The sequence below is a fragment of the Punica granatum genome, chromosome 1, assembly GCF_007655135.1.
Source record: "Punica granatum isolate Tunisia-2019 chromosome 1, ASM765513v2, whole genome shotgun sequence".
Taxonomy (NCBI): Eukaryota; Viridiplantae; Streptophyta; class Magnoliopsida; order Myrtales; family Lythraceae; genus Punica; species Punica granatum.
The window spans coordinates 51495694-51556241 of NC_045127.1; the positions used below are offsets into that span (position 1 = coordinate 51495694).

Here is a 60548-nt window from a genome sequence, read left to right on the forward strand (position 1 = left end):
AATACCATCTCATTTGTCTTTTTTCACAATTAAAATCAAAATCAAAATCAAAATTACTTTAACTCTGAAACTAAACGCCCTTACATTTCTCAAAAATCATCTTTCAAATCCGGCACATTTATAGGACAAAAGGTGTATGTTTCTGCCGGTGCCTTTTGGATGATTTAGCAAGAGCAGAAACAAAATTCTCCCTGTCCCGATGTGATGTTCCTATGGCTCAACATGACTTTTAAGTGCAAGAAACTATCCGAGAAGGTTTTCGTTTATATCGTTCCGATAGCATCCGAAGAAACAAATGACAGAGGTGACGGCAGAGTGAGAGGTTCTATCAAGACAATACCAATAATTTGCGCTAAGATTTTACAAAAAAAGAATCTCTTCAAAAGATAGTGTGACGACGGAAACAACTTTTCTGAGTAAGAGAGTGGAGAAGTTGAGAGCTTTAATGCCCATGAAAGAATCATGTTAGCCTACAGAATCACAATTATAGCGGAGGATAAAAGTAGGAAGACAACGAGAAGCACAAGAACAGGAGGCCTCCGATCGTAGCAACCGTCCGCTGAGAGATCTTCGATGCTAACATGCTTCCTCCCACCACTGCCAGCGACGTGCATATCGTGTGCCCTATTGTTGCCCCGACAGCAACTCCTACGGCATTCTTGTGTGTTGCGAGCTGCAGGGGGGAAGACAGATCTAGTTAATAACATAATTCCTATAGCGGGTTGGCCCAAATTTACTCCTACATATTGAGTGGGATTTATATACAGGCAGAATAGAGGAAAGTTCCAACTTCCATATAAGAGAACCAAAGAATTTCGTAAGAATGACCAGGCCTGCAATGAAGAGAAGCAACTTACTGCAATAGTAGCAATCTGGCTACGGTCCCCCCACTCCGCAAGAAAGGTTAGAATAAATGACTGCAAATCAGATAATCAGATAAATTAGTTGCAGACGTTAAAGTATATGTACAAAAACGAATATAATGAAACCATTGTAGAAATCAGTTTCAAATCGGATGATTAATTGGGTTCACCGATTGTCAGAGAAGCCAAAAGCATCCTAATGAACTGAAATTTTTCTGATATGGAATGTCAAACCAAAGCCCATGCCCCATAAGTACCTCTAGAAAGATGGGTGTACAAAATCTTGAAAAGTAGCGACGGACGGTTGATTTTCCCTGTCCCGACTCAAGCTTTTCTTCAACCTGTCAATACCAAATGGAAATTTTAGAAAATTACCAAGTCTCAACTATATAAATCTTCTACCTTCATAAAACAATAATCGGTTTTCTCTTGACCTGCTCCCAGTGCCACTGGAAGGAACTATGTCTGTATCATCAAGCTTGGGAATATTTTCGTCTATTTTATGGTATGGTTACTGATGTCTTTGGGAACTCAAATACAAATATTTTCTTCATCCAGATATGGTACAAGCCTAAATTCTGGTGCAAATACAAGCGGAATATAATTGCGACCATTTTTTATTTAATTACAGTGTTTCCATCAGTAATTGATCAATCGCACACATTACACCAAGGCCAGAAAGAAAAAGCTCAGGCAACAAGAGAAACATACTTCCTCCATCTCTTTTTTCTGGGATGATTTTGCATCTGATGATCTCCAGGCAATGTAAAGCAATCGCAGGCCAAAAAATGCGTACAGGACTGAAAGGAAAAAAACACTACTCATCAAAGAGTGACTTCTCGACACATGCAGATTTAAAAATTACAAAAGTTAAACTATTCTGGTCATTCAAATGCTTCGGTACATTTTACAGTTCCCGGTTCTTAATGGACAAATACTGAAGAACGATAATTCCCTTCCATAAAAGATATCAAACAATCTCTGGAATGTGCTGAGACATATCTCAGAGAAGTATCATCATCATTGCCAAAAAAGAACTTACAAGCAGAGAGTGATTCATAAGAACCAAACAAATATACCTGTTGCTGCGCTGTTTGTATGCTTCCTTGAGATCAAGTTTGGGACAATCCTACCTAGTCCAGTGGATAGCACCTAATTAACAGGGACAACAACTTGTTAACTTGAGATATCTGGAGCCACTCCGTTTTAAATGTCATGCAGATGCAAGTGCAGTTACTTATCAGAACAAAGAGAATGCCGGGGGAGGAAAAGTAAAACGATAGTTGGTTGTCACTACTGAGTAAAAGTATGGCTTACTTACTGTCATTACAACCAGCGCACTGAGGGCACCGGATAAAACGATTGACTTAGGGTGACGCATTGCCATAAGAGCTGCTATTATAAATGTCTCATCTCCAATCTAGCAACATAAACATTTGTCAGGTAGAAACTTGGGAATACCACATGGCGAGGAATATCAGCAGAAAGGAATATCAAATCACACAAGCCATGCCACCATCATGATCAAGCAAGCTTAACTTTTTCGTGCTCATTCGACCATAACGACATCATTCCCTAAACCTTAAAATGTTCGACAATAAAAGTACAGAATTTCTATGAAAAGCTGAAATGCGGTATCTGCAGAAAAGAGAGTACAATCCTCCTCCTCCACCATTCATGAGATTCGCATAAAAGCAGGTCCAAGCAAAGCGAGACACACCCATCAAATTGAAATTAAAGTCTCGTGAGCGAGCATAAACGAACCTCACTGACAAGGATCATCGAGAAGCTGGTGAAGAACGCATCGAAAACCCCGAGACCAGTATCCAAACCTACGTTGAGATTAACTGAGCTGCCGTCTCCAGCAGCACCATTTCCAAGCTTGCCAATAACAATCTGCACCGACAAGACAATCCCTCACTATCATCGCAGTTCAGATGTCACAAACCACACAATCCTTCCTGAGCTAGAAAGTAAAGACGCGATCAGATGATTAAACGTTTCTCACTTTGCTGCGGCGACCCAGATCTATAGCTAGCGATTCTCCACCATCTTCCTTCTCGATCCCACCCGCGGACTCCTAAACACGGCCAATTGCATTCATAGTCAAACAATCTCCAGCCTACAAGCGTAATTGAGGGCTGTGAAAGCCGACACCAGTACCTTCGCGATGGCAGGGGCAAAGGCCGCCGCGGCAACAAGCAGAAGAAGAGAGAGGGACAAGATCCGGGCTCTTGGGTTTGAGACTGAGATCAAACCCATGGTCTTGTGTGGGAAAAGCTGCAGCAGGGAAGCCCAGTTGTGGGATCTTAAAATGGGATCTAGCTTCCTTGCTACCTCTGCAGACCATGCAAGGAACGTGCACGTTGCTGAGCTGATCGTGGGGGAGATCGGTTCCTCAGCCCCCGGCGGAGAAAGAGAGAGAGATCCGGCGAAGATCTCCGAAAAAGTACCGGAGCTCGCTTCCCACTGTATATATAAGAAGGAAGAACCGCTCGGAATTGGATCGTCAGAGAAACTTGTCTGAACCCGCTTTTTTTTTCTCCCTTAATTTAATTAAAAAGGTCAAACGCGTTTTTACTTTTTTTTTTTGTTAACACGGTGTGTTCAAACTTTGCCTGACTCATTCTCGGAGCTCTGTGAATCTCCGACAGCGCACAGAGCGGATAATCACGTCAAAGGCGTTCCAATAATCCCAAAGAGATTCAAACCGAGATTGGATGCAAATTTAGATGCACATTAATCATTATGTCAAACTCTTGAAGTTAAAAAAAAAAACGCGTTTTGACTTGCTCTTCCACCAAACATAAAACCGTTTGTTTATAATTTTCCTTTTGAACATTAGGTGTTAATTATGATTATAAATTTATATTCATAATTTTAACTAGTCTTGCGCAGTCCCCTTACTTTTATTTTATAGTTATTTTCTTATATATCAATTTCGAAATACTTTGTAATAATTAATGCAGAAAAACGGTGGAACAAAAAAAATCTAAAATTGTTGAAGATGTGACGCGACATAATTTCTTCAAACGAATGGAGGTCTCCTATCATAAGAATCTGGAGCATCAACCTTACTTATCTATAGTAGATAGATAAATGGATAGTTGATAAATAGATATGGAGCCGACTTTTTTTAATATAATCGATAAATATTTCGAACTTTCTTTTGTAATGTCATAATTTTCTTTTCTTTTCTTTTTTAAATAGTGATTAGGATTTATTTTTTTTGGGTGGAGTATTTCATCTTTTTTTCTTTACTACTAGAAAAAAATATATGAATGAATGAATGAAATAATTTGGTTTCCTTCGGTTTGTACCAATAATGATCCAAATAAAATGCACATACACTCTAGTACATGTTTCCTGGAGCTAAAGGACGTGCCCACAGAGCAAGGGATTCGTGGCATTTCCGATTGGTCATCTCGTGTTTATGATAAATTATTTAATAACCGACATGTTAAATCACGCGCATATTAATTGGGCTAGTTTAAATCGATCATAATCGGCTGCTTATAAATTACTCCGCTATTTAATAACATAGTGGGAATTGTAATTCGTTCTACTTCTCGAGGTATAATGACAGACCAAGAGGCTCGACTACAAGGAATCGGCCGAGAAATTTTTTGTTATGCTATATATACATTATATGAGAGTTGCAATACATTTTCTTTTAGTGAGGTATTGTCAGATAAGAAGAAGATTTTTGTAACGTTGCTTGCATTGCGCGTGGCTTTTACTATCTTTAGACAAACTTTGTTACATAAACCTGCTGAAAGGAGGCCTGTGCTGTCCCATCTAATCTAACTCCCATAGGTTTGTTCCTAATTGCAAAATGTGCTCCATTTTATTTAATCTTTGCCTTTTCATTTGAAGTGCTTCATAAATAATTTTCGTGAGTTTTTTTTTTAAAGCATTATGATGTAAACATATTTTGCCTCATTGACTTAGGTTATAATTACGACATGAACAGAAAGAACGAAAAAGAAAATTGTATTGTACTGTAAAAACTAATTAGGTCGATGACGGCTGGTAACAAATTATGAAGGTCGGCAACAAATCTAATATGATGGTAAAATGTCATCAGCGGGACAATATTACGAAAAACAAGTTTTAATTTATAGTTCAAAAGAGATCTTCGAATTTAGGCCAATATATTAAATGAATAAAGGGGTCTTATTTTGTTTTTCAACATTGTGTCAATTGGATTAACTAGTTTTTGTTTCACGTAGAAATAATTTTATTTTGACCAAACGGAAGTTGGCCGTTAACAAGCACGGCGGTTGACTTTAGTAATTTCCTTCCGCCGACGGATTATGAAATCACGGCACGGGGCAATACAATATGCCTCAATCCACCCCTCCGACACTGTGAAAGCAGCTTTGGGGAGGCGGTCCGGTTCCCGCCCACTCGCGCGCCCAGACCGGTCCGACCGACCCGCTCCCATCGCTCGACACCTATCCCGCTGGAGGACAAAAATTAAGTAGACGTCAAACTCTCGGACAAGCTCCACCACCAATTGCATCGCCTCGGCAGCGGTCGGACCGTTACGTGTCGGGTTGGCGAGGCGAGTACGGCGAGTATCAGTAATCGCGGCGCGTGGGAGGAGGCTACGTCGTCTGATCTTCCAAAAGGAAGCAAAGCAGGAAGGACGAAGTCACGAAGCAGCAGATGACCGGGGGGGAGGGAAGAGCTCTGTCTCGTTATTGGATGGTTGGCTGGCTTTTATTCCACCTGATCGCCTCTCCCCTTTCTCTCTCATCTTTCTCTCTCTAAAATCACCAATTCCCCTTCCCTCTCCTCCTCTCTCTCTCTCTCTCTCTCTCTCTCTCTCTCTTCCTCTCCGTTTCGATCGTCTGCGAGGGAAGGGAGGGAGAGAGGGATTGGCTCCGCGGTGACGGTTTTGGTGGCCGACGGAATGGGAGTTGCCGTCGAGCTTCATTGAGGCGGGATCCTTGGCGATGCTGATGGAGATTGCCCCGCAATGGCCTTCCACGCCGTGATTCCGATGTCTGGAGGAGCCGCCGTGACGGAGGGGTCCCCTCTGTCACCCTCCTTCGCCGAAGGTTCTCTCTTGTCGGCTCTGCGTCTCTGATTCCGTTTATTTTTAATCCTTTTTCCCACGTTGTTTACTAAATGTGATTTGTCTCTTCTCGATGCTCCAAGCGATATGGCCCGAATAAACTAATACGATTCGTTCGTGCTTCGGATTCGTTTTTCCGCAATTGTCTTGTTTGCCTCCTCCGCCCCACTATATATTTTCTCTGGAGAAACGATCAGTGAGTGGTGGTTATGATCGCCCTCTTCGTTACTGAACATGTTGAAGAAGATGGAAGTTCTTTCCCTTCTGGTGCTTCCCAATGTTTCCGAACTTTCCTCCAGTTAGTAAACCGTCGTACTATTGTTATGGTTGCTTTTTATTCGATGCTTTTCTGTTTCTTGCATCAATATGATTTGTTATGTTTTATGCATCTTATGTCGGGGATCACCAAATGGTTCTTGGTTTCGAGTTGATCTGGAGTTTACTTCTACAGCAAAACTGGCGTGCTTAATTTACTTGGTTACCAAGCCTCTACTAGCACGGGAAAGTTTCCTTATTTATTGGAGTATCTATCCACGAAGACAAAATATTATCACATGCATTAATTGAACCCAGATGATCTGTGACTAATTTTGCCATTTTCATCTATTATGATTTTCTAACTGAAGTCTCGAAGATGTCCTGTTCCGACAAGCTTCTTATGTAGTCTTATCCATTGCCCACTTAAGCTATGGTATTTATGATTTGTCTATCACTGAAGAAGTTAGTTTGGGATATAAACTATCATGTTTTACTCCCATCTGCACTTGTTTAAAACGTAAAGTTGGAGCAGATTGTTTTGAGTATCTCACATGGGCTGTACATGGAACGGATGTAATTAAAGAGTTATTAATGTTTCCTTTTGAGCAACTTCTTGATATGGGATTCCAATTACTTCCTGCTGACATGATGCCTTTATATTGAGCATTTAGATGGTCCGCTTAGCCTTGTGAATGATGAATGAGTAGGCGCATCATCCGACCATGCAATTAAGCTTTGCAATACACATCTCTGTTCATCCTACTAAACATTCATGCATTATTATGTCAGATGCGACGTGGCAAATGAATATGAGATCGCCCGAGACTATGGAACCAGGGCCCTACCCTGAACGTCCTGGAGAGCCTGATTGTTCTTACTACATCAGAACTGGTCTTTGTAGATTTGGAGCTACCTGTCGATTTAATCACCCTTCTAACAGGAAGCTGGTATATGCATCAACTTCATTATGCACATACAATTAAGTTTTGGTATATGCATCAACTTCATTATGCACCTACAATTAAGTTTTTGTACCACTAATTTGTTTGCTTTCTATGCATGGATATATCATTGTCGAATATACTTGGGGTATTTAAATGCTTTGACTTCGAATCATAGAATGGACTAATTTAGATTGGTTACTGGATCTTTATAGAAGATGTTTTAAAGGCTTAACCTCTACAAACGAACAAGTATGGCCAAGAAACTATTCGTTCAAAAGGTAGGCATTGAGTTTTCAATGAACTGTTTGGAGAGCCATTGGTTAAAATGTAGGCAAACATGTACAGGGGCTGAGGGATGACCATGACTCCAAGCATTATCTTGATGTGTGCCCCAATTTGGTATCAGTCTGATATGAGTTAGCGTTCCTCCAGGCCATTGCTAATGCAAGAATGAAGGGAGAGTACCCCGAAAGACCAGGGCAACCAGAATGCCAGGCATGTGGCAATGTCTTATGTAAGTCTAGCTTGCAAAGCCAGTGTGAATCCTGAGGACCTAACAGAAATGTGCTTATCATTGCCAGTATTATCTAAAGACTGGGACATGCAAATTTGGAGCAACTTGCAAATTTCATCATCCTAAAGACAAGGCAGGGATTGCAGGAAGAGTTTCGCTGAATATTCTGGGCTATCCCCTTCGCCCGGTTTGGATATTTTTCTCTTTGGTTATATGACAGTTTGACACTTTAGTTTCCATTTCTATTTGATGTTTCTTTCAAGGGGTAGAAAAATCTTGCATCTTGTGATGAGATTCTATATTCCGTAATTCGTGGTGAAAGTGGAGGAAGCAATCTTCTGGGTCATATAAATCTTATGCTTTCAGATAGAGTTAAGATTTTCATCTTCAGATTCTTGTAAGGAATTAGAATTTATAGAGCAGGCGGAGAGATATGAATCTTATGAACTTGAAGACCAGTTTTCCCATACATGGCCGACCTCATGATCAGATTATTGCTAGTTCTGCTAATACTAAGTTCAATACCCTGTAATAATAATGGTTCTGTTCTGTTTCGTGACTGACCCCCTGTACCAACAGATCCAAGAGAAGAAGGCACGACCTTTCTATAATGAGAAGTAGCATTTTTTTTAATACTTTTAATGCACGCAAGCCACAGTTTCGGCAATTTGCACTTTTTCTTTATATATACTATAATACCATTCTAGGTGGTCCAATTATGGTTTTGTCTTCTTTCTTGCAGAATGAAGTTGAGTGCGCTTACTATCTGAGAACTGGACAATGCAAGTTTGGAAGCACTTGCAAATTCCACCATCGTCAGCCTTCTAATATGATGGTACCATTACGTGGTTCAGTTTATGCATCCGTTCAATCTCCAACTGCTATAGGTCAGCAATCATATGGTGGAGGAGTTGCAGGATGGTCAAGGGCATCTTTCATCCCAAGTCCTCGTTGGCAAGGTCCCTCAAGTTATGCTCCTGTCATTCTACCTCAGGGCATGGTATCAGTTCCTGGCTGGAATACATACAATGTAGGCTTTCCTCTACGGCTGTTTCAAAGAAAATGTTATTCTGCAAGTTACCCTTTCTTGTTTCTAGGACTAGGAATAGGAAGCATCTGTGCCGTGTTTTTTGTTTGGTATGTTATTCTAGGCATCATTTTTCTTTTAAACATATTTGTCTCCAGAGTAATATGTGTGACAATCTGATAACATGACGTTTTGGTCTGTAGGCTTGTATAGGATATAACAGAATAACTTCAGTTTGTGGATGGAACAGAATGTTGATTATGAACTGCGGATTCGGAGAATGAGTCCTGCAAAAGCCAGTAATGATTAAGATTCTATTGCATCCCATTAACTTCAAACAACATAAATGTTTTCTTTAATCCTGATAAAGGAGTTACACATAGTGAAAAGGAATCTCACATTAATAGAAATGGGCGTTTTACTTGCACACAAGTGGTATGCAGCTTTATTACACCTAGTAATAATACATGCTTACAAATTGTTTGATCTCCAGAGTCAACTGGCATCTGTTTCATCTTCAGAGAACCTGCTGCAAACAGCGGGAAACAGTCAGGTTTATGGGACCACTCGCCAGAGTGATTTAGTGAATATAGGATCTCATGGGGCATTCTCTCCAGATTATTCTGGCTCACTATCGGTTGGATCCTCTGCGATGCAGAGGGAAAATGTGTTTCCCGAGAGACCAGGGCAACCTGAATGCCAGTTCTACATGAAGACAGGAGACTGTAAGTTTGGCGCAGTTTGTAGATTTCATCATCCTAGAGAGAGAATAATCCCTCCTCCAGACTGTGCCTTGAGTCCCATGGGCCTTCCCTTACGCCCGGTGAGTCTTATACAATCAAACATCTTACGCTATCAACTTTTTCTTGTTTTCTACATCCCTCATTTTACATGTGGAAATTGTAGCTCAGTTACTTGTTGCATTTGGCTTCTGTTTGGTCCTGCATTTAAAGTCCTTTATGGTTGGCATGGTTTTGATTTTTCTAATCATCATACTTGAGGAAGTCACATTTTAAGCTCTAGCTGTAGTCATCACTATTATATGATGTTCGGTGACATTCTTTTCTGGTCCTTGTAGGATGTGATATTTTCTTAAATTTGTCATTATCTGCTCAAGAAAATAACTCGTTTGTATCTTAGAGTTTTCAAAAAGGAATTTATGGTTCAAAAACCTGATGCAACTATTAATTATCTCCTACAGGGAGAGCCGCTGTGCATCTTCTATTCTCGTTATGGTATATGCAAGTTTGGCCCAAGTTGCAAATTTGACCACCCGATGGGTATCTTCACATACAATCTTTCTGCATCGTCTCTAGCTGATCCTGCTGCTCAGCATTTTCCAAAGCTATCAACAGAAGGACTAGTGGGAAAGACAAGGCGACTCTCACTATCAGAGACAAGGCAGATGCCCTCTAGTGAAGATGACATTGACACGGAGGAATAAAATCCTCCCGTTCCCTAAGAAAAGAAGCCCTTCTTTCTTGTTACCCTTCTGAGGGTACAATGGTGTTGTCTGTAAATTCTTTTGTACAGGGTCAATGTGGAATGATTCTGTTCAATCTGAAAGCGGATTCAGTTGACAGATTAACCCTATGGGTGTTTACTCAGATTGCTGCATTGTATAAGTGCGAGTTTGTCTTATTTGGGGAAATCTCGTTTTACCAATATCGTTTGCTACCGTGCATTGTTTACCTTTCCTGTAAATTGTCACTCAATATTAGGTGCTGTCTACTTCATTTCTAACTCAGAAAGAAGGGAAAGCCTGAGATCAGTCATTATATGGGTCCAAAAGCACGACATGAGGTACACAATTTTTACTATATCTTCTGAACTTATGTTCATGAACAGAATTTTTACTCATTAACTCTGACCTCGAAGAATGCCGGAAGGTTGCCTGTAATCCTTTGTGGAACAATTATTGTCAAGCAGGTCCTGTCCTGAGGGGTACTCAAAGGTGTCTGGGGTTCTCGTGATGCTGCAGAACAGTGAGACCCTTGGTGAACTGCATGTATACTTTCAGACGTGAGCTCGACCATGGGATGCAAGAAATAGTTGCTGGTAAGATATATTTGTGGCCAGTGGTGGTGGTGGTGTTCTACTTCCATGGTGAGGTGAAATGATTGGGATTGTTGTTCGTGTTCATTCTACTCTCATCACAGTTGCAGGAAAATAGTCGGTATATCATCTCCAGTCTTGGAAAGGATTGAGAGGAGCAAAGGCATCAAGAGCAGTATTCGGTTGGTTGGAGACAGTACCAACTAGAGATTATTCCATTTTCAGGTAATTTTCGAGAAGAATTTCCTGTTGGCCAGGGACGTAGTTCGAGCATAGATCTGCAGGCGTCATGTCGAATTGGATGGGTGTTTGATACGATCAAGTTCCCTGCTGAGAGAAGTACTTGAACGGATCTTGATTGTTATTTACTGATATGGGAAAAATTAAATCGATTGGTGAGATTGCAAGAATCTCATGACGCGCAATAGGCTGATGCCATGTCCTCCGGTTCCGTCATAAATCATTAGAGATTGGACGGTCCTTTGAGAACTAGCTATCTATTCTCGGATGAGAGTAAGATGTTTACAAATGTAAGATGTTTGCATCGAGCAAAATGGCGAGTTCAGGGTACGTCGAATTCCATGAATGTAAGTGTTATCAACAAATAGAGCTTTTATCGAGTAAACGACGTTCATACTATGCATGTGAAAAGCGTTCAAAATTTTATTCGAAAACGGGCGCATCATCTTAAACCCAAGCATATGGTTTAACTCAAACTAAAAGTATTTCATCCGAGGTTATGTTGTCAATTTCGATGAAGCTTTAACTTGGAGTCATCGTGCAACGGACTCCAATTTCACTTTTATCAGCAAGATATATGAAATGAATCCTGAATTTCTCCGTACGAGAAATCCAAATTTGGAAAAAGGGAAAAAAAATTGAAAACGTTGTCGTTAATAAATTGATTTAATTTTTAGCTTTTTTAATTAATTAATGAAAATAATAAAATAAATACGGTCTTGGGATTTTTTTTTACTGTCTGAATGGGGCCAAGGAGGAACTATAGGCAGTCAACACCGCGGCAGTAAAGCAGCACCTCTCACCTAAGCGACAGGCTGACAGCTCAGTGACGTTGACAGCCAAGGCATCGACCGATTCGACCGCCCCCTATCAACGCTCCTCATCAGGACACGTGGCGACATCACCGTGCTACCGAGCACACAGTACCCCGCCTCCTATTCCCCATATGACATTCATTCTCGGTTTGGTTCTTCCCAGCTGAGCTGGGCACTGGCCAGTGTCCTCTGTGTGTGTATGTATATATGCATACTTTCTACTTCGTTCCTCCATTCTTCGCCTCACTCAGCTCATTGAGCTTCTTCCGTCCTGCTGCAAGTTCGACCCACGAGATTGATGCCATTCGGGCGTCTTCCCAGCGCCATTTGGAAGAAGGGAGGCAAGTGTTCATAGAGAGAGAGAGAGAGAGAGGCAACACTCGGTAGCAGAGCCGCCCTTTCTCTCTCTACCCCCTCTTGGTTTTAAGATTCCCATCCATGCCCATCAAGAAACCGGGAGTGATGTCTCCTCATGGGATCCTCTTCTGTCTCATCGCCGTCTCCTTTCTCGCTAATGCCGCCCGTCACACCGAAGCAGCTGCACCCCAAGTGAGTGGCTTTCCCTGTTCCTGTCCCCTCTCTCTCCCCCTCCCTGTTGCAGATCCTCTGGGTTTTCTTGCCTTTTACTCTCGAGTGGGGCATTTGCTGAACTGGGTGTTGTGTCTTGTTCTTGGCTTGGAGGGTAATGCTGGGCCGGAGATGGTGCCGATGATCGAAGAAGGGAAGATGGAGATGGTGGTGCTGAACGAGACGAGGAGGAAGCTCGGGAGCTTCCAGATATGCGCGCTGTGCACATGCTGCGGAGGAGCAAACAGGGTGTGCTTGCCTTCTCCCTGCTGCTATGCCATCAACTGCAACATCCCCAATCGGCCATTTGGGTTCTGCTCTTTCACCCCGAAGACCTGTAATTGCTTCGGATGCCATCTCTGAGAATCCGGTATTATCGATTGCTCGGCGCCTTATCCTAAGTAGGGATTGTGGTGAGTGTGAAGTTTGGAAGAATATTTGTTGTTCTACTAGGCAGCTTTGGATTAGTATTATAAGTTGGTAATTGTCATATATAGGGTAATTGCTAGTTCCATCCAGCTAAGGTTCTTGATATTCATATCATAGCAGGATAAAGTTTTCATTTTTTTTTTCCTTCAAGAAAATCACTTTGGGGGCATGGAGATTTTACTGGCAGTAGTAGCAATATGTTTGCCTGGAGTAAGCACTGGCAGGTTAGCATCACAATGAAACATTGTCCTTGTTATTCAAGCAAATTGCGTCTAATGCTATTTTGTAATCTCCCTCCCCCTCTCTCTCTCTCTCTCTCTCTCTCTCTCTCTCTCTCTCTCCCTCTCCATCTCCCTCTTTGGTATCCCATTGAGGCCTGTGACTGTCTATGAATATAATATTTAGATCTTCAGCTTCATCTGGTTATTGTATTGAGAATGCTATTTCTGGGGAAAAGAGAGTTTGGCAATAGTAGTGATGTGGGGCTAGTGTATGAATCAACATTACATGTGACTGAAGACAGTTTGCGGGTTTTAGAATAATCATGTCCTGCCAAACCCCAACAGGATTGGAGGCCTTTAGTCCCCATGAGGTGATAGATGGATGAATGGTTTTCAGTTTGTATATGGAAAATAGTCGATTCTTCTTTTAGAACATAAATTTTCGTGTTGAGAGGGAGCGGTCGAGTGTCCTTAAATAGCGGAAGATGGGGCTGTAATGGAAGCAGATGAGGTTTAATTCGGTGCAGATATGATGGATGTGCTATAAATTGTATGTAGGTGCAGCCAACCATATGATAAGGTGGGTGGAGGTTGGTTGGTTGGCTGCCATTAAGCCTTGTAGGTGTTTGCTTCTCAAATTCTCATCTCTTCTTTGTCTCATTAAATTCATTTTTGCTGATTTTGAAACTCAGAAATCTCACTTGCTGATGTATTCATCTGTTCTGTTTTTTGGCTTCTTCTCTTCTGATGTCATCTGCATTGGTGTATGTTGTTTATTCGGTCACTTTGAGTCATATGTCAAGTGAAATATACCATAAACCGGTTTTGTGGACTCTTCGGAACAATGCGTTAGATTCGGGCTGAAAGTGCCACCGGAAGACTCTTTACTCCTTGCCTGTGGTTATGTGAGGAGTAAATGAGTGAAATTTTGTGGGGCTCATGATAGCCTCATACTGAATTTGGTGGGAAGTCTTGAGATGTGTGCTCTGGGAATCTCCCAGTCCTCTTTTATATAAGTGACTGTGAACAGCAGCCCATGTGCTCTTTATATCTAACTCAAGAACTGAGGGAAAATTCTGTGCGCCTTCGGCCGCTGTCCGACCGTCCCCAGGAGAAATACGAGTGATCGAGACCCGGGGACAGTGCGAGTCCGGTTACATCAAAGTGTGCTGTAGAAGTGCCACCCGGGGAGATGGATCCCTTTTCTTTATGCTAAAAGGAAAAAAACACAACGACAAATAAAGCTCCCTTATTACTAAAGCATCGTTGCTTCTCAAGACATTTGGAAAAACATAAAATATGTTTATTTGTTTTTCAGTGGACACGGAGAAAATGAGACAGCCCCACAAGATATGATGATGTATGATTCTGCGAGTGAGTTTTTAGGCAAAATCATATCAATGAATGATGATGACACTGCACTTTCAATGCGGATTGTGAAGCACAAAAACACATGATTACGATTGATAAATATGTACACTTCCAGTCAAGGAAGTAGACGGCTCGTTAAGTAATGAATCATATGGTTCACAGGGGCGAACTTTACATTAAGATTTAAGATCTCCAAGTCCGATGAATCCTCCCGATGTTTTCTAAGCCTAAGCAGATGAAGAACTGCTGCCCTTTGCCTTTGGCATCTCCTCTTTGCGCATATATACGTACGGCCGTCTATAAAAAGCTGACCCATTTCCAGGAATGAGAACCGAAAGTAAGTAGACATCCTCATGGTCAGAGTGGAATGCTCTGTGGGTATGGATTGACCCAACACCGATCCTCCCTGGAAGCTTTTCTCCATCGTCTCTTGAATTCGGCAAGCTCGACATACGACTGCCTCCTCACCTGCAGACAACAGAAGTACTCATTCCAGATCAAAGTCTGTTCAGCACTGAACCTCAATTGCTAAGGTAAGATATTCTATTAGCAGTGGCACGATGTCGCCTTTCTGTTACTAGTGTCACTGGCCTAACCATATGAAGCACTCTACCGAGCCAAAAATACATATTCTTTTCATTTGAAATTGCTGATACACATGCCACCAGTTGTTTGCACATTCTATTCCTCTTTGGTCATGGAAACCAATTACACATTCGGTCAATTGTATTGCAAGAGGTAGTATTTCCCAGGGAGGACCGCATTTAAGAAATTAAATAATCTACTCAAAGAATGCAGAAACTTACTTCGACCCGAGGATCATGTTTATGGGACTTTGGTGTTGCCTGCAAGCAGATAGATAAACCAAAGTTTAGTCCAAAATAAATGCAGTATAGCAGAAGGAGTTGTTCATTAGATAGGTTATACCGCTGCTTTCGCATTTTCAGATCCGGAATCATCTTCAGATGACGTTGACTGGGTCTGCAAACATAAATGTGCCATGTGAAGCACGAATCAACCACAAAGAGAATGAAAATGAAGTTATCACGGCCAATATCCAAGAGATGGTCTAAATGCATAGCCAAGCACAAGTCAAAGACGAGAGACTTGTAAAGCCATGCAGGTGTAAACATAGAATATGAGAAAACTGAAATACCTTGTCCTCATCTGCACCACCAAGCGTGGGCCGATTGTAATGAACAACATACTCAGCATCCACGATACCGACCCTATTCATTCGATCTCCCTGTTGAAAGCCAAGCACGAAAGTCTTCATTCCCAGACAATGTCTGACGGAAACAGGAGGAGAGCATGCTGTTTACAAGCCGAATAATTGAACTCACCTGTGCACAATATCCGAGCTGCATGTCTAGGCCCCAAGCATAGATCAAATCGTTCTGTAGTGAGAAAGAAGAGAAATTATCTTTACTGCTCGAACAGCAAATGGTAAGCCAAATGGAAGGTCCTGCTAAAAGGGGTGGAAATCTCTCACTAAACCAATCAAAACAAACATGGTGTCTGGCTTATCTTAAAGGCCAGAAAAACTAGTATCTTGTCATGCCACTTGTATTAATACAAAGCTTAATTCATAAAAGGAATTGAGGAGGGACTACCGAACCTGGATCAAGTACCATACACAGCGCCAGGCAGCTCTTGAGAAGACTGGAGCCATCATCTCAATCCACCTGTACCAGACTCCCTCTACTTAGTATCTCCAAGCAGGAATACATATTTACCATCTCAAATATGAACTCTGCGATAAGAAAAATGATTTGATCATTTAAACAAAAAAACGGCTTTTTTTGCAAGACGTACCCAGTACATGGAGGAGATGTGCTCTGGGCATTACAAACTTTACCGGGACCGCCAGGCCTGTATGTCCTCCTGATGAACGCACTTGAAAGTCAGATACGAGAAAGATTTTATGCTGACAACTCAGTTTCCATATGATCTTCAACTATCAATATCTCCATTGTACTGAAAGAAAATTCATAAATGGTTCTAGTTTTGTAAGGACTGGCTTTACTGAATATGTACAAATGGAATTCAGCATGCAGTTGCCAAAGAAACTCTAGATTTCAATGAGGGAAACCTTTATATCCTAAAGCATTACCTATGCACAATTGAATTCCTCAAACGTGCAGTGATTAGATGATGAATCTCTGACTTGGCCGGATCAAGTGCTGGCTGAGATATCTCAAGGCCTTCTCTCTCAATAATTGATAAATACCTAGAAACATCAAATAGGAGAACTATTACGGCGACATTACAAAGAAAGATAAATAAATTACATATTTAACCAACTAGAATCATCACGTCATATTCCAATATTAACAGCGTGTATTCTCATCAGTTGCTTGAAGAAAGGGCCATGAAAGCAACCACAAACTTCCATGGCAAAACCAATGTGCATATGCATCTTTCCGTATATTTCAATTTCTAAGTGTTTTTATCTTTTTAAGAGAGCAAGAAACATACTTCTCTGGGTGGAAATCGTCAACTCCCAGGTCCTCATCCCAAAGGAAAATGTAGTCGTATTCAGCAACTATATCAGGATGAAGAAAACGTTTGGCAAACCACCTAACGCATGAAACCAAGCTTCCGTAAGAGCAGTTATAACAAATTGAATTTCCAAATATCCATCATGCTTGCAGGCCAAGTTCACTTGCCATTTAGTTTGGCTGGTTGCAGATACATGTATGACCTGACTGTGCCATTCAAAGTCCTTCCACTCATCAACGGCACCATCGTAATGGAAAAGCATTATGGCAAAACCGCTTGCTACAAACTGCAATTTAGAAGATAGATTTAACTCCAGGGAGAAGGAAGAAAAAGAAGGTAAGACAAAAGGTGCTGAACTTAAGTACCTTCACAACCATTTTATTGACAAGATACTTTTGTTTTATTCCGACAGCCATCACAAATAGGTTTGCTGGCGAAGTGATATTTTTCTGCTCAAGAATAAAAGCAGATTAATCTCATTCTTTCTTCCCCTTCTACTACCAAAAATTGAAACTGTAAAAGAGTAGTGGAAAAGGATAGCTCAAAAACATCAAGAGTATGAGTCACTGAGAAGACTGTGAGAATTAAAGAATAAGCATAATATGCATCATAACTTATTATACATTTCCACGTCTGCAAAGAAAATCGTTTTGCAACCAATAATAAGTAAAAAAACACGAAGTAAAGCATTTGCTTCTGTACCTTACTGGAGTTCCATAATGGTATCATTTCCAAATTGGAGGTGCTGGCAACAATACCTTGAGGTAATGCCTCGCTTCCTGGAGGCCTGCAACGATTCTAGAACAGAAATACATGTAAGCTGCTACACGTTCAGTCGTATGAAAGAGTTCCATTTCAAGATAAGTCGTCAGGTTTTCAAACATGATAAGAGAAGGGCGGATGAACAAACCTCACATTTATTGGTTCTCAACTTCTGTCCACCGCCCCACTGTGTGAACTTCTGCACACCAAACTATCAAATTTGTTAGTTTTATTGGATATGTTACTATCTAAGGAATGGACAGATAACTGCGAAAATAAGAGTAGTGTTGAGCTTGTATGTTTAATCTATAGACTAGAAAGAGCAAAGAACAATTCCAAGAGAAACCAAACAAATGATGAGATGACGGAAATTTAGTTAATATCAGGCTCCTAAGTAGAAAGTTAGGTAAATCACGAGCAAAAGAACCATATAGAGGTGTGCGGTACCTCTTTGTAATCCGAAGCTAAAAATGTAGTCCCTATGAAGAGCGCCAAACAAAGCAAACAAGCAACAGGGAAGAAGTTGCAGAGGTAAGATCTCCTACTACTCTGATCTGCACGTGGAGACACCTGAAGGAACCAAAAAAACAAAAATGTAAGAAGACATTAGGATCCTAGTGTACATAAAACTGTGCAGAACCATCAATGCTTCTGAAGTATATCACGCTTTAATCATTGCAAACGCAGCCAAAGCCATCTTTATACGAAATGCACTTCAGGGGCATAGTAAAAAACTCAAAAGTTATGATAAGTTCGAACCTTTTGAGCTCCAACAAAGATATAAGCAAGCAACGCAATTCGAATTCCAGTATTACAGAACGTGGGAACATCTCAGTACTGACAATGCAGGACAAACTCAAGTCTCTATTCTCTAATAATCTACCTGTCTATTATCTCCTAAGTCTGATCACCTACATGAAGAGAAAAGCTCTCCCTGTCAAATAAGCCAAAAAAATTCACTACTTTTCTGGGGGAATAGTTTGACAAAGGTTGAGAATTTCCAGAAATTACGCGCAAGAAACTGCTCTATACGCCACGGACACACACAGAGGAACGAAACTGAGCATCAAAACATGAGTTAAGGAGAACTCACAGAGCAAGGAGACTCCATGTCTTAGAACCCCCGACAGAACGAGGATGGACAGAGACAGGCAGAGCTCAAGAAACCGACAAGTACTCTGCCTCGAGGTCGACGGGGATGATCAAGAACTTAAACGTGGAAAGGGAGCTCCCCCAAAACACCAGCATAGATCCAATGGGGTGCCCGACAAGATTGCAAAACAGAAACCTGAAACACCTGGGACGGATTCAGATAGAGGAAAAAGGACAAAATGGGGAGAACCGAGACGGAGATGTTTGTGAGGTGGAAGGCGACCCGAAAAAACAGGAACAAGGGAAAGTAATGGGGGTGGGCTGGGTGGGCTTTGGCTTGGCTTCTCTTCCTCTTTTCTCTTGTTTGTTTCTGTTTCCCGATCCTCACTGTATGGCAGTGCAGTTATATTTTTACGACTGCACGATCTTCTTCCATGACAGAACATTCTCCCGCACAAAACTAATTAATGTCTTTTTTTTTTTCCCCGCCCTCTTGTTCATGATGCAAAACTGATTAACAGCACTTTGTCCGGCATCATCATTTTAAATTTAACCGAGCGGACTTACACGGTTCGGTATTTATTTCTTGGATTTGAGTCTCGTAAATAAGTAAGGTATTTAATTCGAATCTCGTTGTAAGTGGACAAAATCCAAGACTATGATTTTTTTTTTTTGCTGAATAATCTAAGACTATTATAACTTTTAGCGGGTCAATCCCCGAGTCGAAGATGGATTAGTTAGTACCCATCATGGAAAAATGAAAAACTCGTCGCCATGAGAAAACTGTGAATAAGCAGTGTAATATCACAAAATTCTCGCTTAATCATAAATTTTTTATTCGATTCTCATTGGCGTGACTTCTTACCATCCTTTCAAAAGAAATCCTCTCTGAGCCGAATTACAGGCATACTTCCTTTCTTAAAGTTCATTGTTCATGACAAGGTAATCAAAGGTTCTTCATGAAATTATTTCTTAGAATATCTTCATTGTGGACTAGAATCTTATCGCGAGAGAATGATACGAGAACGGAAAATAAGAGGAAATAACCAACGTGGGTTGATTCAAGCGGTTCGACGCTCGTTTCGCTTAAGTAAAATTTCGGATTCGAGTCTTTGTGAATACAGAAAATCCACGCCGGGAGAATTTTACCCCCTAATAAGCCGATCCGACTCAACTAGATGAGTCGGGGTTCACACCGAAAATAAGAGGAAATAAAACCAATTGCGGAGTATACCGACTTGAAGCCAAGTTGGCTCCTAATTAATTAAAGCACATGTATATGCTCCCATTCCATTCAATGATTGCAACAATAAAATGCTGATAATGACTAAGAAAATGGTCTTTGGGGCGGAGGATGTGCGCTGCTCTCTTACCACTCTTCCTTAGACTTTTCATCAGTTGACTACAACAGCAAGATATTATCATTGCCAGCGATTCACATTTCCCTGGCATAATTAGCACGAGCGCACTTTCAACCTGGCACATAATTTGCACGTTGGAGAAGTCCGCCTGAACTATTGATGACTATATCTGGCAAACTCTCCTAGTTTTGGACGTACGGGGTTTCGCAAATTGATCATGAAACTAAAATTGCGCTGTCATCAGGCGAAGTAGCAATTTATAACACGAAACCTTCTCCAAATGTTTATATAGATACTACTGGCTTGATTGAGCACACCCTCGATTATGATACGAAAACGCAAATTAATGGCCGGCTTTTGTCACTCATCATGGAACAGCTTAAGTAGTACATATAGATTATTGCATGAACATAATAATACCTATCGGATACCGTCTTCCTTTCGCCAAACTTCTACACTGACAGATTAAGGTTTTGTTTGGAAGCGAAGTAGGAGGTTGAATAAATGTTATTTCATTCACTTTTTTAAGGAGAAGTAACTGGTTGATGAAATATTTCAAAAGCATGGTTTTGGTTAATTCCAACTGTCGCAAAGTTGATTTTGCCCAACACATTAATAGGTATTATGAAAACTACTTCCACTTATTATCTATTTCAAGGATCAGATCTACTTTAGCAGTTTCCTTCCAAATACTTTTTTTTTCGGTGAAATCTTTCAAATACTTTAACTTGCTTTGAAATCAGTATTTATTTTACAACAATTATATTTTATTACTTTTCGGTCGTAATTATATTTTAGCACTTTTGCATCAGCAATTATGGTTACAGCAATAGTATAATTATAGCAAAGCTACTTCGCAGAAAGTCTAGCACTACGTGCAACAATATGCCTCCAAAGCGTGAAGTTGCGCTGCGAGAGCTAGTAATTAGGGCACCCGACGAGCACGATGGTTCAAATGACCTCTAGAACTGCATAATAGGTGACTAGCACCGGAAGGGAGAGCAAAGTACCAAAGACCACCCTGTGACACGATCGATCAACATGAATGTCATATAAATAATAAAAAATGTATGTTATCATAATACAAATCATCAGATGTGTGTGACTTAATACGGGCCAGGCAGAAGTGGATCAATACTTACGCGACACTCAGGACGTTGGCATGCAGTCCGTATTCGTTGGCAAATATAAAGGTTGTAATGGACTGAGGCAGCGCCGCCTGCAAGATGAATCGGTTAATCAACTAGTTACATTCATATGATAAGGGACAATACGAGACTAGAATCTGTGCACGTCTAGAATTCAAGTACCTGAATGATGGCAATACGGAGAACATTGCCGTGCAAGCCAACTGCAAGAGACGCGACGGTGGCTAATGCAGGTCCAACAATGAACCTCAAAACCATCGCTAGGACGCTCTGCCCCGTCCCACAAGCTATGATTTTTCTCTGCATTGCTATGAATATGCCTGCACAAATATGGCCTCTTGAGTGATAGATCAAAACAATCATAGTGATAGATGAAATCAATTATAGAAATGCTAATTATATGATTTTTTTTGGGGTTATAAGAGAGGTTAATGCCTAGTACAATGAAAGAGAAATCGTAAATAACTAATAAAAGGGTACGGGTAGTCCTACTGGGTATTGAACCTGCGACCTTTAAGTCAATATGCGAGGGCGTGCGCCATTGCGCTACACCCTCTTTTGATCTAATTATATGATTATGATTTTGAAAGGGATGTCATGGACCTAATACAATAAAATAAAAATCCTAATAGATAATAAATGAATCATGAATAGTCTCATCACAAGAACTGAACCTGCAACCTTTTAGTTGACAGGCGAGGATGTGCGTTGCGTCCCGTTTCTCTTATAAAGTGTTTTTAAGTTACCTATAGTAAACATAGAAGTGCCTGTTCCGGCTCTTGATAGTATCAAAACACAGCCTTCAATGATGCTTGGCATCTTAAACTTCAACCTGCCAAAACCATACACGTACAACCGAAACCTAATGTATTCATAAACATATACATTCATACACACACACACACACACACACACATATATATATATGTAGATAGTAGAGAGACAGGGAGAATTAGCATTTTGAACCTTTGAGCCGCTACAGCCCAGGCAATGCCAAGAACACAAGAGCACACGGTAGGATTAAAGGCCAATTTCATCCCCACAACTTTCGTCAAAGACCACAAGCTTGATCGTCTTGTACTACATGTACTAGTAATGCTCCTAGTTGTGTCATCGTGACTCGCACTTCCCTCTGTGCCTTTTTCCTTCTCGTCGAGACTAGTCACACTTTCTACTGGTTTCATGTCAGGGTTACTCGACAGATCCATCCTCGACTTCCGGAACTCAAGAAAGCACAACAGGATCGGGAACCATATAACAGACTGCACTACGCATAGCTGAACGATGAGGTCCACACCCGTCTGCCCGTACATCGAGCTCACAACCGGTATCCCCACTATGAGGAGGTTAGTCAATGTGCACAAGGAGAATGCGGTTATGCACCAGTTATAGTCCGCCTTGGCGCTGAACTTAGCCCAGATTGCAATCGCCAGCACGGTTAAAAGCTTCGAGACGGCATCTGCCCCCAGGCATAGGTAGTTCATCTCGAACAGATTAGCATGGCGTGCGGTGAACTCGAAGCAGAAGAGCGGGACGATGAAGTAGCAAACAAAGCGGTTTATGCCGTCGCACTGCTCAGGCGTGAACATGTGCCACCACTTCACCGAGCCGTACCCCAGCATCAGCGCCAGGTACAAGGGGACCATCGCAACAACCACCTTGTATATGTCTTCCCATCCGATCATATTGTTTCCAAGGTTGGTTGATCAGTATGGAGAGACTGAAATGTGGTCCTTACAAGCTAAGAGCACGTTATTAGCTAGATATGAGTCCAAGATACATGTGTATAGCTAGCTGCTATATATACAAGGGCTGGAGGAGATTATTTAATAGAAATGAATTTAATTATGGCTTTCATAAAAGAGAAACTACCATGAGGAAGAGATCTTGGTGCAATGATACAAGATGTTGACTCGGAATCGAAAGGTCTTGAATTCGATTGTATCCCTTTATTTCGTATTATTTTTTATTTTTGTATTAGATCTCTCTAATGACCGAAAACAAAAGGTAGTGGAAGCAGCATAGCTGCTCTGGTGTTGGTGGTGGAGGGATTAAATTCTATGCCCATAATCAATTTCTGCAGGATGCTGCATGTCCAGTGGGTGTATATATAAACTATATTACATATATACATATCTGTATTGTGTAATATTAATTACATTTGTCTTAATTTCTATTGAGAATACTTGTCTAATTTTCGGACTGATGGTGCTTGTTTGTTCCATGGAAAAAGCATTATTGGATCGTCCAAACGAATAAAGATTACAGACACATGTTATTATAGACAGGGACATACATAAAATTCCATCGACATTGGAATAATGTGCAATTCATTCTGATTTAAGACACGTTATTATAATCGGACATACAAAAAGTTCGATAGGCATCAGATAAATTAATGTGCATTTATTCTAATTTATGGACCGTACGTACGGGAGTAGATGGTATGGAGGAATCCGAATGAGCAAGTTAGTCATTTCACCACTGGTATATTTTCTTCTTTTTGGTGGAACCATGGCATATCTTAAGCGGTCTATAGATTAAAACTAGTTTTTGTTATTGAATTTGGACCCATCCACGTAGGGCTCTTATATAAGTTGTATACCCTGAACACTGGGTGTTCAATTTGCATTGAATCACATTCGCGTGGTTCATTCCTAGTATATTTTTATTGGTTAATAAGACTATAAGACTATCTCCAATAGATTTCTTATTTTGGAGTCTCTAAATTGTGGCCCACGTTGTTATATCGGTGCCATATCAAATAGAGGCAAATTCTAAATAAATAAAAAACCACAAACTCCAATGGATCTCTTTTGGTGTATCTTATCCGGACCCACATATACATTAGATTGATTAAATTACTATTATATATAATTAATATATATTAATAATAGTTATAATTAGAAAAATAATATTCAATTCTCCATCTCCCTCTCCTGCCATCGACACAACTCCAAACATAGACCATCCTTCATGTCTGTCTTCTTCCTCCATATCCTTCCTCTTTGTGTCTTCTTCGGGAACATGGATTGAGCAGAAAAATTACTTGAGTGATACAAAACTTTTTAAGTTTTAATGCGGACGGAATAATTATTTTTTGTACATAATTTGGTACAAAACGTATCAAATTGTTTCAATCAAATCCAATCCGTCAATTTTTGTTGACACCGTGAAGGCTTTCTGACGTGATAAGTCGTATCCACATAAGCTAAAATCTTTTAGCATGATATAACAAATGGGTACAAAATTTTATTAAGATATAATAAATTGGTACAAAATTTTATTAAGATATAACAAATGAGTATAAAACTTTTATTAAGATGTAATGAAATGGTACAAATAGCGGAACAAAGGAAACAATGTTAAAGTAAGTTAACCTGCTTTAAAGTAACTTCAACAACACAATATGGATTGCTTTCCCTTTTCACATCAACATTTTAAATTTTAAAATAATAGTAGGATCATTAGCGAATGTTAAGAATTAGATTCAGCCTAAAAATAAGTGTAGAACTTAAAAAAATTTGAGGACTAAAATCAATTTTTTCTCTTACTATGACTTCATTATATATAACTTCATTATAATTCCTGAAATTATTCAATTTTTTTTTTATGTTTTAAGAGACGTAAAATATAGAAAAAGATAACTGAGGCATGATAACACCCAAACATAGATTTTTTTTTGTTAATTGCACCAATGGTCCAAAAAGTTTCATAAGGATTACACGTTGGTCCAAAAAGTTTTTTTTGTAACTTATTGTTACATTAAGTTTCAAAACCGTTTCAATGTAGTGCATTCCGTCATCTCTTGCTTGACGCCATTAGTTCGATGCTGACGTGGCTTATTACGGATCACTGTCCTCTCTTTCTCTCTCAATTAAAAAAATATTTTCTCTCTTATACGTCTGTCCACTCTCTCTGTTCTCTCTCCTCTTTCTCTCTCTCTCTCTCTCACGTCCTCACTCTCTTCTCCCCACCCAGATCTCTCTATCCACTCATTCCTCATTCTCTCTATTCTCTCCCTACCTATAGCCCATGAGGAATGAGGAAGGAAGATTGAGGAAGGAGAAGAGAAGCAGCGACGTTGCTTCATTCCAACTCCCGCCAGCAAGCAACTCATCGTCATCCCATCACCGCACCGATACCTCCTCATTCCTATCTCTTGTACTTGCTGGCCCTCGCACAAGATCAGATCTATTGCCCCGACCTCCTCTGTCTCAGCTTTCTCCACTTGGAACCCAAGCTCAAGACCAAAGTACCGCCGTGAGTTTCTACAGTTCTGCCGCTGCAGGTTCTTGGGCTTCTCTATGGTCTGGAACCAACCCGAGCTCAAGCACGCATCTCGTCATTGCCCCACCTCATCTTCATCCCAAGCTCATGATCTCAGTCCCGCTCTTCTGCCTAATCTCTTGCCCTTTCTCGCTCCTTTCTGTCATCAGCTGTCACAATTTGTGTCTAATTTGATCTTACCGTGAACCCTTAAGTTACTTAAAAAAATATTTTACACAATCATGTAACTTTTATAGAATATTTTATATCATTAAGTTACAATTTCAAAAGAGTTTGCACCATCATGTAACGTTCTACAAAAAACAGCTAATAGTTTGAAAAATTGAGCTCGGCCACGTCAGAAAGGTGCTGACACGTAATGAGTCATGTCAACGTTGGCTTGACGGCGTCAATCGCGAGATAACGGTATGTACTATACTGAAACAACTTGGAAAGATTGTGTACCATTAAGTAGCAAAAAAACTATTTGTACCATATTGTAACATTTGTAAAACTTTTTGGACCACTGGTGCAATTTATCCTAATTATAAAAAAAATGATATTATTAGTTGAATTGCCTGCAATTCTAAGTAAAATTATTTGGAGGGTATTTTAAATAATATATATTAAAATTAGTAAATAATTTTAAAAAGGTGAGTGCATAACTAAGTATTTTATTTAAAATACTTTTTCGAATGGGGAAAACAATCCATATTGTGCTGCTTTAAAGCAGATTAACTTACTTCAACATTGTCCCCTTTGCTCCGCTATTTATATCATTTCGTTACATTTTAATAAATATTTTGTACCTATTCGATACATTTTAATAAAATTTTGTACCAATTTGTTATATTTTAATAAAGTTTTATACCAATTTGTTATATCATGCTAAAAGATTTGAGCTTGCGGGGATACGACTTGCCACGTTACGTACCACGTCAGAAAATCTTCACGGCGTCGGCGAAAATTGACGAATTGAATTTGATTGAAACAATTTGATACATTTTGTACTAAATTATTCCAAAAAAAAAAGATTTTGTACCGTCGGCGTTACAATTTAAAAGATTTTGTATTACTCAAGTAATTTTTCCAAAGAGGGAGTGGAGGTTCACGGGGGAGTGGGTTCACGGCAGCTTGCGAGAGGACGCCGTGAGTTTCGCCGCATAGCTCCTCCATTCTTAGCTTCTGTCTGATTCGTTTAGTTCCGTGGGGCAGGGGGGTTCGTCATGGGAGCTCAGTCCAATTTCTTCTCTAAATCGAGGGCCCTATGGCTAATTCCGAAAACACTAACTACCCAAATCAAATCAAACCCAGAATCCCATTTTCCTTCCTCCTCCTCCTCCTTTCATTCTCGCTTAGACTACTGGGGATGGGAGCTCTGAAGTTGGGCGTCAATGGCGGGACTGCTGCAAAGCAGAGGATGGCAACGGAAGGAAGAGAGAGAGAGAGGAGGGCAACGACAATATTAAAAAAAAAACTAAATAAAAAAATTAAAGGGGGCATTATCTCAAGGATTCGGCCTAGTGATTAATGTACACTCAAATTTATATCGAGACTTGAGTTCGAATCTTCTTGGGGCCACCAAAGCACTTTCGGAGTAATTATCCGCTCCGTGCGCCGCCGGGGGTTTACGGAGCCCGGGGATTAATCGGGCGAAGTCCGAACATGTCGAATTAGTAAAAAAAAAAAATGCATTCAGAAGCATGAAAATATCAGTGGAAATTTTTTCAAATTGCTTTCATTATGGTTTGAGGAACAATTTGACTTAGTGGGAACTGGGAATCGGAATTAATGGGGAAAAACAGATTGGGGAATTCTCATCACTTCCTGATGAAATTCTCTTTGTCTCTGGGCACATGATATAACTTGTCCTTATAAGAATCGAGAAATATCAGCGACAGTGAAGGACTCGTTAGCAAGTCTTTATTTTATTCAGTTAGAAAAGAGACATATATATATATATATATGTGTGTATTAGTGTAGTATAAAAAAATAGAATGAAAAGTTAAATAAACAGACGCAGATAATTTCACGATAAAATTTTTAATTTAAAATATCTTAATTATCATGCGAGAACGTGTATTACTGCGTCTTTTGCTCATCAGCAAGTCTCTTTATATTGATAATAGAACGCGTTCATAAAGAAGATATTCTTGCCTCCAATTAGAGGACAAAAAATTATGCTTGAAAGGGGACACTAGTGCATACGACTCATTGATACGGGATGTGTCGAGATATATATAAACAAATTAACGGAGCATTCTAGGAGGGTTGCCATCATATGAGAATCTGGTATAATTGTATCGACACATCTTATAGATTTTGGACCGATACAAAGATCATATTTGTTAGGGATCATAAAATTAACCCGCTCGTTCAGTTTGACGTACTATTTTGGGTCCATCTTGATATATCCAAATTGGTAATTAAATCCTAGAAATGATATTTCTCTACTTATATCTCTTGTACATTAATTATATCGTTGATACTTGATATATTTCTAAAATATTCTATCAATATTTTTATGAGATATTATACTATCTTTAATTATATATTTGGCAAGTATATCTACTTGTTGTATGCAACTGAATATTTGATACTGATTATGATATTCTATTAGAGATTTGCTATAATTTCTATAAATACATCTTCATGTATTCTTAAATTTAAGTTCAATTCATTACTTTTCTATACACATTCTCATTTAAATATTGGAGTAAGAGATCGAGACCCATCTCAATCCGCCCTTTTTATAGGTTGCTTGTGGAAGTTCGAGGCTTGTGATCTCGTGGCTTGCATGTGATCAAGACTCGTTTTTCACGACTCCAACAATATTATTGTTGACGCGGCAACAACACGAGCACGGGAGTTTTAGTGTCGTTTTACAATGAGCCTCCTCGTACGTGAAGTGTTTCCTAGAATTTTTGTTTATTATGGCACAACCGTTTGCGAAGGCTACCATTAAACGAAAGTAATCCAGCATTGCCCAACCTTTTTGCTCTCTTCTTCTTAATTATACTTTTGCATTAATCAAATTCACTCCTTAATTAGATGACAAGATGTTCTCAGTCTATTAATTGAGCTTAATCTTTATATATCCAAATATTGGCTTGAACTGTCCACGATATATGCTGTCAAAATTTAAGTATAAGCCACTTCTTCGCCTCACCCTTATAATTAAGTGAAGTTGCAAATGAGAGCCATGGCTGATCAAACAAGTCGATCGATATTGTAATTGAAAACCTCATTTAAGGGGTAGGAGTAGCAACATAGGTCCATCAGTGCGTATAATTAAAAGAAAGAATTTTTAGTACAGTCCAGGAAATTCGAAATTCAATCATTATTTCATCAATAGGTTCATAAGCGCATGTCTTGTCATAGAATGTAAAAAAAACACTCACCTGTCTGAACATGTACTCTAGCATGTTCAATATAGGACTTAGGGAATTTCTAGCATGGCTTTGTGCCGTACTAACTCTCCGTGTGAGAGCCGTAGGATGAGATAGTGGACGTGGAACCCACGTGAATCCTACGGTCTATATGCGGAGTTTTCATGACACAAAGTCATGATAGAAGCACCGACTTAAGACTTAATATAATTTTGAAAAAAGTACAAAAAAACTCTCATGTGGTTTGGAATAGGGACAAATTGCACAATGTGTTTTTGTTATGGACAATTAACTCTCATGTGGTGTATTTCGTTAGATATAGGGGGTTACGGCGTTAATTTTTTTTTTCATTTTCAGTCCTCAATCTTTAACCTTTTAATCATTTTGATTCTAAATATTTTTCTTTTATCATTCATATCCTAAACTTTTCATTTTATTTCATTTTAATTCTATAAGGAAAATCGAAAGGGAAGGAGGGGTCGGGGCGGCCAATTGGCGATCCCAACCCAAAATCAACCAGGGATTCTGAGTCGCCAATTGGCAAACCCAACCCCTCCACCGAGGTCGTCGGTGTCCTTCGTGGGTACCAGCGACCTCGGTGGAGGGGTCGGGGTTGCCGATTGGAGGCACCGACCCCTCCTTCCCTTTTGATTTTCTTTGTAGGATTAAAATGAAACAAAATAAAAAGTTGATAGTAGGAATGATAAAATAAAAAAAATTAGAATCAAAATGATTAAAATGTTAAATATTGAGAACTGAAAATGGAAAAAAAACTAATGTTGTAACCCTTATGTCTAACATAATACACCATTGGGGACTAATTGCCCCTAACAAAAACTTATGGTGCAATTTGTCCCGATCTCAAATCACAATGGAGATTTTTGTACTTTTTCCTGTAATTTTATGTCATGTCAACTTAAATAAACAAGGAAATATTGAAGTTGCAGTTGATTCAATAAGATATCCATATGACTCGGATATGAGTCCATATACATGAAATATTTGGTTTTGAAGAATTAATTAGGATATTAATGTATACCATTATGGAAAGAAAATCATAGGATATCCTCTCTCTTAACATTAACTCACTTCCCTTAATTTCCCCGAAAACATTAAATACGAGAGGAATATTCCACCCTTATTTCCAGTCGTAAAGATTTCAAATTTCCCTGCTTGGCATATAAACCCTAAGAAGGAAACCCAACCCCGTAATATATGTAATATATATACATGCAATTATGTCCAGCATCCTCAATATTTCAGTTCCTCCTCCTCATGGACTGTCTTCAAATCCTTTTCAGTAAAAAGAAGTTAAATATCAAATATTAATGAAGAATTAATTCTTGGACAAACGCTTCCTTTTCTTATCTGGTACAGAGAAGTAAGTAATTAAGATCACGACGAATGCTCCAACTTATGTCAATTCTCTATTTTTCCCGAGAAAATTCTGGCTCCGTCCCTGCTTGTCGCCTCGCCTCTCCGTGCTCTCTGTCCATTTTACAAAGTTCACCCCGTAGAAAACAAAGAGACAGATCGAGGGGACACGAACCTAGGAATTGAACCTTCCCATATAGAAACTGAAAATGGCGAATTGTTGCAGCCATGTCATTTCGTTTGTGTTCCTTCCCACTCTTCTTCTACTTCTCATATTCTTCTGCCTCTTCAGTACGACTCCATTTGTGAGCCACAAACAGTTTTTCACCATAACTCTCCCTTCTTCTTCTTCTTCTTCTTCTTCCTCGCTTTTGCGCCACGGGATTGCCCGACTCAGCTCCTCACGTATATCACCATCGCCAGCACCAGCACCCTCTCCCATTACTGGCCTGAAAACTCAGCCATCCAATGATAATGTAGACCGACTGGGAAAGGTTACGAACACGGTAAGCACATGGGGGTTAATTCCATCTTCATGATTAAATTCTGTTTAATGATTTAAGTCGGTCCTCGGAATTTTTATTCATGCAGAAGAAGGGAAGGATTGCTGGCAGTCTGGAAAGGATCGAGGCTGATTTAGCAGAAGCCCGTGCAGCCATTCGCAGAGCAGTTCGCACCCGAAATTATACCTCCGATAGGGAGGAAACCTATGTTCCGAGGGGATCCGTTTACCGGAATCAATATGCCTTTCATCAGTAAGCAATCCCTTCCACTCTCTTAATTTTCTCGGCTAAGAGTATATGTTTTGCCGCATGTTACAATATATCTCACGGTCATCTCATAATTAAAACATACTAGCCTTTCGGTTCATGAAGTGATAAGATAATTATCACGAATTTCGGTCCTCCAGATCGGTGGATTTCTCCGGGAATTATGCTAAAGAAATCCGTCTTATGTAGGGAGTGAATGAATGATAGGCGCGCGATGGCATCGCATACGGATCCATACTCACATTCTTATTCACGTATCCATAATTAGATGTATCGCAAAGAAATTTTGCAAAGGAGACTTTTAAATATACATTTAGCATCTCGGAAATCAAACCGATATTTCTTTTTCTTGGCATGGATATAGATTAGTTTCGAAACCGAATATATGCGATTCGTGAAAGTGAGATACTGGTATGGAGTGATTTAATCTTTTATTTTCACTATAAACAAAAGGAAGAGAAAGGTTTCTTACGATCGAATGTAATATCAAGAAAACTGATTAACGGATGCAATTACGTATGCAATTATAACATAGCTAATTAGCTTAATTTCCTTGCACATAATTTGGGTTTGACTTGAGGAGCATGTTGTTCTTATTTCTGGTCAGACATGCACTGTGGTTAGTTTCCTCACTGTACTTGTCAGTACGATGAATGGCAATGGGCATGGCTTAGGATTTCGTTCAACTGCTGACAATCGAAGTGCAATTATGTCTCATAGACAGTGGGGGATGGTTACGCTTTCTGTGTCTCTAATAGTTTCTTTCGGTATGCTCCGCGCAAGATACGCATGTGGATAATTTGACTTCTGCGATACGGTTTATGTTCGTGTGACTGCATGAGTCTCATATCACGCAATTCCAATGTTTCTATATCTATTTATTTGGCTGATGTTTGTTACAAATACGGAAATGTTGCAGGAGTCACATAGAGATGGTGAAGAGGTTTAAGATATGGGCCTACAAGGAGGGGGAGAGGCCGCTGGTGCACTCTGGGCCCATGAAGCACATTTACGGCATTGAGGGGCAGTTCATTGACGAGATTGAATTGGGCCAGAGCCCATTCCTGGCCCAGAGCCCAGACAAGGCCCACGCGTACTTCGTGCCCGTCAGCGTGACCAACATTGTCGAGTACATCTACCTGCCCATCACCACCTACGACCGCGACCGCCTCGTCCGGATCGTCACCGACTACATAAACATCGTGGCCGACAAGTACCCTTACTGGAACCGCAGCTCCGGCGCCGACCATTTCATGGTTTCCTGTCATGACTGGGTACTATGCTCGATCTCTTTCTTTTTAACTATATAATATTTGGATTGAACTTATTTTTATTCATCTACTCGATACATCTGAACTGCGTAAATATTGTTCCTAACTTGTCTAAAGCGTCGAATTTTAGGCCCCGGAGGTTTCTCATGACGACCCGGAGCTGTACAAGTACTTCATAAGAGTGCTATGCAATGCGAACACCACCGAAAAATTCAAGCCCAGCCGAGACGTCGCGTTGCCTGAGATGAACATAGGCGCGCTAACCCTCGTCCCACCTCTTCCGAGCAACAAGTCCTCTGGTGAACGTCCTATCCTGGCCTTCTTCGCCGGCGGGGCACACGGGGAGATCCGAAAAGCTTTGCTTGACCATTGGAAGGACAGAGACGGGGAGCTTCAGGTCCACGAGTACCTCCCGAAGGGCCAAGACTATTTCGGGCTCATGGGCCAGGCCAAGTTCTGCCTGTGCCCCAGCGGGTACGAGGTGGCAAGCCCAAGGTTGGTCGAGGCGATCCAGGTCGGGTGCGTCCCCGTCATCATCTCAGACCACTACTCACTGCCATTCAACGAGGTCTTAGACTGGAGCAAGTTCTCGGTACAGATACCAGTGCAGAATATCACCGATATCAAGACCATCCTAAAGAGCGTACCGGACCGCGAGTACGGGAAGATGCTGAGGAGAGTGAGCACAGTCAGGAGACATTTTATTCTAAACCGACCGGCGAAGCCGTTCGATGTGCTACACATGGTGCTGCACTCTATTTGGCTAAGAAGGCTTAACATCAGGCTACCAGTACCATCTTAAGTTGGTTCGAGTTCCAAGTCCACACGACACCTGACTCCTCCTGGCATGTAACTAATGCCGCAAGCTTGAGATTGCACAATGCAACATATATAGTCGATTAATTTACTACAGAGCACTGCCCCTCGCCGGGCCATGCATACGGTCTTGACTCTTGGGCCTCTTGGCCAAGGTTTTATTCACTTCAATATCGAACTATTTTTTGATAGGCCTTCGATTTTGAGTCTTCGATGTTGGCTCGACAACAACATAATGACAGCTGAACATGCGATAACCCCCGTCTTAGACTCGTGCCCCGTATTGTACACAGACGGATGCGACGCGCCCCGTATTCGGATCGGCATCGCCTGCTGTTTTTGTTATCGTAAGTCAGTTACAGGGCTGCAACTTTTTGGCCCATTTGAGACAGGCCCGATGAAAATCTCGAACGATTGGGATGCTGCCTCGCCACGATAGTAAAGAAACTGTGTTTGTTAATTGTTCGTGTCTCTCTGTGTTTTTTTTTTTTTTTTGGATGGAAACGTGTCGAATTATAGCAGTATGAAAAGAATGAAAAAGGCCATGATTATATGGACTATGGAGTCACCTTTTCGAACAGAATAATGACAGCAAACTGGGTCTCGGTCTTGTCTGGGAGAGGAAAGAAAAAGCGGACAGATAGAGAGAGAGAGAGAGAGAGAGATAAATATAAAGAAAGAAGCTTTTTCTTTTCTGCTTTTCGTTTCAAAGCTCTATGGAATGAGCTTTAATGGAGAATTTTTGTTAGTGCATAAGGAAAAAGAGCGAGCGAGAGAGAGAGAGAGAGTGAGAATGTCTGTGAGTGCTGCTGCTCTTATTCCCTGAACCTACTTCCTTCACGTTGCAGCTCTTACCATTCTCTGTGCGAGTCTCTCTCTCTCTCTCTCTCTCTCTCTCTCTCTTCTTCCCCCTTCCCACTTCTCTCTCCATGCTCTGTCTCTTCCCTGCTTGAATCTGCTTCACAGGTCTCGAATGCTTGCTCCTGAGCTGGGTTTGGCATCCTCACCCATGTAGTGCTTCACCTCAAGGTTGCTGCTTTCGTGGTCCCCTCCTCTCTACGCTTCTCTCTCTGTGTAAAGCTCGTACTTTTGCTAATGGAGGACAAATGGGTCTCTGATTCTGACCCCTTTAGACATCCGGAGCCACTTATGCTGTTATTGTTGTTTATGTTGCTGCTGAGCTTAAACCCTTGTGGGTCGGTGGTTCTTGACCCCGTTGATAAGGCCTCGCTCTTGGCGTTCAGGTCGTCGGTGCAAGACCCGAGCCAGAGTCTGCTGACCTGGTCAGGGTCTGATTGCACCAACTGGACTGGAGTTGCCTGTTCGAGTCCCGGTGGAAGGGTACTCTCCCTTAACCTCACTGGGATGAACCTGTCTGGGAAAATCCACCCCACCCTGTGCACTGTCTCCCTTGTGAAGTCCCTGGATTTGTCTTTCAACAACCTTGCTGGTCCAATCCCTCCATGTTTTGGCTCACTCCGTAGTCTGGAGGTCCTTGATCTTAGTCGTAACCAGTTATCCGGTGCTTTGCCCGACACAATTAGCAGCCTAGGAAACCTGAAGCAGCTTAGTTTGAATGGGAATGGAGATTTGGGCGGTCTCTTGCCGCCATGGATTGGTAATTTTTCGGCCCAGTTGGAGAGGCTCGACCTCAGCTTCAATTCTTTCCAGGGCGAGATTCCTGACAGCTTACTGTACTCGAAATCTCTGAGGTACTTAAACGTGGAGAAGAACAATTTAGGGGGTGACCTGCGTGATTTTCAGCAGCAGTTGGAGATCCTCAATCTCGGGTCTAACTTGTTTTCTGGCACTTTGCCATGTTTCTCGGCAGCCTCGAAATCGCTGAAGGTTCTGAATTTAGGAGATAATTCTATTGTTGGAGGAATTCCTACATGTATTGCTTCACTCGAAGTCTTGACACATCTGAACCTGTCCTTCAATCACCTGAGCTATAAGGTTTCTCCCGGGCTTGTGTTTTCGGAGAAGCTTCTTGTGTTGGACTTGAGTAATAATGATTTGGTGGGAAGTCTCCCAAGTAAAATCGCCAAGGCTACTGAGAAAGGCTTGATTCTTCTCGACTTATCTCACAACCAGTTCTCTGGTGAAATATCTTCGAAGATTACGGAGCTGAAAAGCTTGCAGGCTTTGTTTCTTTCACACAATCTTCTTACCGGGGAGATACCATCAAGGATTGGAAACCTGACCTACCTTCAAGTCATCGATCTCTCTCACAATGCATTGTCTGGTTCAGTTCCTCTGAATATTGTTGGCTGTTTCCAGTTGCTTGCATTGGTCCTGAATAACAACAATCTTTCAGGTGAAATCCAACCCGAGCTTGATGCTCTCAATAGTCTGAAGATCCTGGATCTTAGCAACAACAGGATCGCTGGTGAAATACCGCAGACTTTGGCAGGGTGGAAATCACTTGAAGTTGTGGATTTGAGCTCTAACAATCTCTCTGGAACTTTGAATGATGCAATAACAAAATGGTCGAACCTGAGGTATCTCTCCTTGGCTCGGAATAAGTTCAGTGGGAATCTCCCAAGTTGGCTGTTCACGTTTCAAGCAATTGAGATGATGGATTTCTCAGGAAATAATTTCTCCGGCTTCATACCGGAGGGGAACTTCAATATTAGCGTATATTTCAACTTCAGAGATATCATTAGACGACAAGCTAATGGCCCCCCTGCTGATGCTAGAAATGCTGGAATCAAAGTTCACATGCTTGTTGCTGATATAAATGAAGTAAATCTCAGTTACGATCTATATTCAGCAGTCGGGATCGATTTGTCTAATAATATGCTCCATGGAGCAATCCCAGCTGGTTTGTTTGGACTACAAGGCCTGGAATACTTGAATTTGTCATACAATTTCTTGAATGGCAATGTTCCCGGTTTAGAGAAGCTGAGCAGTTTGAGGGCATTGGATTTGTCGCATAATTCCTTGTCAGGTCCAATTCCAGGAAATCTTTCCAGCCTCCGGAATCTGACGCTATTGAACTTGTCATACAACTGTTTCTCTGGGTTCGTTTCGAAGAAGCAGGGGTATTGGAGGTTCCCGGGGGCATTTGCTGGAAACCCGAATCTGTGCGTGGAGTCTTCAAGTGGTGGGTGCAGCAAGGAAGACCGTCCGGCAGAGCCCGACAAGAATCTCCGGGAAGAAATGGTTGAAGGTCCAATCTCACTTTGGGTGTTTTGTTTAAGTGCTTTTGTAAGTTTTTACTTCGGCAGTCTTTCCCTTTTCTGCTCAGCTCGAGCAAGAAGATACATACTCGAGACCAAATTCTGATTCCGTGCTCAATAGCACAAAACCATGTAATGTATATTCCCCTTCCTTTAAGTTAGCAGTTGAGGTTTCTTGCCGTAATTTTCGATCCTTTTGCTTTCAGTTCATTCTTGGTTCCTCGCATGGCAGCATTGAATGCAAGCGTTCTTAATTTATTCTCAGCCTGCTGGAATTAGATATGCCACAGTGCTTTCACAAGATGAATTTTGCCTATTTAAACGCGTGCTGAGAAGAAACCGCATGACATTTCGTGCAGCGATGAGATAAAAAGTCTAGCTGGAGCAAATATAAAAATCAGCACTTGTCAATATATCAGCCATGTGTCAATTTGGCCACGTATGGACGAATCCTTTCTGATCTCTCTAAAAGCTAAAACATCAATGTAGTTTCAGATAACACCAACCCATCAGTCATAAGGACTATGTCGTGATCTCTAACTTGAAAAAAAGAGTTTCTGACTATCAGTTTCCGACTGTGGGCAATGGTGAAGGAGGACAAGGTACAGCTTCCGACCATAGGCAATGGTAAAGGAGACCAGAGTACATCATCTGATCATGAATAAGCCTCTCTGAGCCAAATCGCTTCTCGTGAAGTCGGGCTATATTCATGTAGATGTCTCAGTGAATGTATACGAATCTAGTAACTATACACGACATACAAAAATCATAGCCCTGGCTCTTTCTTCAGTATAATGCCGCAGTCTATTTCATATTAGTATTTTATCGGACCGTCCAAGCTCCCAGAAGCAAACTGCAAAGAATACACACACAGAAAGCCCAGAGTGTGTGAGAGTATCTAAAGAATCAGCTGTACCCAAAATATAATAATTCTACTAATCAGCTTTGCAGAAAGATCATCTGATTGATTCAAAATATCATTTCAAGATTATAGATTACCTGTAGGGATTTCATTTCATATCTGCTGATATGAATTCAAGTGGAACCATACATAAATCTCGATACTGATTAATTTCATCTAAATTTGCAAAAATACGGCTGACCAGATATTTCAAACTCATTCATGAAAAGAAATGAAGGATTACCTGCTTCACGATGGGATTTGTGGATGTCGTAAATTCATGGGTCATTCCTTGCCATACAACCTTCCCCTCATGAAGAAACAACAACCTACACATGTATGTCATAATGCAACTGCCTCAATATACCAATGAGAGGAACATTAAACAGCAATTAAAGAATATCTCTGCAGTAACAAAACCTGTCGACAGCTCTTTGAATGGTACTGTGTTGGTGAGTCACAACCACATATGATGTAATCTTCCCAGGCTTCCCAGCAGCATCCTCGTCCCCTCTCATATGGACAGACCGAATTAGGTCTTCAACCACTGTAGATGCAATCGGGTCAAGCCCAGCTGTGGGTTCATCATACAGCAGTACCTTCAAAATTTTAACTGTTAGAGTAAGTGAAACTGAGCATTTCTTTTACCTACTTCTGCTGGACATACAGCAAGTAAGAGATGAGCACAAAACATCAGAAAGCCTGATGGAGGTTACTGGCCCGAGTTTTACAGCCTCTCCACCACTCTAATAAGCATTGTGTTTCTTAAGTTTTTGCTTTAAAAAGGAATTCAAGATTCATGTAATACTACACATGCATTTGCCTCAGAAAACTGTATTGAGAAGAGTTGTGAATAACATGAAAACTATGTGCAAAGCCTGCTGCATCCATGATCAGAAAGCTTGTTCGGGAGTCAAAAAGCAACTGCACATTATACCTCCGGCTCTATTGAATCCTTTGTTGTGTCAAAAATTATAGAACGAGCTAAGGCCACTCGTTTCTTCATGCCCCCCGACAATTCCGAGGGCAGGCGATCCTCAACTCCCTGAAAAGAATTGCTAGCTTAGTCATCCGCCCAATGATAGAAAGGACTAGAAAGGCAACAGTTTTGTCCACTGATGACATTATAACCTTCACTTCTAAGTCTGAGAATTTCAGAAACAGATCGTGGACGACAGTGATCTATACACAGTTCTACTACTACAGTGAGGGTAGCTGAGAAAAATATAATGTAATCCTCACAAGTGTAATATGATCAAGCAATAATCCTTGCACCTATTACATGATGGTGACAATCCTTTCATGTCAGTAGCCATGTGGACTAGGCTGAAGTATGAAACAGTTGAATAGAGGATTGGCAGTTTTATTTTTGTGCACCTTCAATCCGACTGCAGCCAAGATTTCTGTGACTAGCTCTGAGATTTGTTCCTCGGGCATACTGGAATGTTCGTACCTATGCAAAAAGATAGAATACAGTAGTATAAGCTGCCACTTATATCAGAATAAGGATCAAACTATAGCGAGAAATTTGAGGTGGGAACTTACAAAAGAAAGCCAACATTTTCTCGGACCGTCAGGGAATCAAAGAGAGCCGCACTTTGAAACACCTAGGAGATTAAAACAAAAAATAAAAAGAATAAATAATAATAATAATTTGACAAAAATCATAACTAAGATTACGAGCATCCAAGAGAATAAAAGCACAGTTTCAAAGTATTGAGACACCTACCAAACCAATTCGAAGACCAGAAATTTCCTCATCGCTTATCAAGCCGTCCCTCTTCCGACCACGAATAAAAACCTCACCCTGCTCACAGAAACCAACTGATTCAATAACTGAAGCTTTCCAAAGTCAAAGCAATAGCTGGTTTGAACCCACTCTGCTAACCTTGTCAGGAGCAAGAAGTCCAGCCATTATCTTTAGAATGGTCGATTTCCCTGTGCCTGAAGGGCCAATGATTCCCACAGCTTCCCCATGCCTAATCTACACAAAATTTCCAACGAGTATATGATAAGACATTTCTCCTACCTTACATCATCAATCACAGCAAGCTGATTCACAATTCTAGAAACAGCGACTTGACTGCTCGAGTCAAAATGCATCCTTAATATCCTGATCCACTGTCTGTTTAGAATATAACCTTACTACTTGAAACAAATAAATAAATTATAAACAATCACCTTGAAGCTCACACCTCTTAATATATGCTTCTCACCAAACGACTTGTACACGTCTCTGCACTCGATGAGCACATCAGAGTCATCCTCAGGCTCGCGAAACATGCCATAGTCCGCAGCTCTTGATTGGCCCTAAGAGGAGGATTCATAGACAGAAGTCGCCACATCAAGAACTATATTGTAGGAACACACTTCTGGAAATGCAGTACATGCAGCTTCTTATGCAATTATGACTAAAATAAAAGCTTGGGCAGCTTAGTTCGAGGCTCCTTAAATCGATTTTTCCTCGTGCTCAATGAACTAGGCATATAACAAAGACGGAAAACTTAGATTGAAAGATAACCTGAAGCTTTAATCACATTAAGCAGACTGAAAGCTCAGTTTAACTGATAAGACCAATGTAAAACATCTGCGGCCATGCTGCTTATAAATCTCAGCAATTACACTCGGGGCAAATTCCACTTCGCGAATCCAAAACGGATTGTTAGAGCAAGCAATTAGCTTTTCAGGGAAATGAATTCGAAGATAAGAACCCGATATTTACATTGAATTTGGTCGCAGAGAAACCATCACTCTGGACATTGGCAGGGGGAGCCGTGCAGGCGCAGACAGCCTTTCTCGTCTCCTTCCTCCGGTCGTAGGAACCCGAATTCGAGGATTTTGAGCTGAAAGTGGGGAACCCACCAGGCCGAGAGGAACCGCCGTACGTGGCCGGAGGGAGTAGGATAGAACGACCTGACCCCAGAATCATCCTCTCCGGGAAAATTCAGCTTCTGGGTCAGGGAGACTTGCAACGGCGGAGATGGGAAACCTCAAGCTGAGAGTCATAAACCGATCGAGCCTCACATTTGTGGTGCAGAAGGTCAGTGGGTGTTGAAGCTGCGGATCGGTAATCATGCAAGACTAGAGAAGATGATGGAAGCGAAGCAAGCTTTCGCCTTTACCAATACCAATTATCAATGACTGAGAAAATGAGTAAATTAAGACGGCTAGAGAGGACCGTGGGAAGCTTAATGGAGGTTTCCTCTCTCTCTCTCTCTCTCTCTCCCCCCCTTATTCTTGCATGTGAATTGCGTGATGCATCGAGGTTGATGATGTATGGAATTGGAACAGTGGCCTGCTGAGGTTCTTGCCGTCCTCTTTATCATGACGGAAATGGAGAAGGTAGAGAGATGGGTTCGCCTTTTTTTGGAGGTGGGTTCCATCACAGGCCCAATGCAAAAGCCCAAATAGACCCCATAACTGTTTTTTTGTTTTTTTTTTTCTTTTTTAATGATGAGGGGTCTAGACTTCGCCCGACTGACGGTCCACATGAATACCTTACAAACCTGCTGAACAAGTTAGTCTGTCACGGGTGTGCAAATTGCTTAATAGGAAGTACTCGCTTTCACACTCTTTAATTACCACTTCAACTCTATTGGATTACATTGAATCTGGATCTCTTGGTTTCAAATCGCCAAGTGTCACTGCACACAAGATTTGATTTCATATTATGCTTTATTTAAATAGGAGGGAAATGGTGGGAAAGAAATTCCTATATGAAATCCTCTCCCTTTCTCTCTAGTACCTCGATCCAAATAGAGAATTAGTGGTGTATGAAAAACTCAAAACAAAAATCTCGTATCCACCTAATTATAGAATTTTGATTTTTTCTTCTCCTCAAATGATTTTTGGATAGTATTCAAGACCAGAGAAAGCCGACCAAAATAACAAAAGTCTCCGATTGAAATAAACCAGTGATATTTGAATTTGCTCAAAATTAGAGTATATACCTTTTATATATATACACTCCCGCTTGATATTCTTAATATCACATTTTTGAGTCCTAATATTAATTAAATTGTTGGACTTTCATATTAGATTGTTTAGAAGTTGTTATTTGTTTTCGGATTTCGGTATTCTTTAGTACTTAATGAGAATGTCGACATTCAAAGCAACAAAAAAAAAATGTTGACATGAATGCTATTTAGAGGTGTAAACCGTAATGCTCAATTGATGTTTAAGAATGATTTGCAGGTTCTTTCCCTGCATTTGGCTTCAAAAAAGCCACCAAAAGGACAACTGGTGGTTCGGTTTTAAGTAATATTTTTATCTCATAAAATTTTGATGTTATAAGGGAATTTATATATATATATATATATATAGACTTTTCATTAACTATTGTTCATGAAATTACTAAAACTTGTCCCCAAATTATAAAATTCTCTTCCTATGTTCCTTCCCTCGATTCAAATCCTGATCTACGCCTGCTGGCAATTGATTTCCAACTCATATCATCAACTGGGAAGCTACAAAATTTTGAAAACAGTGGACTAATTAATAAGTCATATATGGCCCGTTTGTTTTCAGGGTTAAAATCATAAAAAATTTAATTTTAACTTTAACTCAACTCACTACACAACAAAAATACACATCTCCCAAGTCAAAAATTTTAACTTTAATTTTAACTCAACACACTACACAATATTTTGTTATTTTCCACAATCAAAATCAAAGTTACTTTAACTCTGAAACTAAACGCACCAATAATGTTCAAGCAATACATTCTTTATACTGTACAAGTGGTCGATCACTGCAAGTAAGAGAATTGTATAACTCCATAAGCCAATTATCAAATAAATTAAGATAATGACAACTTTTTTTGTCAATTCCACACTAGCCAGCAACACGACACTTCCTATGCATGTTGACTGGGTGCATTCATGATACCCAAGATCCGTAGAGCTAGCAACTAGGGCTGTCCATAATTCGGTCTACACCAAACTCAATCTGAGTCAAATTGAAATATATCGGTTTCTGATTCAATTTCTGCCCTGACATGTTCGGTTTCAAACCAAACCGAAACCGAATAGCTAATGTCGGTTCAGATTCGGTTTCCAAGGTCGTGAGATCAAACTGAACCGAAATCCGAAATTATTAAAAAATAAAAAAGGGGCAAATTTAAAATTAGGGTTTCAGAAATTAATGGCCACGCCTCTGCTCTCGCCTCTCCCCCTCGGGCCTCGGCTGAGGCTCAGCCTCTCCCTCTCACCTCTCCTCCTCGGCTCCTCTTTAGCTCGACATTCTCACCACCTATGCTCGCCGTGCTCGGCTGCAAGCCTCTCGCGTGCCTCTCCTTGGCTCCTCTCCGTCACTCTGTGGTGCAGCAGTTGCTCCGACTCCTTCACTTCAGCTCTGAGCCTCTGTTCGTCTCTCCGTGCTCTGTCTTCACTCTTTCGGCTCCCAGTGAAGCTAGTAGTTTTTTCACTCTTTTATGGGAGCCGAAAGAGTGAAGACAAGCAATATTTTTCACTCTTGGAGGCCCAAGGAAAAAAAGAAAAGAAAAGCAATATTTTTAGGGTATCGAATGGGCAAGAGATCATAAATCCAAGACAACTCCAATTTGTCAATATGAGGATCACTGTGTAACAGTTTAGAGATGGTATGCAAATGTGATAGTGAAATGAAGATAATTGCTTATTTTATAATCAAGTTCAACTATAAAAATTGTGTGTGTTATATTATGTGCGGTGAAATTATGCATGAGATCCACACAACATTCATATGCGTGAACTATTCATGTGACTCGAATGAGAGAGACTTGCGTGTAATTAATATTGGCCCCAAAAACAAAAAAAATGGAAAGGCATTACTCATTAAGGCCTGATGTTTTCACAATTGATACTGCCTATTCATCAACAGAGAAACAACTCAAGGAAAGTCCCGCGCATATTTAAACAGTATGTGTAATGGATAATAATATGAACAAGATCACCAATTAATAATTCTATTATATATATATACGCACATATATCACGTGAAGGCAAAAATACCTCAAAATTTCTCATTCAAATTAAAGTAGACCTTATTTTCAAACGTACAATTCAGCGTTGAATAGTTTGGAACTTAAAAATAAAATAAAAATATACTGCTCTCAGGGTTCTGAAGTACTTGTACAGTTAGGAGTTGCGTGAAGTAAAACTCGAATGCTTCCTTGGGCATTTTATCTTCCCTAATTACCACTCTATGGGTTCGAACCACGGCAGATCAAGATCTTCGAAGCCAAGTGGTCCAATGTCGGTCAGCTGCATGGAAAAAGGGAACTAATTAGCTTCCACACGTATTGATGATCTTGTCTAACAAGTGGCACTTAATCAGTTGAACAAATTAACCATCCTATCTTTTCTTACGAATAGTAAGCTAAGTTATCGTGTCGGAACGGAAGGAACTTATATCAATAACTCAACGAGAAATTCGGACAATAAAGAGATGAGATGACTAACTTGATTTAGACTCGTAGGTGCTACGAAGCTTTGCACGTTAAAGCTTGCCTCTTGTTGAGTTGCTGCAGTGGTCCCAGAGCCGACGTCCGTGTGCTGAGAGGGATATGAAGGAACGTTTAGCTCTGCTGTTGGAATCTGAAGTGCAGCATCTTGAACTCCGTAATTGTTGAAGCTTTGATGGATCGGGAGGGTGGAATTGATGATATTGGGCGGTTCCGGTTCCTGAGGGCAATTGCTGACACAGGGGGATTCACTTCCGTATGGGCAGGCTGCGATGAACTGACGTTGATCAGTCGTTGACTGGTTGACCAAATGAGGACCTGGAATCAATTCTTGATTTTGGTTTCCAAAGATGGAGGGAGGCCTCATGAACTGCAGGTTTGCCGGGGTGGCCGACCCGATAACATGGTGGAGGCTTGAGCTCCAGAGAGGTGATTGAATATGGTTGAGCGGTAATGTGAGCTGCTGGGCCATCGGGCCTATGGGAAGTGGACCCACTGGTTGGCCGATCGAGAAGTAGTTGTTTGGCATTGAGAAGTTCCGAGAATAGAGATGATGATTAGGAGCAGTTAGAGGTGCAGCATTCGACCCGATTGATGGAGATGAGTATTGGCCAGGGCTTGAGTAATTGGTCGTACTGAGGCCAGGGTGCCTGGTCCGTAGCTCCAAGGATTCCCCTTGCTTCTTCTTGTTTGTCCGGTGTTTCTACAAAGACAAAGTCCACCCGTATTAATGTAAGCTATGTGCATGGTATTGAATAAGATCATAACATGATTTACTTATAATTCAATGAACAGAGAGATTAATAAAGAATGCGTCCAATTTCTAAATTAGATAGTCAATTAGAGAATAAAGAGGAGCAAGAGCTAAAATCACCTGAAGGTGGCTGGAAACATTCTGTCTGGTAAGCCCGGTAACGCCCATCTTTCGCATCTCGTCCAAAATATCCTTCGGAACTACTTGTACCTCTCCTAATCCATCGACGGGTCTGAATCGTGCATCTGGATCTGACATACGATATTCACGTAATTAAGATAATGTAGCAGTTAATAATTTGGATATAAAATAAAGTTAATAACTCGAGATGAGGATGCATATCTAATTAAAATGATTCGTACTCTTCCTTCTGTCGATTCTCTCGATGGCCTCGACAAACTTCTGTTGGAGTTCTGATGTCCAATGCACTCGCGGCTTCTTCGATGGAGTGGCTTTGATGTCCTTATTGTCTTTCGCTTCATCGTCTTGATCAACACTATCCCAATTCCTTCTCTTCGCTGGGCTTCCTTCCCTCCGGTGAGTTACTGTGTCATCAGACGAGGACTGATGCACGGACTCAGATCTTTCAGCCTGCTGATTATTAACTTCGGTGATGACATTGTTAACGATGCCCTCCTTCTTGAGCCTAAAAAGAAGAACGTACTTCCAAATCATCTTCAGGTCCTCGTCTCGAATCGGTTTAACCAGGAAATCACAAGCCCCCTTCTCAAACCCTTGTTTCACAACAGCCATGTCCTGGTCTTCCGAGAACACTAACAAGCATGCAATACCCATAAGACGAATATTTTATTTAGGATACGTGTCCGTCAGGGTGTATGTATGTATATGCACATATACATGATATATATCTATTGGAAATTGATTTTGGAAAATTATGACAAGGGACTTACACACAACGGGAAGGTGATCACCGATGTCCCGGATTGAGTCCAGGAGTTGAAGGCCATCCATGTCGGGCATGTGAAATTCGGTCAAGATGATGTCGAATCCGTCCTTATTCTCTAGCAGCAAAGATAATGCCTCCTTCACTCCCGTGCACGTAGTTACTGAAATAAAAACAAAATTCCGACTTTTAGTAAGTGCGATCACTGAGAAGCATTATACAATATCGACAGTATCGAAACATAATAATTTACTACTGAAAAAAAAAACTACCGAAACATAATGATTTTATTTTTTTTTAATTATTGGTATATAAGTGCGTGTAATAAGCGGCAGAGGTCCTACTATCGAAGGAGATCACAAACCCTAGCGTCAATAGGGTGAATCGTCATCACGCATAAATACAAGGAAAATAATTTGGGCCGGCAGAAGCGACTAAATCATATGGCATCCCAGAAAGTCGGATGTAGCAGCGACGCAACATAGAATTACGTATAATGCATTTTAACATCTATATGTCGATATTGTGATGCACATACCTTTGTGCTTGCACTCATGTTGCAGCTTGTTCTGGAGAAGTTCGAGGTACTTGAGATTATTGTCCACCAATAGAACCCTTAAACCCAAAGCAAACTGGCCGGGGAGCCGATCCGCCATCTCCGTAGAGCTCTCTTTCGACATTGCTTTGTCTTTCACCAAGATTATCGACGGGCCAAGAAAGTGATGGATGATCGACTTTCTCCGACAGATGAAGAAGGTTTATATAAAAACCCAAGAAGTGGGGAAAGGTGGAGGAAGCACGGAACAGGAAATACCTAATTTCAGTGAAACAGAAGAATGGGAAGGTTTAGAGCGGAAGTGGGAGATTCCTATGAGGTTATAAAGAGATTTCTTGTTTGGGGCAATGAACGAGATTACATAAGATATTTCCTGTTCAGTCGAGGGTTTGTAACTCTTTGATACTTTGACCTAGCTTTGACCGTCGTCAGAACAGGAAATTTCTTGCTAATAGTGAAAAAATCACACCGTACCGTATGTAGGGGGGGGAGGAATTGCGACATAGAATCCCCGATGTGTACGCGGTGGTCTTGCTCAAAAATAAAGAAAAAATAATCTAAAAATATTATTTTTGTTAATCCTGTCTCTTTTTCCTCAAGCAATTAGAGGTGCAATAGCAAGCATAGCTGCGTTTCTCTTTTTCGATTACAATAGGAGGTTTATAGTCTAATACAAAAAATAGAAATAAAATCTAAAAAAAAGAACACGGATAGTCTCACTGATGAGAATTGAATCTAGAACCTCTAGGTTACCAGGTAAGGGTGTTAGTCACTGCATTATATCCCCTTTTCAGTTGCGTTTATCTTTGCTTCTCTAAAAAAGAGAAGCCGCTTCAGAGAGAGGAGGAAGAGAGCAGCACAGCACAAGAGAATTAGGAAAGAATGAACGAAAGAATCGGTGGGCCAAAATTAATTTCCTTTTTTTTGCATTAGAAAAAAAGAATAATTTCAGCCCCCTCCTCAAAAAATGAATAGTCGAACATGGGATTTCAAAACGCCATCCCGTCGCACCCCTCCAAACCCCACCATTCGGTGTCATTCTGGAACTTGAATTTGTGTGTCTCTCTCTACTAAAAACTTAGAAACACTGAAAGAGACGGATTCAGAATTTGAACATAAGGAAAGCAAGATTTTTGAGAAGACGAATAAGAAAATATTTTTTCGTTAATCAGATTAGAGAAATATAAGGAATTTTATCAAAATTTAAAGAATATGATGTAAGTTTACTTAGAACCTACGTCCAAATTTTAGGAGGTCGATTCCCCCCTCAATTTACTGGTGAAAGGAACATTAGTCTTTCTTTGGACGCGAAAGATTATTTTTTTGGCCCCTTTTCAAATAGTTGCTGCATTGTTTTAGACGTAGTATAAGCCTCTGACGTTGCAAATTCTTTTCGGCACATTTTTTTTTCAGTAGAATAAATTTGCAAATTGTTATTAATCAACACGTTGTAATCAGATTCACAATGTTTCATAACAATTACCTCCTCAAAATTTCTGGTCCATACCCACAACAATAAATCCACATAAGTGGGTATAGTACAGTAGCCCACGCTTTCGTCTAGTAACGAAACTTTAACTCAACACACTACGCAACAAAAATACACGTTTCCCAAGTCAAATTTATAATCACATCTCATTTGTCCTTTTTCACAATTAAAATTAAAATCAAAATCAAAGTAACTTTAACTATGAATCCAAACGGCTCCTTAATTTTAACTTTAATTTAACTTTAACTCAACACACTACACAACAAAAACACACATTTTCCAAGTCAAAAATTTTAACTTTAACTTTAACTCAACACACTACACAACAAAAACACACGTTTTCTAAGTCAAATTTATAATCACATCTCATTTATCATTTTCCACAATCAAAATCAAAATCAAAACTAAAATTATTTTAATTTTGAATCTAAATGCACTTAAATTCTTTGGATCCATTAAATTATTGTGTTTGGTTGCAAAATTTTGCTAGGAAAGTGAATGCCAAATATAATATACATTTCCAATCTAGTAGTAATGTACTTTCCCGCGAGGAGGAGGTGTCTAAATAGGGTAGGAATCCTCCTTTTTATATTTTTTTGACAAAATTGCCCCATTTACCCTAGTCTTCCATTCTCCTAACTTATGAGAGTAGACGACTCCCACTTTTTGCCCCGTGTTGATGTGTGATAATGCGTTTATCAAATAACAAAATTCGCTAATTTGAGAATACGTAACTTCTTCATGTTTGAAGATTTCTCATGCAATAGAACATTAAATATATTCTTTCATGTATGTTCTTACGTTCCTATTCTTTTTCTTTTCTCTCTCCTCATGCATGCCCTGAAAACCCCTATATATAAGCATGGCCAAGTGGCCCATCAAATTGTTTGCAAGTAAGTTGTCAATAGGACCCTCCATTGTCACTTGCGGAAGAAATGAAGGCAATCATCATCCATGACCTCTCACTTTAGTCAATAAATTTTATTTGCATGACAATCCATCGTCACCCTACTTCTTCTCTGTCCCTCCTGCCTCTTCTTCGTTGCCCCTGCTTCTTCTCCGTCACCAGCACCTCGCATCCTCTCCGTTGGCTGCTCCTTTTGCTCGTTTCAGGTATAGCTCCTTGTCTCCTCCTTGATTTCACCCATCTCGTCTTTGGTTTCGCCCATCTCCTCTTTGTTTTCTTGTCGTAATTTGACGAGGATAGTTTGTGGTTTCATCAAATCTCCTCTATTATTCGCCCATATGATATTCTCCTTTGATTATGTAAGCAAAGCTTGCTGATTTGGTCCTTTGAGTATCTTTGTATACATGTATGCTCGCCGATTGCTTCTTGTATTTTGTTTCATTGATCCGAGCGGATTTTGTGCTTTCCCATGAATGAAATTGGAGGTCCATTGTTTGGCGTGAACTTTGTCTTTGGAAGTGAATTATGCAATGTTATATTCTTCTGTGATTGATAAATTAAATTAAATTATAGATGGTTTTATACATAATAAGCTGTTATGTGTGGTTATATTGTGTGTGTGTGTGTGTGTTCTCAAATATATATCCTATTTGATGCATTTTTCGCTGAATATCCTATTTGATGCATTAAGTTTTCAAGCAACGTGACGAAAGCATTACATACTTTTGCAATTTTATTTTAATTCTTCATCATTCTAATAAATTATTCTATTGTATTATATATAATCTTTAATGAATAGAATACGAAAAAGAAACAATTCCGTCCAGTATTCCTATTTTGTCTTATTAGATCATTTAAATTAAATATATTATTTACTTTGTAAATAAATGAAATAATTAATTTTATTACTTTTTCTCTTTTTGCTCGATCTCTTTCATTACTTTTCTCATCAAAAAATAAAAATGAATAATAATACATGGTAGATTTGAGACGAGATCAAAAAAATCAATGATTTTTTAATGTAATCTACCATAATATTTAAATTTCTCTATCATATCCTATAAAAATTGACAAATATTTCTTTTCAATGTTGAATTTTCCAACAAAAAGATCATTAGTAAATTAGTGAGATAAAAAAATAGGGAATATAAAGGCCATGTGTGAAGTGAAAAATAGTATTGTATAGACCTTTATGCTTTCTATTTAATATTTTTAGTTAATATATTATATATTCTATTGAACTTTTAATGAATAAAAAAAGAAAAAAATTATCATATATTCATTTTGTTTTATTGCATAAATTAAAAATAAAATAAAATAACTATTTCATTCATAAACAAGCAAAAAGAATGGGCCTTTTTACTTTCGTAAAAAATCTTTTGTTCCATCTTGATTAATTCATTGAGATCATAATTACTACTTTTGATATGTATTATTCCCGATCTTGAAATAAATTTTCTTTTTTACTTTTATTTTTAATATTATTCTTATCATTACTTTGGTTGTCATTAGTATTTCGTAATATTTTGTTAATATTTTAAATATTAGATTGTCTCTGACAACTATCTTTAATAACCAATTAAAGCAACTCAATGGCCATCTCCACCTCTTACAAGTAAACTTTTAACATTAAATTTTGCACAATTAATTTTATCAAATGATGCAAGAAAATTAATGTACTAACATGTGAACATAGAAGTACCATAAATACAATGTCTATAGATGGTAACACCATCCGTGATGTCGCATTAAATTGGATCGTGCATGTTGGGATGCTTTCATCACGTCGAATCACGTGTCATTTATTTATTTGGCCTGTGAATTAGGGGAAAAAACAATGTAATGACGTGTAATTGCACCAGGTATATCCTAAGGACATCGACTTCTCCTGTGCATTTTTTTTTTACTTCCTGTAACTCATTTTTATTATTAAATTTATATGGACCTCGAGTTGCAATTGATAATTTCATCTTATGTTTTATACATATAATTAATAAAAAAATAAACATTTGATTGGGTCTCCTCCAATGACCCACGTTTTTTAAGTCAACGACTTTGTCCATGCCAACTCACAAGTAAGATGATTGAACGTTGAAGTATGCCATCACCAGTGTGATCGATCGGCTCTGTTTGTTTCTTGGCATCCGAAGATGGAAATGGTGCTGAAGAAATGTTCTGCCGTCTTCGGCTGTGGAAGAAACCAGAACGAGGCCGAAGATGCTTGCGAGGCCAAAGACGAGTACATGATCCGCAACGGAGCTCTGCTGCTGCAGATGCAGATCTCCTCTGGTCACGGAAAAGGATCCGCCAGCGAACCCATCAGATCTTTCTCCGCCCGGGAGATCAAGGAAGCCACCAACAACTACGACGATCGCCTTATCCTAGGCCCGAAGTTTTATAGCACTGGATACAGGGGAACTCTGGAAGATGGCCGTGTGGTTGCCGTCAAGTCCCCTCGAGGCCAGCATCCTAATGGACAGGTCATCGATTTCTTCCTGAACCAGGTGGTGATCAACCAGATTATCAACCACAAGAACGTGGTCAAACTTCACGGTTGCTGCCTTGAGACCCGGGTACCGACCCTGGTCTATGAGTTTCTTCCCAACGCCAACTTATTCCATCAAATTCATGGTAGAGGTGGGAGTAACAGCATTGCCGCTTTTAACCTTCCGTGGTCCAAACTGGTGAAGATTGCTGCCGAGACATCGCACGCACTGTCCTATATGCACATGGCCCTCGCAAAGCCTATCATCCACATGGATGTTAAGCCCACCAGCATTTACTTGGACGAGTCCTTCACCGCAAAGCTGGCTAATTTCGGTTTCTCCGTCTCGATTTCAACTGGTGAGGATTTCATAAGCCAGATTGCTGTGGGGACGTCTGCATACATGGATCCGGAGTACTGCATAACCCACCGGGTCACGGAAAAGTGCGATGTTTACAGCTTCGGGGTCACCTTAATGGAATTGCTGACAGCGAAAAACCCAATGGTAATGATGAACCAGCAGCGCAACTTGGTCGATTACTTCGTATGGTATATGCAGCAAAATCAGGTTTTAGGAATTGTTCATCCCAGGGTACTGAGAGAAGCCGCTACAGAAGAAACTCAGGCATTCGCGGGGTTGGCAGTGAGATGCGCAGCGAGCAGAGGAGAAGAGAGACCGACGATGAGAGAAGTTGCAATCGAGCTAAGGCGGATACATCATGCTGCTAAGCAAAGGCAAATATGACTCTGCAGGTTCAGCCTTTTTGTTATTTACTTTCCTCTAGGCTCTGCAGACTACTGCAGGGAATTCGCGATATATGATCAGATCTGAAATCTCCGATATATCAAAAAGAAAAAAACTCATTACTAGTTTCCCGGTGATTTTCTTTTTATGCAAAACAAGGTAATGTGGATTACTGGCAAGATTCTCAGTCCATACCAAACATAGTTATGCAACATTCCCAAAAAATTAAAAGGTGAGAATTTGCTTGAAAATTTATGCTGCGTTTGATTTCAAAATAGGATTTTAAAATTAGATTTTGATTTTGAAAAAGAGTGATATAAATAGTTTTGTATGTGGCTCATCCTTTGACTTTGTATAAGTTATTTTGTTTTGTTATGGAAAAATCAGTGATATAAATAGGGTCCACCCTTTGAATTTGTATGAGTTATTTTGTAAAGAGTGGTATAAATAGAGCCCACCCTTTGACTTTATATGAGTTATTTTGTTTTGTTGTGAGTAGAATTAAGTTGAAGTATGATTTTTGAAACCAAACAAGCTATTAGGGGCCGTTTGGATTCAGAGATAAAGTTACTTTGATTTTGATTTTAATTTTGATTGTGGAAAAGGACAAATGAGATGTGATTATAAATTTGACTTGGGAAACGTGTGTTTTTATTGTGTAGTGTGTCGAGTTAAAGTTAAAGTTAAAGTTAAAATCAAATTTCTTACAAAATAAACGGGGCTGATTCTCAATTATCTTAATTGGCAATGTACCAAATGCCACCTAAAATCCATATGAATTCTCCTAATCTTTCATCTCCTTGCATATTATTCACCAGAAAGTAGATTATTAAAAAAAAAATGTTTCATTCATAAACAAGCATTCCATCTTGATTAACTCATTGAGATCATAATCACTACTTTTGATGTATATTATTTCCGATCTTGAAAGAAAATTTCTTTTTTACTTTTAATTTTAATATTATTATTACCATTATTTTGGTTGTTGTTAGTATTTCATAATATTTTTTTAATATTTTAAACATTAGATTGTCTCTTACAATTAAAGCAACTCAATGGCCATCTCCACCTCTTAGGAGTAAACACTAAAAATAAAATTTTGCACAATTAATTGTATCAAATGATGTAAGTAAATTAATGTACGAATATAGGAGTACCATAAATACCATCCATGTCTGTAGATGGTAACACCATCCGTGCATGCACGGGCACAATACTAGTATTTATTATATTTCAATTGTGCTTATACATACATGTTTGGATCTATTTTCACTTAAAAAGTTTAATAAATGATGGTATTCAAATCACATGTAAACTCATGATTCTCTTCTTGATTTTCCAGTGTGGAATAATAATTTTCAGCAATATTTACATACGTGTATATTTACTTTCCTTCTTTTCATGTGTACGCTCATTTTCATGTTTTCTACCGTTAAGTTGATTAGGATGTGTTCATCTGTATGAGATATGACTATTTGTTTTCCAATTTCTCTGTTTTTCCAGCTTCTGGAAAACATATATCGCGTGGTAGGATTCCATCTTGAAAAATTAGTTTTCGCATCCTTTTCCACGTTCCTTTAGACGTGAAAACAGAAGAAAAATGGGAACATACATCCTCCAGCATAATGGAAATGCTCGTGTTTTTTCCTTTCTTTTTACCATGCAATCATCCTCGAAAACTCACAAACCCGTAAAATTTGCTCGTCTTGATGTCGCATTAAATGGGATCGTGCGTGTCGGGATGTTTTCATCACGTCAAACTGTTGAGAAAATTATGTCTTCCCACATCGAATCATGTGTCATTTCTGTTTCTCGATTTATTTGGCCTATGAATGAGGAGAACAAACAATGTAATGACGTGTAATTGCACCATGTATATCCTAAGGACATCGACTTCTCCTGTGCCTTTTTTTTTTTTTTTACTTCCAGTAACTCATTTTTATTATTAAATTTATATGGATCTCGAGTCGCGATTGATAATTTCATCTTATGTTTTATACATATAATTATTAAAAAAATAAATATTTGACTGGGTCTCCTCTAAATGACCCACGTTTTTGAGGTCAACGACGACTTTGTCCGTACCAAATCCCTAGTAAGATGATTGAACAGTGAGGTATGCCATCGCCAATGTGATCGATCGGCTCTGTTTGTTTCTTGGCAGCCGAAGATGGAAATGGTGCTGAAGAAATGTTCTGCTGTCTTCGGCCGTGGAAGAAAGCGGAATGAGGCCGAAGATGCTTGCGATGCCAAAGACGAGTACATGATCCGCAACGGAGCTCTGCTGCTGCAGATGCAGATCTCCTCTGGTCACGGAAAAGGATCCACCAGCGAACCCATCAGATCTTTCTCCGCCCGGGAGATCAAGGAAGCCACCAACAACTACGACCATCGCCTTATCTTGGGTCGGAATATTTGCACTGGATACAGGGGAACTCTGGAAGATGGCCGTGTGGTTGCCGTAAAGTCCCCTCGAGGCCTGCATCCTAATGGACAGGACATCGATTACTTCCTGAACCAGGTGGTGATCAAGCAGATTATCAACCACAAGAACGTGGCCAAACTTCACGGTTGCTGCCTCGAGACCCGGGTACCGACCCTGGTCTACGAGTTTCTCCCCAACTTCACCTTATTCGATCAAATTCATGGTAGAGATGGGAGTAACAGCATTGCCGCTTTTAACATTCCGTGGTCCAAACTGGTGAAGATTGCTGCTGAGACATCGCACGCGCTGTCCTACATGCACATGGCCCTCGCAAAGCCTATCATCCACATGGATGTTAAGCCCTCCAACATTTACTTGGACGAGTCCTTCACTGCGAAGCTGACTAATTTCGGTTTCTCCGTCTCGATTTCTCCTGGTGAGGATTTCATAAGCCAGATTGCTGTGGGGACGTTTGCTTACATGGATCCGGATTACTGCATAACCCTCCGGGTCACAGAAAAGTGCGATGTTTACAGCTTCGGGGTCACCTTAATGGAATTGCTGACAGGGAAAAACCCAATGGTATTTGTGGAACAGTGCAGCCACTTGGTCGATTACTTCGTATGGCATATGCAGCAAAATCAGGTTTTAGGAATTGTTCATCCCAGGGTACTGAGAGAAGCTGCCACAGAAGAAACTCTGGCATTCGCGAGGCTGGCAGTGAGATGTGCAGCGAGGAGAGGAGAAGAGAGACCGACGATGAGAGAAGTTGCAATCGAGCTAAGGCAGATACATCATGCGGCTAAGCGAAGGCAAGTATGACTCTGCAGGTTTAGCCATTTACTCTATACTTCTTGTATATCTTTCCTCTAGGCTCTGCAGACTACTGCAGGGAATTCGTGATATATGATTGGATCCCAAGACTCCGATATACCGAAAAGAAAAAAACTCATTACTTATGCCAATTTCCGGTTTAGTCCCACACTAAATCTATGACTGAACATCAAGAAGCCGAATGGGACGTGCAAAAGACATGTACACATGAAGAGGCATAGACGGTTATTAATTTGCAGTTTGTGAACCTAAGAAGGAATGGCTCATTGTAGTCCAAGGAGGCAAGGACCAAACAAGTAAAATGAACCCCTTCCTCTTCCTCTTCCTTCAGGTGTTCGATCGCACTAGGAAGAATCGAACTAAGGCCATGGCTGGGACTATGCAATTATGCAATTGTGAGAGAGCAACTCATCATAAAGCAAGTCATCTCATCACTATTTTCGCGTGTCAAATGTTGGCCTCAGTGCGTAGTCGCGAGTCGGGACAAACCAATAAGGCTCATGTGGGAAAGTTCCCAACCTTACAATCCTTTTGGAATCTACTGGTGCGATATATGATTCAAGTTCAGTTCTTTTTCTTTCTTTTGTTCGAAGATTCAAGTTCAGTTGATTTTAATTCATCATACGATTCTTTAAAAAAAGAAAAGAAAAAAAATCAATTCTCGTGACTTTTTATTGATTCAGGCCCCCTTTTGTTCAGCCCGAGGCCCAAATATCTTAATTAGATCGTTATTAGGCCCGATGAACTGGGCCCCCTGGCCCAAGCATTTCCGGCCACGATTATATCTCCCATAGTCCGCCCGCTGTGATTTCCAAATGATAACTTTTTAGGTCATTAGTAGGTATTCACGTGATAAATTTTTTATAACGACAATGCAGAAATATGGAATTTATCTAAATAAACAGGAACGTATGCTTCAGGGATGGAGGTAACAACTAAACTATAAATTTTGTTATAATGGATATTATCGTGAAAATAATCGTATGATAGGGTGTTGTCCATAGATGTTGCAAGGATAAGAAATCGTGAAGCAACATTTATTCAAATTAACTAAATGAATGCGCCAGCTATATTTATCATATACCATGCCCTCCGATGCAAAAAAATAATTTAACCATAGAATTAGAGATATATGAGTAAATGTCATGCCTCACGCCATATTTTTAGAAAATTTTAAAAGATCACGCAATAGAATGCTATAGAACCAACAATACTCATGCAGTTAGCTATAATTATGACACATTATCCAAGTGATTAACAAGTTAATTAAAAACTATTTGTTCGTTTAGTGTTTTCTTATGCCACGTATCAAGATATGATCAACAAAACATTTCTATAAATTCTGCCCCATGCAATAAATTTTCTTTAGTGAAATTAAATGAACTAATTTGATGGATAAACTAGATGTTCTAATGCATCTTTCGAAGGCAATCAAAATGTAAGAATATTCATTTAGCATCGTAATTACTAAGGTGAATTGGGAAAAAAATTTATATTTCTATATAGTTTCAAACAAATAGCTGGTTGTATGTAGTGTACTTTATTAAGAGAAAATATCAAAAGAAATTTAAAGATCTCCTTTTATATGTTATATGTATATGTATATATAGGGGCTTTCATTATTTAAGAAATATAAATAAAGGTCAGAAAATTAAGAGCAGAGGCATAAAAAGCAGCCTTAACAAATAAAAAGTTTTTGAAGAACAAAATTTTTTTTCTTCATGAAGAGAAATGAAAGCGAAATTAGGCTGCCGAGAATGTTCAAGCACGTTTAAACCTTGAAAAACAAAAAGGTAGGAATGATCTATTTCTTCATGAATTGGGGGGGGGAGCGGCGGCGGCAAAAGTTAAAAAAGAAAAGTAAAAAAGACAAAAATTCCCATTGTGCTTTGGGATTGAGACAAATCGCATCATGTTCTTTCGTTTGGAACAAATCGTACTATGTTCTTTACTCCGTCCGTCAGACATAGGAGGTTCCGGTGTTAAATTATTTTTTATTTTCAGTCCTCAATATGTAGCCTTTTAATCATTTTAATTTTAAATCTTTTTTTTATCAATTATATTCTCAACTTTTTATTTTATTTCATTTTAGTCCTAAAAGAAAATCGAAAGGGGAGGAGCGGTCGGGGCCTCCAATCGGTGACCCCGACCCCTCCACAGAGGTCGCCGGCACCCACAGAGGACGCCAGCAACCTTGGTGGAGGGATTGGGGTCACCGAGTGGTGGCCCCAACCCCTCCTCTCCTTTCGATTTTCGTTTAGGATTAAAATGAAATAAAATAGAAAGTTGAGGATAGAAATGATAAAATAAAAAGATTTAGAACTAAAATGATTAAAAGACTAAAGATTGAGAATTGAAAATAAAAAATAATTTGACACTATAACCCTTATGTCTGACGGAGCAAAAAACATTGTATGATTTGTTCCAAACGAAAGAATATGGTGCGATATGTTCTAACCCCAAAGCATCATGAGAGTTTTTGTCATTTTCCCAAAATAAAAAGTTTCAAGGACGGTTAACTATGAATAAGTCCAACCACATCTTTGTCTTTTTTTTTTTTCCGTTTCCCACTTGGTTTTCTTTTCAATATAACCTATTAAAAAAGAGTCCAGTGGATAAGGAAAAAAGAAATGCAAGAAATTAAGAAAGGAGGAACAAATATCAAAACATAGAACAATAATCTTTATTCATTTGAGCCAAAAAAAAATCCTTATCCAAAATGATCATGTTTAGTAAATTGAAAAGAGACAAAGATGTTTGGTTTCTATGCTGAGAAAAGGTATCTCTAAATAGAGAGAAATCAATCACTCAAGAGTTCTGTCTCATCCTAATTGGAGATATAAGGTAAGAAACTTGTCTAGTTATATTGAAAGGTGAATTTTATTTTATTTTTCTTTCCATGTACACCGTAGTACATAAAATTTAATAAATTTTAATTAATTCAATTCAAACCGTGTCGATTTATTAAAGAGTAAAATTATCTTAATGTGAATTTTTAATTATTGAAAAGATCCAATTTAAGCAAAAACTCGTGGAAGTGGCCGTTCTGACGAGATCAGTCGCCCATACGAAAAATTCATTAAAAGCCGAAAGAAGCCCGACAGTGGTTCTCTGATTCTCTCTCTCTCTCTCTCTCTGTCCATGTGGAAATGGCGGTTCTGACGAGATCAATTGCCCACACATTCCAATTCCCTCTCCCGGCAACCCCAGCAAGATTCACAAACATGGCCCCCCCTACTACTAACATCCGCAGCAGAGCATCCGCAGTCTCTTTCTCCGACAACACAGCAGCACCGGTGAGCAGTAGGAAGCTGCCCGTGTTGCTCTTCGACATCATGGACACAATCGTGCGGGACCCCTTCTACGAGGATATCCCTGCTTTCTTTGGGTACTTTACCATTGAAAAAGTGTTTGCTTCTTTGTTCGTTCATTCTTTCTGCTTGATTTTTCCAACTGAAAGTTAGTATCTTTATTCTTGTTAGATAATAAAAATTGGGAATTTTCTGACCCCAGAATGTCTCTCAAGGAGCTGATAGGATGCAAGCACCCGACTTCTTGGATCGAGTTCGAGAAGGGATTGATCGATGAGGTATACCCTTTTCTGTGATTGTTATGAGATGATTATCTTAAAGCTCAGAGCTTCTGAACAACATTTGTTGTTGTCTTGGTTATGTCAATGTGCGTAGCTCTGGTGAATTCGATATTAAGAAGTTTGATCGATTTTATTCCACAGGTGGAGCTAGCTCAGAACTTTTTTAAAGATGGGAGGCCTTTTGACTTGGAAGGTGGGCCTTTCACCTGCTTTCTTCAGTTGATGTTTTCTTCTTATGAACTCCAAATCACGTGTAGCCGGAGTTTGAGGGATTGAATGCAGCTTTTTCGTGAAAATTCTGATTGACATGCTTGAATATCTGAGTAACTGTTGAGGATTGTTGAAATCATTCTCTTTGTTTCCAATTTGACCGTTCTGAATGATAAGAAGGCTGAGAGTGATGAGAATATTTGTTTCTCATCTTCCTGTCTGGTCATAATAATGACATCTAACCAATTTTGCAGGCCTTAAAACATGCATGAGAAATGGTTACTCCTACATTGATGGAGTTGAAGAACTCCTCCATGATCTAAGGGAATCCCACTACAAGATGCATGCTTTTACAAACTATCCAGTCTGGTAAGGTGGACTTGAGTCTTTTGATGTCATTAGCTCATGAGATATACTCTAAATTGGAAAATTACCTGGCTTACTCAATTGAATGACTCATCACACGTTGAAAAGTTCGTTGTAGGTATCAAATAATTGAGGACAAGTTGCGAATCTCGAAATTCTTATCTTGGACATTTTGTTCCTGCAAACTTGGTAAATTCACGTCTTACATAGTCTCTCTCTAAAAATGCCGTCATTTTAGTTTATGGTTGATAAGGAGCCATTTCATTATTCTTTCAGGAAAAAGGAAGCCTGACCCTAATTTCTACACAGATGTTGTTAGACATCTTGAAGTTGACCCAAGTGACTGCATTTTCGTGGATGACAGGTTGTTGCCTATATTGACCTTCGTTTATTTCTGCATTTGCATGTCTCCATTTGTTGCGGAAAGGAAAAGACATACTTGAGATGAGAAAGACAGAACATTCAATGCAGAAAATCCGATTTTTATTTTGATTAGGAATCAAAAGTTGAGACTATGAGTGCTGGCACTTGAGACCGAGTCAAGAAGTGAAATGGAATTGGAATCATTAGTCTATTTAACTCCAACTTATAACATATCTGTAGAATAGGGTACAATTAGTTCAAAGAGCATTGAAGAATAATCATGCTTATTGATGTATTATATGTTGGTGAACAGGTTGAAAAATGTTGAGGCTGCTTTGGAAGTTGGTATTGTAGGTCTACAATTCAAGAGTGTGGATCAGTTGCGAAAAGATCTCTGTCTGTTGGGGATCGATATTCCAATGAAGGATAAGCTTGTTGTGGAAGAAAGGGCACCTTAACTCCTGGTCTCAGTGTCTTGACAAACAATAAGTACCAGAATTCAATTATGGTTCAATGTGAAAATTGTATATGTTCAATGTAGTTGGACTTGCTGCTCTGTTCACTGCAGGATTATACCCTACATTGGTTCTGTTTCATGAGCCATGTTTGTTTATTGAGCTCCTTCGGGGCCATATATTGGCTTTCATCTATTCCTCTTGCTGCTTTTGAAAGAGATTTTTCTATTTACTATATCGTAGGGTGACCTATTATGCAATAGTCAGATTCTTGATCACTTCTGGAAAGCATGTCTAATGACAACACAACGGGTAGTTCGGATCATAGCCTCTGATCAAAGGGCCGAGTTTGGGAAGAGTAGATAAGAATCAACCTCGCAAACAGGAAAAAACCGGAAATATTCATTGACCCTTAGTCTTCTCGGTGTCTTCTTGCTGCACATTTTCGAGCATCCAAACCTGCGAACAAATGAAACTTCTCATTCCTTGCACGCAGTCAAAGCAAAGTCAAGGGAATCCCATGAAAGGATCAAAGGGTTCCCCTCTGACAGAAGAGGAAACATTTTCTATCACGTTCAATAAGAGTCTCCCACTTCTAATAAAACTTTCCATTTCTTTGTTCCGGCTAAATTAGAAGCTTCTTGTTCCGTACTTCTTTTCCCCCCACTTCTTGGGTTCTTTAAAACACCTGGGAACTTCTAGATCATCAGATCTAGAGAAAGACATCTCAGCCATCAGTTCTTGGTCTGTTGAGAATTTCGGTGCAACAGAGTTATTAGATTGGTCAACCATGTCGA

General features: G+C 39.9%; 12 protein-coding genes across 16 annotated transcripts; 7 read left to right on the forward strand and 5 right to left on the reverse strand.

Moving 5' to 3' along the window:
- Positions 1-316: 316 nt before the first annotated feature.
- LOC116193132 (GDT1-like protein 4) lies at positions 317-3321 on the reverse strand. The gene is made up of 9 exons (XM_031521902.1): positions 3027-3321; positions 2872-2943; positions 2628-2759; positions 2185-2283; positions 1943-2015; positions 1575-1663; positions 1121-1204; positions 858-917; positions 317-673 (listed from the first exon to the last, which is right to left on the reverse strand). The coding sequence occupies exons 1-9, from the start codon at positions 3123-3125 to the stop codon at positions 485-487; spliced, it is 897 nt and encodes a 298-aa protein (XP_031377762.1). The 5' UTR covers positions 3126-3321; the 3' UTR covers positions 317-484.
- Positions 3322-5514: 2193 nt separating this feature from the next.
- LOC116193116 (zinc finger CCCH domain-containing protein ZFN-like) lies at positions 5515-10354 on the forward strand. Of its 3 annotated transcripts, none has more exons than XM_031521883.1 (7): positions 5517-5929; positions 6994-7151; positions 7581-7643; positions 7730-7849; positions 8405-8692; positions 9183-9512; positions 9891-10354. In XM_031521883.1, the coding sequence occupies exons 1-7, from the start codon at positions 5848-5850 to the stop codon at positions 10131-10133; spliced, it is 1284 nt and encodes a 427-aa protein (XP_031377743.1). In that variant the 5' UTR covers positions 5517-5847; the 3' UTR covers positions 10134-10354. The 3 variants fall into 3 exon arrangements, with proteins under 3 accessions (XP_031377746.1, XP_031377743.1, XP_031377744.1); XM_031521884.1 differs by lacking the exon at positions 5517-5929 and adding an exon at positions 6091-6244; XM_031521886.1 differs by lacking the exons at positions 7581-7643; positions 7730-7849 and having other exon boundaries at positions 5515-5929.
- Positions 10355-11950: 1596 nt separating this feature from the next.
- Positions 11951-13094, forward strand: LOC116193118. The gene is made up of 2 exons (XM_031521889.1): positions 11951-12348; positions 12481-13094. The coding sequence occupies exons 1-2, from the start codon at positions 12238-12240 to the stop codon at positions 12727-12729; spliced, it is 360 nt and encodes a 119-aa protein (XP_031377749.1). The 5' UTR covers positions 11951-12237; the 3' UTR covers positions 12730-13094.
- A 1356-nt stretch (positions 13095-14450) lies between these two features.
- Positions 14451-19081, reverse strand: LOC116193117. 2 transcript variants are annotated; one of them, XM_031521888.1, is made up of 15 exons: positions 18745-19081; positions 18099-18221; positions 17800-17850; positions 17592-17687; positions 17255-17338; positions 17057-17175; positions 16866-16967; positions 16501-16617; positions 16203-16271; positions 16006-16072; positions 15731-15784; positions 15544-15633; positions 15315-15368; positions 15194-15232; positions 14451-14855 (listed from the first exon to the last, which is right to left on the reverse strand). In XM_031521888.1, exons 1-15 carry the CDS (start codon positions 18760-18762, stop codon positions 14745-14747), a joined length of 1194 nt encoding a protein of 397 aa, XP_031377748.1. In that variant the 5' UTR covers positions 18763-19081; the 3' UTR covers positions 14451-14744. The 2 variants fall into 2 exon arrangements, with proteins under 2 accessions (XP_031377748.1, XP_031377747.1); XM_031521887.1 differs by having other exon boundaries at positions 17800-17862; positions 18745-19068.
- Positions 19082-20849: 1768 nt separating this feature from the next.
- LOC116196528 (auxin efflux carrier component 5) lies at positions 20850-23100 on the reverse strand. Its single transcript, XM_031526290.1, has 5 exons — positions 22219-23100; positions 21999-22084; positions 21415-21572; positions 21247-21323; positions 20850-21125 (listed from the first exon to the last, which is right to left on the reverse strand). The coding sequence occupies exons 1-5, from the start codon at positions 22935-22937 to the stop codon at positions 21056-21058; spliced, it is 1110 nt and encodes a 369-aa protein (XP_031382150.1). The 5' UTR covers positions 22938-23100; the 3' UTR covers positions 20850-21055.
- Positions 23101-30356: 7256 nt separating this feature from the next.
- LOC116201333 (probable glycosyltransferase At5g20260) lies at positions 30357-33645 on the forward strand. Its single transcript, XM_031532544.1, has 4 exons — positions 30357-30790; positions 30876-31039; positions 31974-32328; positions 32456-33645. Exons 1-4 carry the CDS (start codon positions 30494-30496, stop codon positions 33125-33127), a joined length of 1488 nt encoding a protein of 495 aa, XP_031388404.1. The 5' UTR covers positions 30357-30493; the 3' UTR covers positions 33128-33645.
- Positions 33646-33840: 195 nt separating this feature from the next.
- On the forward strand, positions 33841-36587 carry LOC116201325 (receptor-like protein CLAVATA2). Its single transcript, XM_031532531.1, has one exon. It carries the CDS (start codon positions 34237-34239, stop codon positions 36427-36429), a length of 2193 nt encoding a protein of 730 aa, XP_031388391.1. The 5' UTR covers positions 33841-34236; the 3' UTR covers positions 36430-36587.
- Positions 36588-36703: 116 nt separating this feature from the next.
- On the reverse strand, positions 36704-40514 carry LOC116201341 (protein TRIGALACTOSYLDIACYLGLYCEROL 3, chloroplastic). Its single transcript, XM_031532556.1, has 10 exons — positions 39947-40514; positions 39406-39534; positions 39113-39208; positions 38954-39031; positions 38770-38831; positions 38602-38677; positions 38162-38269; positions 37645-37823; positions 37469-37553; positions 36704-37176 (listed from the first exon to the last, which is right to left on the reverse strand). Exons 1-10 carry the CDS (start codon positions 40151-40153, stop codon positions 37138-37140), a joined length of 1059 nt encoding a protein of 352 aa, XP_031388416.1. The 5' UTR covers positions 40154-40514; the 3' UTR covers positions 36704-37137.
- Positions 40515-43397: 2883 nt separating this feature from the next.
- LOC116207535 (two-component response regulator ARR11-like) lies at positions 43398-45980 on the reverse strand. Its single transcript, XM_031540521.1, has 6 exons — positions 45863-45980; positions 45332-45529; positions 44783-45193; positions 44541-44632; positions 43665-44369; positions 43398-43466 (listed from the first exon to the last, which is right to left on the reverse strand). The coding sequence occupies exons 1-6, from the start codon at positions 45978-45980 to the stop codon at positions 43398-43400; spliced, it is 1593 nt and encodes a 530-aa protein (XP_031396381.1).
- Positions 45981-50423: 4443 nt separating this feature from the next.
- Positions 50424-55349, forward strand: LOC116193172 (putative wall-associated receptor kinase-like 16). Its single transcript, XM_031521965.1, has 4 exons — positions 50424-51266; positions 51353-51514; positions 53671-54743; positions 55097-55349. The coding sequence occupies exons 2-4, from the start codon at positions 51503-51505 to the stop codon at positions 55320-55322; spliced, it is 1311 nt and encodes a 436-aa protein (XP_031377825.1). The 5' UTR covers positions 50424-51266; positions 51353-51502; the 3' UTR covers positions 55323-55349.
- Positions 50427-51490, forward strand: LOC116207542 (wall-associated receptor kinase-like 6). The gene is made up of 2 exons (XM_031540534.1): positions 50427-51266; positions 51353-51490. The coding sequence occupies exons 1-2, from the start codon at positions 50427-50429 to the stop codon at positions 51488-51490; spliced, it is 978 nt and encodes a 325-aa protein (XP_031396394.1).
- A 2477-nt stretch (positions 55350-57826) lies between the features above and the next one.
- LOC116192245 (flavin mononucleotide hydrolase 1, chloroplatic) lies at positions 57827-59967 on the forward strand. Of its 2 annotated transcripts, none has more exons than XM_031520734.1 (7): positions 57827-58153; positions 58279-58354; positions 58499-58550; positions 58822-58936; positions 59052-59122; positions 59210-59297; positions 59610-59967. In XM_031520734.1, the coding sequence occupies exons 1-7, from the start codon at positions 57915-57917 to the stop codon at positions 59752-59754; spliced, it is 786 nt and encodes a 261-aa protein (XP_031376594.1). In that variant the 5' UTR covers positions 57827-57914; the 3' UTR covers positions 59755-59967. The 2 variants fall into 2 exon arrangements, with proteins under 2 accessions (XP_031376594.1, XP_031376601.1); XM_031520741.1 differs by having other exon boundaries at positions 58017-58153; positions 58248-58354.
- Positions 59968-60548: the final 581 nt, after the last annotated feature.

What these genes read in the sequence shown, in the direction of transcription:
- LOC116193132 (XM_031521902.1), bottom strand. Translation starts at nt 3,125, where the DNA reads ATGGGTTTGATCTCAGTCTCAAACCCAAGAGCCCGGATCTTGTCCCTC. An exon ending in GTGCGCTGGTTGTAATGACA is followed by an intron (nt 2,016 to 2,184) that starts GTAAGTAAGCCA and finishes CCTGTTAATTAG; the next exon opens with GTGCTATCCACTGGACTAGG. An exon ending in GCCAGATTGCTACTATTGCA is followed by an intron (nt 674 to 857) that starts GTAAGTTGCTTC and finishes TCCCCCCTGCAG; the next exon opens with CTCGCAACACACAAGAATGC.
- LOC116193116 (XM_031521883.1), top strand. Translation starts at nt 5,848, where the DNA reads ATGGCCTTCCACGCCGTGATTCCGATGTCTGGAGGAGCCGCCGTGACG. An exon ending in CAGGGCAACCAGAATGCCAG is followed by an intron (nt 7,644 to 7,729) that starts GCATGTGGCAAT and finishes TATCATTGCCAG; the next exon opens with TATTATCTAAAGACTGGGAC. An exon ending in TGGGCCTTCCCTTACGCCCG is followed by an intron (nt 9,513 to 9,890) that starts GTGAGTCTTATA and finishes TATCTCCTACAG; the next exon opens with GGAGAGCCGCTGTGCATCTT.
- LOC116193118 (XM_031521889.1), top strand. Translation starts at nt 12,238, where the DNA reads ATGCCCATCAAGAAACCGGGAGTGATGTCTCCTCATGGGATCCTCTTC. An exon ending in CCGAAGCAGCTGCACCCCAA is followed by an intron (nt 12,349 to 12,480) that starts GTGAGTGGCTTT and finishes CTTGGCTTGGAG; the next exon opens with GGTAATGCTGGGCCGGAGAT.
- LOC116193117 (XM_031521887.1), bottom strand. An exon ending in TGAGAACCAATAAATGTGAG is followed by an intron (nt 17,688 to 17,799) that starts GTTTGTTCATCC and finishes TTTCTGTTCTAG; the next exon opens with AATCGTTGCAGGCCTCCAGG. An exon ending in GTGTATGGTACTTGATCCAG is followed by an intron (nt 15,785 to 16,005) that starts GTTCGGTAGTCC and finishes TTCTCACTACAG; the next exon opens with AACGATTTGATCTATGCTTG.
- LOC116196528 (XM_031526290.1), bottom strand. Translation starts at nt 22,937, where the DNA reads ATGATCGGATGGGAAGACATATACAAGGTGGTTGTTGCGATGGTCCCC. An exon ending in CACTTCTATGTTTACTATAG is followed by an intron (nt 21,573 to 21,998) that starts GTAACTTAAAAA and finishes ATATTTGTGCAG; the next exon opens with GCATATTCATAGCAATGCAG. An exon ending in GCCAACGTCCTGAGTGTCGC is followed by an intron (nt 21,126 to 21,246) that starts GTAAGTATTGAT and finishes ATCGTGTCACAG; the next exon opens with GGTGGTCTTTGGTACTTTGC.
- LOC116201333 (XM_031532544.1), top strand. Translation starts at nt 30,494, where the DNA reads ATGGCGAATTGTTGCAGCCATGTCATTTCGTTTGTGTTCCTTCCCACT. An exon ending in TGGGAAAGGTTACGAACACG is followed by an intron (nt 30,791 to 30,875) that starts GTAAGCACATGG and finishes TTATTCATGCAG; the next exon opens with AAGAAGGGAAGGATTGCTGG. An exon ending in AATCAATATGCCTTTCATCA is followed by an intron (nt 31,040 to 31,973) that starts GTAAGCAATCCC and finishes GAAATGTTGCAG; the next exon opens with GAGTCACATAGAGATGGTGA.
- LOC116201325 (XM_031532531.1), top strand. Translation starts at nt 34,237, where the DNA reads ATGGAGGACAAATGGGTCTCTGATTCTGACCCCTTTAGACATCCGGAG.
- LOC116201341 (XM_031532556.1), bottom strand. Translation starts at nt 40,153, where the DNA reads ATGATTCTGGGGTCAGGTCGTTCTATCCTACTCCCTCCGGCCACGTAC. An exon ending in GACTTCTTGCTCCTGACAAG is followed by an intron (nt 39,032 to 39,112) that starts GTTAGCAGAGTG and finishes TTCTGTGAGCAG; the next exon opens with GGTGAGGTTTTTATTCGTGG. An exon ending in CTGGTCTTCGAATTGGTTTG is followed by an intron (nt 38,832 to 38,953) that starts GTAGGTGTCTCA and finishes TTAATCTCCTAG; the next exon opens with GTGTTTCAAAGTGCGGCTCT.
- LOC116207535 (XM_031540521.1), bottom strand. Translation starts at nt 45,980, where the DNA reads ATGGCGGATCGGCTCCCCGGCCAGTTTGCTTTGGGTTTAAGGGTTCTA. An exon ending in ACATGAGTGCAAGCACAAAG is followed by an intron (nt 45,530 to 45,862) that starts GTATGTGCATCA and finishes AATGCTTCTCAG; the next exon opens with TGATCGCACTTACTAAAAGT. An exon ending in CACCTACGAGTCTAAATCAA is followed by an intron (nt 43,467 to 43,664) that starts GTTAGTCATCTC and finishes TTTTCCATGCAG; the next exon opens with CTGACCGACATTGGACCACT.
- LOC116207542 (XM_031540534.1), top strand. Translation starts at nt 50,427, where the DNA reads ATGGAAATGGTGCTGAAGAAATGTTCTGCCGTCTTCGGCTGTGGAAGA. An exon ending in TGACAGCGAAAAACCCAATG is followed by an intron (nt 51,267 to 51,352) that starts GTAATGATGAAC and finishes TGTTCATCCCAG; the next exon opens with GGTACTGAGAGAAGCCGCTA.
- LOC116193172 (XM_031521965.1), top strand. An exon ending in CATCATGCGGCTAAGCGAAG is followed by an intron (nt 54,744 to 55,096) that starts GCAAGTATGACT and finishes CTCTTCCTTCAG; the next exon opens with GTGTTCGATCGCACTAGGAA.
- LOC116192245 (XM_031520734.1), top strand. Translation starts at nt 57,915, where the DNA reads ATGGCGGTTCTGACGAGATCAATTGCCCACACATTCCAATTCCCTCTC. An exon ending in TTTACAAACTATCCAGTCTG is followed by an intron (nt 58,937 to 59,051) that starts GTAAGGTGGACT and finishes AGTTCGTTGTAG; the next exon opens with GTATCAAATAATTGAGGACA. An exon ending in TGCATTTTCGTGGATGACAG is followed by an intron (nt 59,298 to 59,609) that starts GTTGTTGCCTAT and finishes GTTGGTGAACAG; the next exon opens with GTTGAAAAATGTTGAGGCTG.